Source organism: Triticum urartu, chromosome 6A (genome assembly GCF_056163025.1).
Source record: "Triticum urartu cultivar PI428250 chromosome 6A, HENAU_Tu73, whole genome shotgun sequence".
Classification (NCBI taxonomy): domain Eukaryota; kingdom Viridiplantae; phylum Streptophyta; class Magnoliopsida; order Poales; family Poaceae; genus Triticum; species Triticum urartu.
Window position 1 is genome coordinate 369723633 of NC_141878.1, and position 72089 is coordinate 369795721.

The 72089-nt window shown below is 50.9% G+C and overlaps 1 pseudogene; it reads left to right on the forward strand.

Moving 5' to 3' along the window:
• The first annotated feature begins 28020 nt into the window (after positions 1 to 28020).
• On the forward strand, positions 28021 to 39649 carry LOC147965289 (uncharacterized; annotated as a pseudogene).
• The last annotated feature ends 32440 nt before the right edge of the window (positions 39650 to 72089 follow it).

Below are 72089 nucleotides of genomic sequence, written 5' to 3' on the forward strand. Positions count from 1 at the left end.
GAGAGTCCCATCTGGACACGGGTGAGAGTCTTCGGTATTATATCTTGATAGCCCATCAGTCCGGCCCATGTCCAACAGGCCGGACGCCCGAGGACCCCGTAGTCTAGGAATCCCTCAGTAGCCCCTGAACCAGGCTTCAATGACGAGGTGTCTGGTGCGCAGATTGTCTTTGGCGTTGCAAGGCGGGTTCCTCCTCCAAATACTCCAACACAGTCTTCGAATACAATGAACGTGTCCGGATTTGCAAAACCAGTACCACACACCACCGCAGAGAGTATAATATTTCGAACCGTTTTTCGGCCTGCCGCTCCATATTTCGAGATGCGGTTTTATTGGCACGTCTCGTCAAAGTAGAGATCGTGTCCCCTTATTGCGGGATTCTCATCAATAAGGGTATGGGTAGTCCAACCGTGTCGCCTGCACGGCCCCTGGGGAATAGGCTAGTTCTATGGCGAGTGGGGAGGCGCTTGATATTCACTGCCTTTATAAGGAGATAAGGATTCACCTCTTTCACCCACGCCTTCTCTCTTTCCACCTACCCACTCTCAAGCTCCAGCACCCATGTTCTCATCTTTTCTGCCTCAAGAAAGCACTCCAACCATGTCCGGAGCGCAAGGAAAGTGGATGTCCTCCACCGTCAAGGAGAAGGCCATCACCTAGCTTCGGGAGGCCGAATATTTGGCCAAGGAGGTCACCCATCGGCTTCCGACCGAGGGACAGATCGTCCCTACCCTGAAGCCCCATGAGAGGGTAGTTTTCATCCCCCACTTCATCCGCGGGCTAGGATTTCCACTCCACCCCTTCGTCTATGGGCTCATGTTCTACTATGGGCTAGATTTCCATGATCTAGCCCCAAATTCCTTCCTCGCTATCTCGGCATTCATCGTCGTGTTTGAGGCTTTCCTCCACATCCCACCCCACTTTGGATTGTGGCTGAAGACCTTCAATGTGAAACTGAAGGTGGTGGGCGGCCAACACGCAGAGTGCGGAGGCGCCATGGTGAGCAAAATGTCCAATGTCCCGTGGCCCAAAGGCACCTTCATGGAGACCCTCAAGGGGTGGCATAAGATGTGGTTCTACGTCACAGAGCCCCGCGACACTACCTGGGCCGCGGCTCCCGAATTCAAATCCGGGGCCCCAATGTGGCTTACCTCCTGGCAAGAGAAGGGCCTAGATTGGTCTTTGTCAGACGAGCTGACAGCGCTTCAGACGCGCATCAGGAGCATGATGGACAAGAACGTCAAGCTTGTCGATGTGATTCAGGTAATGCTAGTTTGCTGGATCCTTCCATGCCAGAGTCGGGCTTGCCACCTATGGGGGTTTGATCCGGCCGAGCACAAGACCTTGCAACAGTTCTTCGGAACTACGCACGAAGATATCTGGAAGGTGCACTTCAAGGCCAACGAGATGTGGCCGAAGACGACCGAGGACCGTGGGCACGACCTGCCCATCCCGCCAGTTCGGTAAGTTTTCCGTGTTTCAAGGTATATCCCTTACTTGCTTACTCAAGGAGGATGTTCAAACTTCCCTATTTCTTTCAGGGTTGGACGAAGAAGGCGGAGCAGATTCAGTGTCTGGCTCCACTGCCTGAGGAACGAGCTATCCCGCTTCTGACGAAGATGCTGGTTCTGGCACCCTACAAGGCGCCGGAGAAGAAGGCCAAGGGGACCAGAGGTGGCCTCCGTCCCAAGGTTACTTCGGACATGGTGTCCGAAGATGCCGAAACTCACTCCTCCGCCGCCGAAGATGACGAGGAGGAGGAAGAGGAAGAAGAAAGCAACCCCCCCCTCCACGAGGGGGGAAAGAAGAGGGCGGCCTCCACAAATCTGCAGGCAGAGGCGTCCAAGAAGGGGAAGGTCTCCCTCGCGGATAGCTCCATGTGGGACATCGATAGCAGCCCAGAACGGCGCCCCCGAGATAAGCCCCTGGCCGAATCGTGAGTATCCGAAGACCCTGACGCATTCATATATCATCCTCTTTACTTTGTAATTTTAACATGTTGAATCATGCACTTGCAGTCCGGCTCGTTCCGCCCTCGAGCAATCCTCATCTCCGGGGAACTCGCTGGACTCGAAGATGATGGACAGCGGGTCCCTTCCGGTGGCCTCCTCTCCCAGGGCTATGGATGACACCGAGGTGTTGTCCCGAAGGATCCTAGGCCAGGGAGAGACGCAGGAGGCCGTCAGGACGGCGCTAGAGGGCGGGACCTCGGCCGCTGGACACATGGGGGAGCAGATCCCCATGGAGACTTGCGATGGGGGCCATGTCCAATTCGGCCCCCAGCCGAATACGGTCCTGGAAACCTGTATGGCTTCGGAGTCCGGCAAGCAGCCTCCCTCGTCGAAAGGAGGTGTGCCCATTCCGCCGGTGACCTCTGTCAACCAGAGGCACCGGATACACTACTAGAAGTGTTGCGAAGTGCTTCCATCATTGAGGAACACCATACCCTCATGGGTGCGGTCATTGAGAAGATTCAGTCCGCGAAGAGCGGACTGGCCGAAGCCTGTGCAAGCCTTTTAACAGGCTTTGAGGTAAGAAATGCAATTTGTCAAAATAAAGTCAAAGTATAAACAGTAGCCCCTGAGACTCTGTCCGGTGCTCGGAAAGAAGAGCCAAACAGAGGATCAAATAGTTTTTCGCAGGAGACTAACCAGATATGTCTATGTAAATAAGCAGGCATCGCTGCTGGCCGCGACTTCTCATGCTGCCGAAGTTTCCAGACTGAGGCGGAGTCTGGAGCGGGTCGAGGAAGAGCTCGGCCGAGTGAAGAAGCAGCTGGAGGACAAGCAGGGTATGTAATGACCCATTCAGATATAGCAAGATATGAATTGTTTGTGTTGATCGTATAATAATTTTTAGGAGCAGCGTCCGAGGTGGAAACCCTCAAGGCAGCGCTGGCCGAAGCCCAGAAGTGGGCGGCAGATGAACAGGCCGCCCGGGAAAAGCACGAGGCCAGGGTCGGTGAGGTCCAGTAGGAGCTATAGGACACCATGAAGAAATGTGAGTCCTTGGAGCGCAAGAATGTGGACCAAGAGTCCGAACTTGCCAAGGCATGTCAAAGTGCACAAGAGGCCCGGGTCGAAGCCCAGGGCACCCTCCAGGAAATCCAAGAGGCCAAGAAAATTGCGGCGGGTAAGGCTTTTATTATGCAGAGCAAGTATGTGAAGAAGAGATATCTCTTTCTAACCCGGATTTGGAGTTCTCCAGGGGTGTTTGCGGATCTGCCACATAGTGTATCTGATGCTACGGGATTCTTCTGATCCGAAGAGGGGAGCTCAATAGAGAAGTTGTTCTGGTTGCAATACCTTGCGCCAGAACATCCGGTGCCCTTTAGCAACCAGCTAAAATAGTTAGTCGAGCTGCATAGGTTGGCCGAACTAGCCACGAAGGATTTAATAATCCTGCTATGGCCTGCATAAGCTATACCCAGCAGCTACTTCGGACTCGTGAAGCGGATGGTCAATGCCTGCCCTCGACTTGATGCCATCAAGCGGTCGGTCTACATAGAAGGTGCGCGGATGGCCTTCGCCCGTCTCAAGATACAATGGGCGAATATGGACGCTGTCAAGCTCGTGACCGAAGGACGGCCCGTGGGCAAGGAGCACTGCACACCCGAGCGGTATTTTGAAGGTGTTATGGAGGGATCCTGCATTGGTGGAGCAATGTGCTAAGGACATTATTTTTGAATGAATATATTCGTGTTATCCCGTCCTGTATGATGAAAATAAGGCTAATATGTAATATGATGCTTTGTTGTTTATTATTTAAAATTTTACCTCTTGTGCGGCCGTTTTATCAAGTCTGAGAGTTGGCCAGTCGTTGGCTTCAGCCCCCACGTAGGTAGTACGGGGGAGTTCGGGATGAATCTAAACACTCTTTATCCAAGAATTTGGTCCTTGAAGGAGGTGTTTGGCGCAACGAACCAGGCAATTGGACTATGTGGCTTTATCAACCTCACTTAGCCATAGGAGTTTGACATCAAAAATTTAGGTGCAGCCCCTAGTATCAGGACTAGTGTGCTTTAAACACCTGATCGGATAGGAACCGATTCATCGCATAATGCGGAAAAAATCGCTAAAGATTTGAAAACCTCTGAAGAGCTGGCCGGCTCACGCCGCATCATGACAGTCAGTTTTTGGCTTTCTCTACTGAGGTGCTCATTCGGATGAACCAGGACACAACCAGTTCTCCCTTTACTACACTACCCTAGCACAGGAGCCGGGCAACCCAACTATTGACCAAAGACATGATTCAGAGCCAATGCATATAATGCTAAATTAGGGGTGTCGAACTGTACTATAAAAATTGTTCGAACATTGTTGCCATATTATGGGGCGCAATGAAGCCCCTGGTGGATTAAAGCGTACCAAAGTGTATGGCTGCGATTCGATAAGATTATCAAAAGAGCAAGCTAGTGCCACAGAAGTTGGGCTGTAAACTGTTTCCATTATAGTTTGATTAATATGTCAAAGCGTATTTGTACAAGTAGTGCAATAAGCAACAGGGCTATTTAATATGCCACAACCAAGGGAGAGCTGCGTGCAGGTCCTGAAAACAGATAGAGTGATCGTTAAAGAGACTACCTAGAAATTCCCTTATACATCAGTATCTTGTGTCATCTTGGTGTATCTATCCTTTCGAAAGGACCTGTGATTAGGCCGTCGGGAAAGGGCTGTGGAAAAGAAACCTGAAAAGGAAAAAAACAAAAGAAAAAGTGAAAGTATGTGTGTCCACGGGAGGTCGAGCCGTATTATGGATCACAATCTGGTTATGCCTGCGTCTATGCCCATGGTATTTTGAGTGCGTAGTTATGTACGCGCGGTACGAACACCGCCACTTGGTAGGGACTGGGACAGAGGCCGAATTGCTAGTCGAGCTCTTGACGAGCTGGGCTATCCTGCTGCGAAGTAATCCGGACTCGTTTGACGGTGTTCGGGAGCTCGGCCGCCGAATTGAGGTTCTGCTTGAAGAGGCCACTCTGTACTTCTGCTGCTAAAGCAGCGGTGTGCCCCTCAGTACGGAGCGAGCGTTCCGTGTTTCCATTGACTGTTATGACGCCGCGTGGTCCGAGCATCTTGAGCTTGAGATAAGCATAGTGTGGCACCGTGTTGGATCGAGCAAATGCGGTCCGTCCCAACTGTGCGTGATAGCCACTGCGGAAGGGGATGATATCGAAGATTAACTCTTCGCTTCGGAAGTTGTTCCGGGGATCCGAAGACAACCTCTAGTGTGATTGAGCCCATACAGCGGGCCTCCACACATGGTATGACTTCTTTAAAGGTAGTCTTTGTGGGCTAGATCCTTGAGGGATTAATACCCATTTTGCACACTGTATCCTGATAGAGCAGGTTCAGGCTGTTGCCACTGTCCATGAGGACTCGCGTGAGATGGAATCCATCAATGATTGGGTCAAGGACCAGTGCGGCTGAACCACCATGACGGATACTGGTCGGATGGTCCCTGCGATCGAAAGTGATCGGGCAGGAAGACCATGGGTTGAACTTTGGGGCGACTGGCTCCGTCACGTACACGACCCTGAGCGCGCGTTTGCGCTCCCTCTTGGGGAAATGCGTAGCGTATATCATGTTCACTGTTTTAACTTGGGGGGCTTCTTTTGTCCCTCTGTGTTCGGCGGACAGGACTCCTCGTCATCATCCTTGCTTTGTGATCCCGTCTCTTTGTTCTCGACATTTAATTTGTCGGCTTGTTTAAAGACCCAGAAGTCTCTATTGGTATGATTGGCTGGTTCGTCTAGGGTGCCATGGATCTGGCATGGACGATCGAGTATGCGGTCCAAGCTGGATGGGCCTGGATTGTTTCTTTTATATGGCTTCTTCCGCTGGCCGGACTTGGAGCCATTGGATCCGGCGTTGACCGCCGTGTGTTTGGTATTGTCACCATTGCTTCGATGCTTGTGCATGTTGTGTCGGGGCTTGCCATTGCTGTTTTTGGTCTCAGAGGTGCCAGCCTCGCTTGCAGTGTTTTTGCTATGGGCTAGGCAACTATCCTCGCCAACGCAAAAACGGGTCATCATGTCGTGAGGGCTGCCATGGACTTCTGCTTTTCTTGGCCGAGGTGACGGGCGAGCCATTCGTCGCGGATGCTATGCTTATAGGCCGCTAGGGCTTCGGCATCCGGACAGTCAACGATCTGGTTCTTTTTAGTTAGGAACCTGGTCCAGAATTTCCTGGCTGACTCTCCGGGCTGTTGAACTATGTTACTTAAGTCATCAGCATCTGGAGGTCGTAGTATGTACCTTGGAAGTTGTCGCGGAAGGCGTCTTCCAAGTCCTCCTAGCTGCCAATAGAGTTTTCAGGCAGACTGTTTAACCAGGCCGACCTGGCCCTTTGAGTTTTAGCGGGAGGTATTTGATGGAATGAAGGTCATCACCGCCGGCCATATGAATATGGAGAAGAAAATCTTCAATCCATACAGCGGGGTCTGTTGTTCCATCGTATGATTCGATATTCACAGGTTTAAACCCTCCAGGGAATTCATGCCTCATTACTTCATCAGTGAAGCAAAGAGGAAGTGGGGCACCTCTATATCGGGCCATATCACGACGTAGCTCGAATGGATCCCGTCTGGGCGTTATTTGGCTTGTCACGTCTGAATAGATAGCCATCGTCGCGTGTCGAGGCACGCCCTCGCGATCCATAGATCGATCTAGTGTGTCCTTCTCTACTGTCCAGGTCCTGCCAAAGGTCTTATGTATATGCCTGAGCTGTTTTATCCCTGCCTTTACAGCGAGGTAGTATGGGCTGGTGTTCGGCTTGAGTTGCCGCTTTGTCCTGACCACGTGGTGGTCGGTCAGCCGCATTGTGCGCTAATGGAACGGGCTTCAATGCCTCATCATCGAATTGAGGTAGTAATTTGCGCTTCGGCTAACTTTTGGGTTGTCGCTCAAGGTCGTATTCCTTGGCTGCCAGGACATTAGTCCATCTATCATTGAGCGGATCTTGATCAGCTTGAAGCTGTTGCTGCTTCTTTTTCAGGCTCCTTGCAGTGGCTATTAGCCGGCGCTTAAAGCGCTCCTGCTCGAGAGGTTCCTCAGGCATGATAAAATCCTCGTTGCCGAGGCTCACCTCATCCTCGAAGAGTGGAAGATAATTACCGTCCTCCGAGTCTTCGTGCACGGCCTGTTCATCAGGGCTGACTCGCCCATCTTCCCGTTCGTCCTGTTCGGAAGTTGGCTCAACGTGGTCTTCATTGTCTCCGGCATTGTCTAGAGTATTGTTTTCTCATGTGCCAGTATTGCTATCTTTTTCACGGCGTGACTTAGAGCGGCGCCGCTATCGTTGGCGCTTTGGCTGTATCTCAGGAGGTTTATCTTCCACTGGGTCTTCTTTGTCATCGCCGTTAACTTCTTTGGGTGTGTCCACCATGTATACATCGTAGGAGGAGGTGGCCGTCCAGCGCCCGGTAAATGGCGGGTTTTGGGCCTGCTCCTCTTCGGCATCGTTGTCCATACCATCGATGTCTCCGGAGTCATAGTCGAGCATGTCAGTTAGATCTTCGACAGTGGCTATTAAGTGGGAGGTGGGTGGGAAGCGAAATTCCCCGTCATCAGCCCCCAGTTCAAACCGGATATAATTCGGTTGTGAGTCCCCTGCTAAAGGGAGGGTTTTTAATGAGTTTAGCACATCGCCTAAAGGTGAGTGCCGGAAGATGTCCACGGAACTGAATTCGACGATCGGCGCCTGGTAAGGCTCGGTGGACACGAATGCATGTAGTTCGGAACTAGTGACCAGAGAAGAATCCGTGGTTCCGGTGACGCAGACCCTCCTCAAAGTTGGGTTTGTGTGCGGCTCCAATGCCGATGAGTCCGCGGCTTCCGTGGCGGGTTTAAGCTTCCCGTCTTCGGATGGCACAAGCTGCTCCGGATCTAGGGCCAGAGCGCTTACAGGCGCAATCTTCTGGGTATGGTCCAATGACAGATTTAGGTCAAGTTCATCGCAGTGGCAGGGAGCGGCTGCCATGGGATCAAATCCGTCGAAGATCAAGTCTCCGCGGATATCAACGACGTAGTTCAAGCTTTCAAACCTGACCCGACGGCCAGGGGCGTAGCTGTCGATCTGCTCTAGATGGCCAAGCGAGTTGGCCCGCACTGCGAAGCCGCCGAATACGATGATCTGGCCAGGGAGAAATACATCCCCCCGGGCGGCGTTGTTGTAGATGATGGATGGAGCTATCGAACCTTCTGATAACGACACAACGGAACTCTCAATGAAAGCACCAATGTCAGTGTCAAAACTGGCGGATCTTGGGTAGGGGTCCCGAACTGTGCATCTAGGGTTGATGGTAGCAGGAGACAGGGGACACGATGTTTACCCAGGTTCGGGCCCTCTCTATGGAGGTAATATCCTACTTCCTGCTTGATTGATCTTGATGAATATGAGTATTACAAGACTTGATCTACCTCGAGATCGTAATGGCTAAAACCCTAGAAGTCTAGCCTATGTGATTATGATTGTCTCTGCCTCTACGGACTAAACCCTCCGGTTTATATAGACACCGGAGGGGACTAGGGTTATATAAAGTCGGTTATAGAGAAAGGAATCTTCATATTCGAACGCCAAACTTGCCATCCACGCCAAGGAGAGTCCCATCTGGACACGGGTGAGAGTCTTCGGTCTTGTATCTTCATAGCCCATCAGTCCGGCAAATGTCCAATAGGTTGGACGCCCGAGGACCCCTTAGTCCAGGACTCCCTCAATTACCCTCTCCGATGACTCGGAGTCAGACGCCGAGGCCATCCCGAAGCACCGTCGCCAGACCAAGCCCCGGGTCGACTCGTAAGTAGTCCAGGATTTTTCACATACATCCAATCTCTATGGACCATGATGATAACTCTGTGTTTTATTTTTTAGTCCGGCCCGCAATCTCCCCCAGATGTCCTCATCCTCGAGGGATCTACCGCCGGAGATGATGGAGAGCAAGTCGCCTCCACTAGCTTCCCCGTCGCCTAGGGCGGATGACGCCGAGGTGTCATCCCATAGGCCCTCCACGGGCCTTGAAGAGACGTGGGGGGCGAATTAACGGCGCCGGAGGGCAATACCTCGGCTGCTGAAAGACTGGGGGGTACGGCCCCCTTGGAGACCGGCGATGCGAGCCCCGGTCAATTCGACCCTCAGCCACATACTACTCCAGAGACCCACATGGCTCCGGGGTCGAGTGAGCGACGCCCTACAGGAGAGGGGCGAGCCGCGACCTCTGTTGATCCGGAGGCGCCGAATACCACAGCGAACACACTGCAAAGCGCATCCGTCCTGGATGAGCACCGCATCCTGATGGGTACGGTGGCTAAGAAGATTCAGTCCGCCAAGAGCGGGCTGAACGAAGCCTTCTCCAGCCTGCTAGCAGGCTTCGAGGTATGTAATGTAATATTTTTGATCATTTTTATGAGAAACATGCATGTATATAGATAGTAGCCCCTGAGACTCTGTTCGGGTTTTTTGAAAGAAAAGCGAACAAAGGATCAAATGTCAGTTGTCAGGTGGTAACATGCTATTTTATTTGCATTAAAACATGCCTCCCTGTTAGCAGCAACTGCCTAGTCAGCAGAAATTTCCAAACTTAAACGGAAACTGGAGCGAGCCGATGAGGAACTAGTCCTTGTTAACAGGCGGCTCGACCAGGCGCAAGGTATGAGATACTCTTATTTTATGCCTATTTATGTTCGTGTTCTGTGGAATTTCCAGTCCTGCAATGTGTGTGTTTGTGCAGACAGTGCTGCCGCAGTTGAAACCCTCAGGGGTGAGCTTTCCCAAGCCAAGGAGCAAGCTAGGGTAAGCAAGGCGGCCGCTGATAAAGCAGCTGCGGACTTAATGGCCGAATAGGCCGCTCGGTGCCGTTTTGAGGAACGGGTGACCGAGGTGAAGTAGAATCTCAAGGACACCGCCCGTAAGTGCGAGTCCTTAGAAGAGGAAAATAAGGCGAAGGGGGGCGAACTCGCCAAGGCCCTTCGAGACGGCAAGGAGGCGCGGTACGAATCCCGTGCGGTGCGCGTGGAAATCCGTCAAGCCGGACATATAGCGGCTGATAAGCCCTTTCTGTTACAGGCTAAATTTGGGGATCGGCAGTATGCCTTGCTTAATCGACTATGGAGTTCTCCATACGCATATGGGGATCTGCCGAAGAGTGCTGCGGATGCCGCCCAATTCTTTCGAGCCCAGGAGGGGTACGCAATAGAGAAGCTCTTTTGGTCGCAGTTTGCGGGGCAGGAGCGTCCCGCACTGCTAAATGACTAGACGGCACAATGGGCGGAGCTGCATAAGATGTCCAGCGCGGCCATGAAGGACATCATAGTCTGGTTGTGGCCGACCGAAGCCATTCCGGACAGTTACTTCGGCCTTGTGCGGCGTCTCGTCGATGCGCTGCTTCGAATCGACACCGTCAAGAGGTGGTCCTGCATAGAAGGAGCGTGAATGGCCTTCGCCCATGTCAAGATGCACTGGGCGAAGATGAAGGACGAAAAGATGGCAGTTGAGGGCCCGCTCGAAATCAAGGACCATCGCACACCGGAGCGCTATTTTGAGGACGTACTAAAAGGTGCCCGCCTTGTAGAAGGCCAATGCTCGAAGGATGTAGTGTTCGAGTGAACGAGTCCGAACTATTCGAGAGTTTGTATTATGAACTACGGCTTTTGTAATATATTCATGCCTTTATGAAGGGTTTTATCCTCCTGTGCGGCCGTTTTTATATCTGAGAGTTCCTAGTAGTCGGCTTCAACCCCCATGTAGATACTACTGGGGTGTTCGGAATTGCGCATGACTACACTTAACCCAACGTATTGGTCCATGAAGGAGGTGTCAGCACGGTGAACCAGGCAATCAAACTATGTGGTTTTATTGCTCTCACTTAGCCATAGGAGTTTGACGATGGGTCTACAAAGTAGCCCCTGGAATGTATGCGGCTATCCCAATGCGGATGTGTTGCATATGTGACCGGAAAACAGTCCTTCGTGTAATATGGAAAAAATTGCTAAAGATTTTAGTAAGTCATCGAGTGGCTGACCCGCTCTCGCCGCATCATGACAGTCAGTTTTTGGCTTTCTCTACTAAGGTGCTTAACCGGACGAACCAGAAACACAATCGCAGTAGTTCTCCCTTTACTACCCTAGCCGATCAGACAGAACATAAGTTAGCAAACACAGGAGCCGGGCAACCCAAATATTGACCGAAGACATGATTCAGAGCCGATGCATATAATGGCGAGCTCGAGACGCCGAATTGTGCTATAAAGCTGTTCGGACTTTTTGTTTGGCAACACATGTGTTGCCATATAGAGCCCCTGGCAATTTGTGCCAAGGTGTGTGCGTGAGACAACTAAAGAGACATAATAAAGTCTATAAGTAAAGACGGTATGGAAGAAGAATTTGGTTCACTGGAATCTGGTTGATACGTCAAAACATGATCTTACAAAGGGTACCATAATCACCAAGGTCATTTTACATGCCAGGGGTGTAAGGCTAAGGGAAAAAGCTTTATACAGGTTCTTGAGTGAAGTTGTAGTCTATGAAGTCCTTTGCACCTTCTTGCTGCACGTCTATGCCGCTTTCGCCTGAGTAAGAAAGATTCATTGAGAGGAATGGTTTTCGACTATTTGTACGGAACCGGGCTCGGAGAGAGTCCTTGTGAGTCCGTAGGCTGAGCAGATTCTGATGCACCTGTGATAAAAGATAAAAATAATAATTAAAGAAAAGGGGAAGGCCGTATAGGGTCGAGCCTTACTATAGGCCTGTCTGTATTGCGCCTCCGCTGATGCCCAAGGTACTTTGAGTGCGTAATTATGCACGCGCGGTACGGATTTCACGGATATACATGGCGATCGACGGAGGCAAAACTGCTAATCCAGCTCTGGTATTGCCAAGCTGTTAGCATGTGGAATTGGCCGGCCTTGTGTAATAGAGTCCGGTGGCTTAATAGCTGATGAGGTGTGCGGCTTGACAGGGCCGCTTTGTACTTTGGCCGCGATGGCCGCGGTATGCTCCTTAGTACGGAGGGAGCGTTCCGTGTTTCCGTTGATTGTAATGACGCCACGTGGACCGGGCATTTTATGCTTTAGATAGGCATAGTGCGGGACCGCGTTAAAGCGGGCGAAAGCGGTTCGTCCGAGGAGTGCGTGATAGCCACTGCGGAACGGGACGATATCGAAGGTCAAGTCTTCGCTTCGGATGTTGTCGGGCGAACCAAAGGCGACTTCCAGCGTGATTGAGCCCGTGCATCGGCCTCTACACCAGGTAGTACTCCTTTCAAGGTAGTTTTAGTGGGCTTGATTCTTGACGGATCGATGCCCATTTTACGGACAGTGTTTTGATAAAGTAGATTGACACTGTTGCCGCCCTCCATGAGGACTCGCATGAGATAGAATCCATCAATGATTGGGTCGAGGACCAAAGCTACCGAACTTCCATGACTTATACTGGTTGGGTGGTCCTCTCGATCGAAGGTGATCGGGTAAGCCGACCATGGGTTGAATTTTGGGGCGACCAGCTCTATGGCGTAGACGTCCCGTAATGCGCGCTTGCGCTCCCTCTTAGGGATATGTGTGACATATATCATATTCACTGTTTTTACCCCGGAGGGAAATTGCTTCTTTCCCCCCGTGTTCGTTTGACGAGGCTCTTGGTCATCGTTGTCGCTGGGCGACCCTTTCCCCTTGTGTTCGGCGCTGAGTTTGCCGGAATATTTAAAGACCCAACAATTTATATTGGTGTAATTGGCGAGTTTATCGGGGGTGCCATGAATCTGGCAAGGCTGATCAAGTATTCGGTCTAAACTGGATGGGCCATCTCTATTTGCCTTGAATGGCTTCTTCCTTTGACCGAGGTTGGAGCCAATGAATCCGGCGTTGACCGTCATGTCTTGGGTTCCTTCGTTATTGTTTCAACACTTGTGCTTGTTGCGTCGTGGCTTGCCATTGCCGTCCCTGGGTTTGGAGGTGCCAGGGTCGCTGGTGCTATTGCTTCTACGAGCAAGCCAGCTATCCTCTCCCACACAAAAGCGAGGCATAAGTGCGGTAAGGGCTGCCATGGACTTCGGATTTTCTTGGCCGAGGTGTCGGGCGAGCCACTCATCTCGGACGCTATGTTTGAAGGCTGCGAGAGCTTCGGCGTTTGGACAATCCACAATCTGGTTCTTTTTTATTAAGAACCTGGTCCAGAGCTACCGGGCTGATTCTCCGGGTTGCTGGATTATGTGACTAAAATCATCGGCGTCTGGGGGCTGAACATAGGTACCTTGGAAGTTGTCTCTAAATGCGTCCTCCAAGTCTTCCCAGCTACCAATAGAGTTTTTTGGTAGGCTGTTCAGCCAGTGCCATGCTGGCCCCTTGAATTTTAGGGGGGGTGGGGTACTTGATGGCATGTAGATCGTCACCACGTGCCATGTGAATGTGGAGAAGAAAATCTTCAATCCATACCGTAGGATCTGTTGTGCCATCGTATGATTTGATGTTCACGGGTTTAAACCCTTATGGGAACTGGTGCTCCATTACCTCATCGGTGAAGCATAGGGGGTGTGTGGAACCTCTGTATCGGGCAACGTCACGACGCAGTTTGGATGAAGTCTGTATGCGGTTTTCGGCCCTGGTGGGGTTGTGTTTGTCACGTCAGGCCTGATGGCCGTCTTCTCGCACTTCGGCATGCCCCCTTGATCCGTAGATTGACCTGGTCTGGCTGGCTCTATTGTCTAGGTCCTGACGTAGGTCATAAGTGTATCCCCAAGTTGTTGTTTCTCTACTTTTACAGCGAGGTGGTGCGGGCTGGTGTTTGGCTTGAGTTGCCGTTCTGTCCCAGCCACGTGGTGGCCGGTCAGGTCCGTTGGCCGCGTTAAGCACGGGTGGTATGGGCTCCAGCGCCTCATCATCAAATTGGGGTAGCAGTTTACGCTTCGGGTAACTCTTTGTTGGGCGTTCGAGGCCGTATTCTTTGGCTGCCAGAACATTAGTCCATCTGTCGTTGAGCAGATCTTGGTCAGCTTGAAGCTGCTGCTGCTGCTTTTTCTTTAGGATTCTTGCAGTGGCTATTAGCCGGCGCTTAAAGCACTCTTGTTCCAGGGGTTCCTCTAGCACGATGAAGCCTTCGTCGCCGAGGCTCACGTCGTCCTCGGAGAGTGGTAGATAGTTGCTATCCTCCGAGTCTTCATTCCCTACTTGATCATCAGGGTCAACTTGCCGGTCCTCCCGATCATCCTGTTCGGATGTTGGTTCGATGGAGTCTTCTTGGTCTTCAGCGTTCTCCGGAGTGTCATTGTCTCTGGTGCCAGTATTGCTGTCTTTTTCGCGACGCGATTTAGAGCGGCGCCACTGATGTCGACGCTTTGGTGGTATCTCAGGAGGTTCGTCCTCGACTATATCCTTTTCATCATCGTCGTCGCCCTCTTTAGGTGTGCCCACCATGTCACGTCGTATGAGGAAGTGGCCGTCCAGCGTTCGGTGAACGGCGGGTTTTGGGCCTGCTCCTCTCCGGCATCGTCGTCCATACCGTCGATGTCTTCGGAGGCGTAGTCGAGCATGTCGGTTAGATCGTCGACAGTGGCTATGAAGTGGGTGGTGGGTGGGAAGTAAAATTCCCTATTTTCAGCCCCTAGTCCGGGCTGAGCGTAATTCGGGAGCGGTTCCTCTGTGATGGCGAGGGATCGCATTAAGTCCAAAGCCTCGTTTAAGAGCGAGGTTTGGATGGGGACAGAAGTTCCCAGGCCGAGATCGCATGACGCGGACTTCGAGGGTTCGAAGCCAGTGTCCCAAGAAGAGTCCGGCCTTGAGATGACTGCTGGTGACACTATTCTCTCCGGTTCTCCAGTGTTGAGCTCTATAGCCGTAGAGAGTCCGGTGGGCTCTAGACTCCCATCTTTGGACATGGTGACGCGCTCCGGATCTAAGGCCGGCGCGGTGGTTGGGGCCGTGAACCCTTGGAAGATCAAGTCTCCTCGAATATCAGCAACATAGTTCAGATTTCCAAAATTGATCTGGTGACCAAGGGCGTAGCTGTCGATCTGCTCTAGGTGGCCAACCGAGTTGGCACGCAGTGCGAAGTCACCGAATACAAAGATCTGGCCGGGGAGAAAAATCTCCTTCACAAGAGCATTGTTGTAGATGATCGATGGAGCCATCGAGCCTTTCGACGACGGCACAGTGAAACTCTCAATGAAAGCACCAATGTCGGTGTCAAAACCGGCAGATCTCGGGTAGGGGGTCCCGAACTATGCGTCTAAGGATCGAGGGTAACAGGAGGCGGGGGACACGATGTTTACCCAGGTTCAGGCCCTCTTGATGGAGGTAAAACCCTACGTCCTGCATGATTGATTTTGATGAGTATAGGGGTTACAAGAGTTGATCTACCATGAGATCATAATGGCTAAACCCTAGATGTCTAGCCTGTGTGGTTATGATTGCCCCTATGGACTAACTCCTCCAGTTTATATAGACATCGAAGGGGCCTAGGAATGTAGAAAGTCGGTTTACAGAGAAAGGAATCTTCATATCCGAACGCCAAGCTTGCCATCCACGCAAAGGAGAGTCCCATCCAGACATGGGGGAAACTCTTCTATCTTGTATCTTCGCGGCCCATTAGGTCGGCCATCTTGCATAGCCCGGATGCCCGAGGACCTCCTCATCCAAGACTCCCTCACTTGGTATCATCAGAGTCGACATAGTTGACGAGAGCAGCCATTAGCTCCCCCATGTCATTGCAGTGGCGCTTAAGCCACCCCAGTTTCTGCTTCAAAGGGAGAAAACGACAGTTTTTCTCCAACATCAAGACTGCTGTGCCGGTGTTGATACTGTCCGATGAATGTATAACAGCTGAGATCCATCGTAACCAATGGGTTGTTGACTCACCCTCCCCTTGAACACGGGAGTACAAATCTAAAATCGACAATGGCTTCTTGCACGTGTCTTTAAAATTTTGGATAAAATGAGCCTTCAACTCTGCCCATGATCTGATGGAGTTAGCAGGCGGGCCCTTCAACCAAGTGAGAGTCGTCCCATCCAACATCATGGTGAAATATTTAGCACATGCAGCATCACTAACATCCAACATCTCCATGGCCATCTCATAACTCTCAATCCAAGCCTTAGGAGGCCGATCTGCCGTGTAATTAGGCACCTTGCGAGGACCCTTGAAATCCTTAGGCGAACGCTCGTTACGCAGAGCCGGCACTAGACGTGGCACACCCAAGGTTCTAGAAGTCACGTCTGCCTCCACCGAAGCTGACAGATAAACCAGAGAATGTTGATGAGCCGCTAGCTCGGCCTCCCGACGCGCTCTGCCCTGATCCACCAAAGTTTGAGCATCGGCACCACCATGCGTCGGGTCATGCCCACGAGGCTCGTTACGGCGATGTTCACTGCTTGAAACCGCCGGTGAGTCAATGTGCCTGCTATAACTCCGGCTTGGACGAGGGGTTGAGTGAATCCGCTCGTGGCTATAAGAATAAGCCACCTGCTGAGCCAAAACTGTCTGAAGAAGCTCTCTGGCCCTTCGCATCTCTATCACCGCTGGAGATTCACCTTCAACTGGAAGAGCCGCCAATCGTGACGCCACGGCAATCATATTATCCAACGGATTAGAATAATGACCCGGCGGTGTCGGTACGCGCTGAGGCGGAGTCACATCCAAACGGGGCGGATCCATCGTGTGCGGCTGAACCGGTGCCCTGGTCCCAGGCGCTTCGACCGCCCGGTTCACCACCGACGGGTCACTGGTCCCTGCTCCAGGTGTGTTGAAGAGGTTTCTTGGCTCATAAACCGGAGGTAGATGACTCTAGTGGCTCCTCCTCAGGATCTCGTTTGAAGCTTTCTGATCCAATGTGAGCCGGAACGACTCTGCCTGAATCCGTTGTGCCTGGACGTCCAAAGCAGCCTGCTCCATAGCATCCTAGCGTTCTCAGCCGCCAGCTCTTTCTTGGCTTGAGCAATCTCATCTCGCAGTTTCGCCACATCCACCTTGTGCTGTTCCTGGTTGTCCGGGGTTACCTCCACCCCCATCAGAGTCGCCAAAGCGTGCAATAACTCTATCAAAGCTTGAGCCGGTGGGCGCGCAGTGCCGCTGGCACCAGTTGTCGCCGCAGCAGCCGAGCTAGAGGTCATAGCCGCTGCGGTTGATGAACCGAGCGCCGGCTACGTACCGGCCATGAAGATCGCAACCCTGTTCGGCGGCTCATAGTGGTCCAGAATACTGTCGCCATCGGAAAAACCCCCAAGTCGGTCGTCTTGTAGTTGATACAATGAATTAGTCTCGCCTGTGGATGACTCACCATCAGAGTAGATGGTCGTCTCACCGCCAGACACAGATCCATCCTTAGCTTCCGCTCCATGGATGAAACAAACGAACATGTGCTTCACGGCGGGTTGAACCCGGGCGGGTCATGCACATTGAGGCGTCTCGATGATGCCGGTGCAGGTGTCCAGCTCAGGGCCCGGTTCACCGATCTTGCCGATGAAGACATTGATTCCGCCGAAGGGACCCGGTACCCGTACTCAATTGAGGCGGCCTCGGGGCCCCAGCCTGCATCGTCGATTTAGAGCTTGCCGCGATGACTCATAATCATCCGGCCCACAGCGTATCCCTTGATCCCTTCGAAACTGCCTTTTAGAAACTCGAAACCATCGTGCGTCAGCCCTACGGTGGGCGCCAACTGTCGTGGAATTTTCACGGCAGATGTCCTAGCGGAAGGACTTAATCGTGGAGCCATCGCAACTAGGTTAGTTTAAAGGGGTTAAACGGGACAAAAGACACAGAGAGTTTATACTGGTTCGGCCCCTTGCGGTGAAGTTAGAGGCCTACTCCAGTTTGGGATTGTATTGCTTGGGTTTCGATTACTAGGGAGCGAATACACTTGACCTAGTTCTCGATCTCTTGTTTCTTGACCTAAGCCGCCGCCGGGTCGTCCCTTTATATACACAGGTCGACGCCCCGACGGCTCACGGAGTCCCGGCCGGCTCGTACACAACTTGTCCGGCTCGATGACAATCTACGATTGCTTTACAATACAAGTTATACATACATGGCAGTTCATCCTCGTGGGCCTCAAGTCGCTTTTGGGTCTTGGGCCGTCCACAGGTTTATATGATCCTCCATCTTCATTGATAAGTCGCCAATGGTATAACCCGGCCCCTCCTGGGCGGTTCATACCTAGTAGTTATATCCCCAACACGCTTGGAGGGCCAAACGGCTGGAGATGCTCTGAGCTTGTGTGTTTGCATGCGTGTAGTGGTGGTCTTGGATAGGTCTTGTGACTGCTGCTAACTACTCCTAGCAGGCATCTTCCAATGCATTGGTACTAAGGTTGGTCATAGTGAGAGTGACATAACTAGTAATATAGATGGCACATAAGCAAAAATGATGATGTGTCAAGTAGTTAATGAGGAGAGAGGCAAATAGAGTAACATATTATGTTACCATCACATAGTGGTTTCCAATGCAAAATGAGCCTAGAGAGTAATAAATGAAGACATCTATGTTACCACTCCTATGACACTACCCACTATAAAGGTAGTAACATAGTCTAGTAACATACTCCACTATGACTAGTATAAGTTACTCTCCACTATGACTAGCCTAAGGTAGGGCGCTAAATGCATTAAAAGGCTTAGCCACTATTCTCTTCAATGCATTGGTGCTTAACTTTTGTAGCTAAGCCTTCCTCATTTAATGTTTGAACACCAAAACACCTACGTGCATTGGTTGATAATCATTTTGCCTAAGTCCACGCGTTATTATCATTTTCTCCTGGGTCATCATAATGCTCTCTCTTCTCTTTAATTGCTTTACCACATCATTTTTTTGCCTATGTGACATCCTTAGCACCGGTACACCTTGAAGCAATGGAAAGTGCTGCATGTTCAAGAAAGTGTTGTTATGTGGTTGGAGCACCGCAATTCGCATTCGGTGGTAGTAGTAAGAAGAGATTAGGAGGAGCCACTTGGATGGATGGTTTGTTTTCAAAACCAAAAGGAAGGGTGTGGGCCAGGGCCTGCCGGGCGGCCTCCCTTTTGGGCGGCACGGACGACGACGCCCAAACTACTAGCGCCAAGTGGGAGCACACCTCTTTGGCATGGGATCAGACGGCCGAATCTACTAGCGCCAAGACGGCCAATCCATGGATAGTGCCGAATCTACTAGCGCCAAGTCACAGATTTAAACGGTGACGCCCAAACTACTAGCGCCAAGTGGGAGCACACCTCTTTGGCGACGCCCGAATGATTTGATGGCAACTTGTTGTACGCAGACTTTGAGTTGAGCATGATGCAAGGCTTGACACTTCCAACGAGTCGCATGTGCACCCTACTCTCCCCGTGGACTCATCCGCCACTTGGCTGCCGTGCGCCGGCGTTTCCTATGCTGCCTGCCTCACATTATTAGGGCATCTCCAGCCGCGCCCCAGGAAGGCCTCCCCAGGCGTTTTTTACGCCGGCGCCGAAAAAACGGCCCAGTCGCGCCCCCAGGAGCCCGATTTTCGCCGGTCTGGGCCGAAAACAGCGCCGGCGGACCCAGGCCGAACCCCGCGCGCTGGGGAGCGCCCGGGGCGCCGGGGCGAACTGTTTTGGCGCGAAAATGCCGCGGGCCAGCCGCGTCAGGGACACGGCGGCTCATCTTCCCCCCAACTGCCTCGGTTCCCGCGGGGAATCAATGGCAAGGCTGCCGCCGGTCAGCCTTGCCATTGATTCCTCACGGGCAACGCATCTCGGGACGGCGCGCCGACGCCTCCCCTCCCTCGCGCGCGTACACACGGCGCGGAGCGGCTATAAAAGCCGGCGGTTCTCGCCGGTGCCCACACCAGACTCGCCCCTCGCCGCCGCCCAGCCCCTCTCTCTCCGTCTCCGTCTTCCTCTCTCGAGCGCCACCGGCAGCCCCTCTCTCTCCCTCTCTACCACCGCCGAGCCTGTCGCCATGGCAGAGCCCTTCCCCGGAGACGAGGCGGCGGCGAACGGCTTCGGCCGGCGTTCGCGAACAGGAGTCCTGGCTCCTGTTCCAGGCGAACATCCCGGCGCCGCCGGACATGCGCGCCGGGCCGACGGGGTGGCGTCTCAGCGACGGGGGAGTGCCCGTTCCCCCGTTACCCGACGCCGTGGCGAAGCCCGCGTACTTCGCCGAGGAGGTCGAGGCCGCGCGTGCCTCCCTGACCGACGACGAGCGCTCCCTCCCCCAGTACGCCGCCGGCAATCACGCGGCTTGGGCGGCGTACTTCCAGCGCCGCCAGCAGCAGCGCCTGGCCTCCACCAACGACGCGCCGGTGGTCGGCGGCGTGAAGAACGGCGTGGGGCGCCACCTGTGGTGGGGCTTCTCGGGCCGCACGCTGGAGGGCGTGCTGACGCACCTCGACGGCGGCAACAACCCGCCGTTGACCTATCCTGCGACGGGGCCGCCCCGTCGCAACACCGACGCGCATGGGCACCAAGGAGGTTCGCCTCCTCCTCGTCTTCCTCCTCTCGCTCATCTTCCCACTCCTCTGGTTCTCCGGCACTTCTCGGCGTCATGGCCGAGCCCGCGGCGGAGACGCCAATCGGTCGGCGCACTCGCAGCGTCGGCATCGTCATCAACGAGGGCGGCCGGCGCGCCCCCTCCTCGTCGGCTCCTCCGCGCTTCGTCAAGCCGAAGATGGAGCCGGGGCTGGCGCCGGTGAAGACAGAGCCGGGGCTGGCGCCGGTGGAGGCGGAGTTCGACGACGACGACGCGGCCGTAGAATGGGCGCGCCAGGACTCCATTGTGATGGAGAAGGTGCGCCGGGAGAAGGAGAAGGAGCGCCAGCGCGCCGCCCTGCGCCGCTTCGAGGAGCGCCGACACGGCCGCGTTGAAGACGGGGTCGTCGTCTTATGCGACAGCGACGACGACGACGACGCGCCGCCGCCAGTCCGCCATGGTGACGCCGGGCAGGGGTCCAGCAGGGGCGCCCGCGTCAAGGAGGAGAAGGCCGACGACGACGATGGCGGCGACGGCGGCGACGACTTCAGCCCTTTTCTTTTTTAGATTAGGTTAATGTAATGAAAATGCGCGAATTTCATCGAAATTTGCCATGTTTGACCGAAATTTAACTAGTTTTTATCATAACTTCGTCGAACGGTTATTTTTTTTAATACGCGCCTGAGGGCGGCCCTGAGGGCCGACGGCTGGGGACCGACTTGCCCCAGGGCCATTTTTTGCGCCGTCTCACCCCCAGACGGTGCTTTTAGACGCCCCCTGAGGGGTCAACGGCTGGAGATGCCCTTATTCTCTGTATGCATTATGGAGTTGCTAGTGATCAGCGGATTCCTTTTCCTGGTAGTGGTAGATGGATCAAAAGTAGTACGTACAAAAGTTACTCCACTAACAGCTCACATCGGCGAGTATGGTCAGCAGGCCTAGCCTAGCGCCGCGCACCATGTAATCCGGATGCGTATCAACTTTGGTGGAACACACACCTGACACGATCACAATGATGGCATTGTATATTAGCCATCCAACCGGTACGATGATCTCCCTGCCGAGGAAAGCGCGGGCAAGGCGGCAGGGACGAAAGCCGCAACGTGCCACGCCCCTTATGTAATGTCGACACCATTTGCGTCCCAACAAATCCTTCTCGTATATATACAGATCTCGGAGTATTATGGAGAATATTTGCCAAAATGATACTACGTGCACGCAGATCATTGACAACAGTTTGGATTGATTGTCCCTTCGAGAGAGCTGTCATGCCGCAACAACTTGCAAAAGTTTTCTTCATTCAGAATCATGGCAGGACTCGTTTGGATACGTTCCTTGTTTGTTTAGTGCCGAATCATTCGGGTTATAGATAGATTCAGATCGTTTAGGATCTCTCCTGGTTGCATCTATAAAGTATTCCCCGACCTGGCTTCAGCAGGCGTCTTTGCACATGTTGTTTTCCCGGCACCTTGCGGGTTGGGACAAACATTTTCCAGAGCTCTCAACGTCCTTTTCATTTTAAACTAGAGTTTCCAAGGTCACCTGAGTCTCTAAATTACTAGGTAATTATTACTCCCTCCGCTCCATTTTACTTGTCGTTGATTTATATACTAAATCTGTGACAACTAATATGGAACGAAGGGTTACTAGTTGGTGGAGTGCGCAAATTGTTGTAGATGGTTCAGGAAGCGTTTGACCTACGTAGAGTCCTTAATGATTACTTCCTTCGTTTCTAAATATATGTATTTTTAGAGATCTCAATAAGTGACTACATACAGAGCAAAATAAGTGAATCTATATTCTAAAATATGTCTATATACGTTCGTATGTGACAGTTCATTTGAAATCTCTAAAAAGACAAATATTTAAAAACGGAGAGAGTAGAAGGCAATATCTAGCCACAATTTGCACGTCTAGTCATTTGGCCTTGTATGGGATCCTTACAACATTCTCTACTTTGTAAATCTCAAGATGATATGTCGACTCAGTCTCTCGAAGATGCTCATAGGGATAGGATGTGCGTGTGTGTGTTCATAGGGGTGAGTGTATACAAGTATGTATGAATGCTTGCGTATGTACTATGTTAAAAAAAATGTTTAGTTATAATTTAGAACTCGTCTCTACAGGGTTACAATCGTGTCCAGTGGCGGAGCATGACAATGAACCAAGGAGGGGCCAAGAGAAAGAAAACTATACAAATAGTTTTTTGACAATTAGACTGACGGATTTTTTTTTTCTACAAGGAGACCATCGTAGGATTATTATTATTATTTTGACCAGGACCAATGTAGATTTGACGAATGGGGGAAGCAAAGAAAAAGTTCAAGCACAACAAACCGGTCCATATGCATCAGTTTTTTTTCTTTTGAGAAACATCCATAACTTTTTCATGCTCATAACAATTACAGGTATGCATCAGTTGAGTGAGATTGCGGGTGTGCAGATCACACCCACTCAAAGCCCCAAGCATGTCATGGCCCACATTTGAAAGAAGTTCATTTTTCACGCTCAAATGTGACCCGAGGGACAAATACCTATCTGAACTCAAATTTGGTACAATTTCAACCCTCAAATCCTTAATACCGGGTAAATCTTCTCCTTAAGTGGTTTTGCTTTGATTTTAGACGGTTTTGAGCCAAGATCGTGTGCATGGCATGGATTTGGGTGCGCATACAGTGTAAAGCTCGCCTGTTCCTGATGCACGCCGTCTGCTGCCCGTAGCGCCTCCTCCTGTACGTGAGGCCGTTCCTACAGTTCCTCTCGCTCTACGCACTCCTCGAGGGCGCCGGCGACTACGGCGCGTCCTTCCTGGCCTGCGACCTGATCGCCGCACGGTGGGACGGGCTGCCGACGCCGACGATGCCGTCGCCGCCCTCGGCGCTCCGCCACTCGTAGCTCCTCTCCCGCTGACTGCCGCTCCAGTCTGTGGCCGCGGCGGGGCGGCTCGTCCTCGCGACAGGCGCGGCGCACAACCATGTGTGCGTCGCGGCCTGTGTGGGCGCTCGCTACGAGCTTGGAAGCGCGCGCTCCGGGGCGATAGTGGACCCTGTCACAGGTCGTCGATGCGGGACGGGCGGTTCAACTGGGACGTCGTGGAGGTCCTCTGCTTATGCGGGAAGGTCTGCCTGGTGCCCTGGTCAAGCTATGCGATAGCAGGAGGGTGCCGTGTTTGACCTCATGGCCAGCCAGCGGGAGGACATGCTGCTCGGCATGCTCGTTGGCTGGAAGGGCCCTGTCGCGGCATCCCCAGACAGTGGAGACACGTTTTTTGCCGTGGATGAGGAGTGAGGTGCACTCAGCACTTACGACCGGGGATTTGGAGGAAGAGGCAAACCATGAACGAGGAAGAAAGCTAACGTTGAGGATTTGGATGGCAGCAACCTCTATGGCGGCGCCCTCGCCACCATCGTCTAGATAGACATCAATTGCAAATTGAAGAAAAAAGAATGGAGCGAGGATGAACAAGAAAACTAGTTCGCTGCCACATCAAAAGAGTCAAAACCGCCTAAAATCTGATAAGTCATCAGCAAAACCATTTAAGGGGAAGATTTACCCGGTATTAAGGATTTGAGAGTTGAAATTGTACCAAATTTGAGTTCAGGGGGGTATTTGTCCCTCATGTCACATTTGAGGGTGAAAAATGAACTTCTTTCCCCACATTTTAGCACGCAGCCAGCCACCCGAACTGGGCCAGACCAAATAGCTAGTTGATTTTATCTTATATGGGCTGTATATACCCTGTTCTTAATCTTTTGCAATTTTGGGAGACCGGCCCAATGCCATGTATGGTCCCCAAGTTGCTCTGCCCATAGTTGCAGAGCGATGCTGCAACTATATTGGAAGTTCTTCTTTGGTAATTGATGAAGTGAGCGATGCTGCAACTATGGAAGCAAATTGCATGCCGTGAGGCACTCTTCTTAGCAGATGACTTGATGATACAAAGCTTAGTGGTAGCTTGGGACTCGAAGCAGATTGTGAGCGAGATATAGAGTGGCTCTAATGGTGTATGTGGGGCCATCATCTCAGAGATAAATAATAGGGCTCTTTTGTTTAGTTGCAAGTTTATTTTTGATGGCTGAGCGGTTAATCGCGACGCCGATAGGTTAGCCAAGTTTTTCAATTCTCTAGATCACGGGAGACATATTTGGTTAATGCAACCCCATTATTCGATTGTAATGTCACTCCATGTGGAATTTGAGTAATAAAGCTTGGTGATACCCCTAAAAAAATGACCAAAATAAATGGTGTTATACCGAAATCCAATTTGGCTCCTGGGAGCAGGTACTCCTTCGCGCAAAAAATGACTTTTGAAATATGAGAAAATCACAACAAAATTTTTAAGTATTCATAGTCATATCCAAATGCTACCTGCAAAGTTTTAGGCAAAAAAGGTTAAACATGGCCTGTGCAAAACAAAAACAAAAACAAATTGAACACCAAATGTTATCCCAAAACGTCACCTCAAATTTGTTTTTTCACCAACGAAACACTAATGCTCCGTTTCACAAGAAAATTGTCAAGCATGCTTGCGACACTACCATGAACATCCACACAAAAATCAGAATTTTTTGAAAATGTTTTACCACTTTTTTTATTTATTGTTCATTCAGAAGCAAATGCTCCCAGGAGCCAAAACGCCTCCCCTGGTGTTACATGACACATCCTTATAAACTATAGTAGTGAGGTCATAAAAAAATAAGTTATGCAGATTATTTTTCAATGGGATTTTTCAATAAAAGAATACATGTTGAGAATCAACACACACTTATGGTCTAATACTGCAACGAAAACAAAGTAATTTTAGCTTCACTTCATGCACTAATTCAAGGATCGCTGCTCAACACGAAAGGAAACATATGTGGCAACTTATTTGGAGGAAATATGTTTCACAACACCCCTTACACTCCTCAAACGATGTCCGGGTTAGGAGATACTCTCTAAATAGCAGCAGAACATCAAAACAAAGACGTCGGATTTTTTATGTGAAAAACACTCAAGTTGGGGTGAAAAACATGGGCTGAAACCACCAGAATCTTCTTCCACTATTATCAAATGTGGGAGACACAAGATTTTCTATAGGTGGCGCTAAATGATCTCCGATCGACTTGCCCCCACACAAGTTGAGGCATCATTGTTTTGGCTATGTAAAGAGGATGGGCGAGGCGAATGTGGGGGCGACGGCAGGGGCGACAGCCGCCCAGGCACATGGCCCGTCCCCATGCCACGGTGTTAGGCGGCGAGTCGGAGGCCACTTCTGGGCGCTCGCCGATGAAGATGCAGACGATGCGGATGGGGAGGCGGGTGCAGACTCGCCGGAGTCGTCACCATTGCCGATGCCTTCCGATCTGATTTGCGAGTTCTTTCATTCGGGTTACGACGAGGATGTGGTGGCAACGACTTTAGACAAAGTGCTTCCCTAGATGATCCGGCAATGGTAGGACTACACGCGGGGGAGAAGAAGGAGATGATCCGGCGAGTCGTTCATCGGAGGACGACGGCGACGGCGACCAGGCCATGGAAGGGCCCCTCCCCAAGGTATGTCTACCAAATCTTACTCTTTTCAATTTGATCCGTCAGGAGTCTTGGACTGTGGTGGTGAGGAAAAAGAAAGGCCATCAGGCGGTGGCTGGGCCGGCGCCGGCGGCGACCACGGCGTCTGCGCTGGAAATCACAGCGTTCGGGATCAGTATCGCTCGGTCGCGTCGTTTGAACGAGATACTGGGCCGGGACAGGCTGGTGTTGTGTGACAACATATTGGGCCTGGCTAGGACTGCGTATGAGGCCCAGGTTATCAGCCAGGAGACCGACCGGCCCGTCAACGCAGCCCTCGACATGCATGCAATCGAGTCGACTAGTCCTGCTGTCTCGCGGCTGCTATGTACATCAGAGGCGGCTAGGGCTTGGCGGGTCGCCGTGCCGGGGTTCCCAAGGGTCGGACTCGGGAGGGCTGCGAGGGTTCGTCCTTCTGTGGCCATGGCCGGTCGGGGCGCTGGCCCTCCTCCCAAGCCTGCGCCGCCCAAGCCTAAGGACGCGCCACCGATGCCCGGCGTGGCTCCGCGGCATGCGCCACTGCCCCATCACGTTGCGCCTCCGCCGCAGAGCAGGGCGGGGCCTATGCAGCAAGCACCCACCCCGCCGTCACCTAATAAGAACCAGCCTCCTGGGCTCGGGCCGCGCCGCCGGCTCAACAGGGAGGTGGCACCTCGTGACTGCAACGCTACCTGGCGTACCAAGCCAGGGAGGCCACATACGGCGGCCGTGCCCCCCCCCCCCCGTGGCCAATGGGGTGACGACGGCTATGACGCGTATGGCGAAGGTCATCACCGCAGTTCGTCGGCGGCGGCGGCGGACGCGGATATGAGTGGCAGAGTGACGAGTCGACGGACCGCCCGTTCTATGGACCTCCAGGAGGCTTCGTTGAGGGGGCTTCTGGTCCGGACTATAGGCAAAGAGGTGGCTTCCGTGCTCCTTGTGGTGGCCGCGGAGGCAGAAACCGTCATCGTCAGCCTCCGCCGCCTACCGCTGTAGTGACCGATGTTGCGGAACCGGCGAGTTCCGCGAACGTGGTAGCGACTATGCAGACGCCAGCATTGTCAGACCAGGCCATGGCTGCGGTGACGGCACTCGCTACGACAACGATACCTGAGGTGGTGCCCAGTGCGACGGGTACTGTCAGCGGGCCCGAGAAATCAAACAGTGAGCGAGCTTCCAAGTGGGATCGAAAGAGGAAGAAGATGTTGTGTTATCGATGTGGTGAGCAAGGGCACTTTATTGTAGAGTGCGTGTTTGAGCTCTGTGACACTTGCCTCAAGCCGGTGCATGAAACCGGGGAATGTCCGGTATTGCGTGAACCGATGCCGAGTGTTACTATATATGGAGTGTGATGCGCTGAGTTAATGTTCTTTGGGTCCCCTAGTGCGAGGGAGATCCCTGAGGCACCACAGAGCATGACCACGGGGGTGGTCAAAGTGACAAAAGGTGTCATGTCTGACGCGCAGATCATGCAGAGGCTGCATGAGCTGGCACCAGGTAACTTTCAGTGGGAGCTAATTATACTCGAGGCCAATATGTACAAGGTTGAGTTTCCAACAACTAAGGATCTGCAGAGACTTATGAGTTTTGGGCTATGTAGAGTCCCTGGCACCAAGTGTATCCTTGAGTTTCATGAGTGGAAGAAGGTCGAGCCGAAGGGCAAGCCTCTTACTGAGGTTTGGTCATAGTTCTCGGGGGCACCATCCAAGCATCTGAATGATGTTCGGGTAGCAGCCAGCTTGGGGAATCTTGTTGGGAAGACCGAGCGGGTGGACATGGCCTTTACCCGAGCTAATGGGGTGGCGAGGTTGCTAGTTAGTGTTCTGGACATTGATTTTGTACTGGATGTGGTTAAGTGGACGCATGCCGGCATGATCTTTAACCTCGAGATTGAGTTTGAGGACACTGATTTATTCACTGAGGCTTTGACTGGAAATGACGTTGATATGCTTGATAAGGATGACTGATCTGGCAACAAGGAGTTGAGCGAGGATGATCGTGGATGAGATATGTCCACTAACCCAGGTTCTAACCTAGCTTCAGCGGCCCCTGGAAAGGGGACCCCCACACATACTTAGGCGCCTATGAACGCGCTACGATTTGGCTTGTTTGAACCCGCCTCGGCACCTCCTAGACTGTGGAGTGAGCGGGTGGAGTGTGAGGATGAACAGTCACTTCCTCCGCTGGATTTTGAGGCTCTTGATAATTCTGTTGATGGATGTTCCGATGGTTCAGGTGCAGTGGTGTCCTATGCGGCAGGTGTTTCTCTCTCTCTCTCTCTATGGCTCCTGAGACGGTGCTCGAGCATGGCGAGGGAGGAGAGGCTGTTGGGCAAGTGGCCCCTGGCTCTCCCGCCACTCGCCTTCGGTATGATGCTTCACCGGAGCCGCAGGGCTTGGTGCTGTCCTGTGCGGCGGAGGACATGCCGGCTGGTGCGGCTGAGGCCGGGCTGTGCGTCGGGGTTGGTGTCGGATCGGGAGGGAGGCGTGGGCAGGTGGCCTCTGCCCCTACCTCCCCATTGGCGCCCCTGGAGGGGGGTGGATCCTAGTACGCCATCGGGATCTGGGTCGGCTGGCCGGGGCCTGCAGGATCCCCGGAAGGTGGCGGATGGATGATATACGACGTCGGCATGGGGAAACACCCCGATTGTTTCTACTCTGTCTAGCCCTATTGGGGGTACAACAGGTGGCCTTATCCCGAATGGTGCCTCGTGGGATGATATCATCGCTTTTGGAGGGATACCGGATCCTGTGTCCACCGGTCGACGGATGAGATGTCGCCTCTAGGATCAGTCGGATGTTGATGACATGCAGCTGCGGTGCGCCATGTGGGCGGCCAAGCTTTGTGATATTGAGGTCACTACGGGTATGTCAGTCAACACCTCCAATTCTATTCTTCATTTTTCTAGCGATGATATTATTCATAATGCAACTCAGTTGGGTGTTTCACTAGGTAGTAATGATAGTGAAATTTCTAAATCCGTTAATGATATCCTGGATCTTGAAGCAAACCGTGCCCTAGAAATGATTCGGAACTTAGCGGCTGTCAAACCCATGAATGATTCGGAGATAGATACGTTGGGAGTTCGGGTCCTTGATAGCTTTTGTGCGGATCTTGCACCCTCTCTTCCTGACACCGAGGAAGATGATTGTTCTGTCTCACCGAGGGATTCCATTATTACTGATTCTCAGGTGGCTAGATCCACTGAGCTTAGTTATGAGGTCCGAGTTGAGGATCAAACCAAACCTAAACGCAAATGGAAACGAAAGATTTACCCAGCCTCGGCTGTGCGTATAAGTGCTAGGATCTGGACCACTAAAAATTTCATGATGAATTATGAAAGGAATTTTTTGGAATAATAGAGGTCTTAAGGACTTGGCTAAGAGAAGGTTTCTAGCTGATGCTTCGATAGAACACAAGTTCGATTTTATCGCCCTTCCTGAGACTCGTAGGGACAACTTTACTCCCCGGTTTCTTAGCACTCTGTTGGGAGGTGTTGACTTTGATTGGCATTGTCTGCCTCCAAGAGGGAGGTTCGGTGGGATTTTACTTGGGGTTAAGTGCGATTCATTGGAAGTCTGGAATGCGGTTATGGGTGATTTTGCAGTTAAGTTTAGGGTTAGATCAAAGGCCGATGGGTTTAATTGGGCTTTGGTGGCGGTATATGGTGCCGCACAGCCTAAACTCAAACTGGATTTTTTGGCGGATTTAGTCCATATTTGTGGTAGCGAGCAGCTCCCAATTCTGTAGGGGGTGATTTCAATATTATCCGTAGACGGGATGAAAAAAACAATGATAACTTTGACGGCAGATGGTCGTTTATGTTTAATACTATCATCGAAAGCTTGGATCTTAGAGAGATAGAGCTGTCCGGTAGAAAATTCACTTGGGCCAATTCATTACCAACCCCGATGTTTGAGAAGCTGGATCGTGTCCTCGCTAGCGTCGAATGGGAACAGAAATTCCCCCTGGTAACGGTCCATGCACTATCCCGTCCAATTTCCGACCATACACCATTGCTTGTTGACTCTGGAGAGGCAACACATCTAGGAAACAAGAACACTTTTTCTTTCGAATTAGCGTGGTTTGAAAGAGATGGGTTCCTGGATTTGATAGCCAGAGAATGGGCTAGGATTCGGGTGGGAGGTCGAATGTTGAGAGATGGCAAAACAAGATAAGGCACCTAACGAAGTTCTTACGTGGATGGGCCTAACATTTAAGTGAGTTTTATAAGGTTGAAAAGGATAGACTCCTTGTACTTATTCAATCATAGACTTGAAGGCCGAGTCCTCCATTCTAGATACCAGGGAGTTGGAAACTAAAATGGAGGCAGACATGCGACTGAAAGAGCTTCTTCGAGAGGAGGAATTGAAGTGGGCATTGCGTGCGGAAGTCTGCAAAATCGTCAAAGGGGATGATAACACCCAATTTTTTCACATGATTGCGAATGGCAAACATCGAAAGAAGAGAATTTTTCAGCTCGAACAAGATGAGGGGACGATTTTAGGGAAGGAAAACTTAAAACTATATATCACGAACTACTATCACTACTGGAATCTAGAATTTTGCCGTCGGCCACCTCTTTGCCATCTGCCAGCTGACGGCAAAGAGGCTCTTTTCTGACCGCTTCCATGAAGTGGACAACAAAGAAAGTGCGGATGGCAAAAAGGCTATTTGCCGTCAGCTGCTTCTTTATCGTCAGCCATCTGGCGGCAAAGAGCCAGGTGGGCCCCACAGGGCACAGCATGGCTAGGTCAGATTCTTTGACGTCTGCTAGCGGACGGCAAATAGGTGACTACTTTGTCGTCCGCTAGCAGACGGCAATGTTACTCCTTTGCCTCCCACTTGCAGACGGCAAAGAGGAGGCCCCTAACGGTCGCCCTCTTTGTCGTCTGCTAGCAGATGGCAAAGAAGGCCCACTTAATGGGCCGAGCCGTCTCCCCTCTCTCACTTTCTCTCTCTCCCTCCCGCGCGCCCGCCTCTCTCCTCCATCGCTGCTGTCGCCGCCAGCAGCCAGCCCCGCCCCCCAGACCTAGCCCCCACCGCCGTCCAGCCCTCCCCCTCCCGTCCCGCTGCCGTCCTCCTTCCCGCGGCCCCTGCGTCACCCCGCCATGCCCTGTCGCCGGAGAGGCCTGCGCCGGGCCGCGCCGCTATGCCGGACCCCTCCCCGAGGCCCCTGCACCGCCCCGCCCCGCTTTCGTCCTCCTCCCCGCGGCCCCTGCGCCGCCCCGTCGCCGGAGAGGCTTGCGCCGAACCCCTCCCCGAGGCCTCTGCACCGCCCCGCACCACTGCCGTCCTCCTCCCCGTGGCCCCTGCGCCGCCCCGCCCCACTGGCCGACCTCGCCGGAGCAAGAGGTAATTTTTTCTGTTTTTTTCCTGTTTTTTGTTCTCTATTTTCCTCTTTTGTTTTAGGTTAGTGCTAGGTTTAATTAGGTGTACTTTTGAGTTTTTATGTTTAGGTTAGTGCTAGGTTCAGGTGTAGTTTTGAGTTTTTAGGATTGCGTTAGTGCTAGGTTTAGGTGTAGTTTTTTCCTATTTTGTTTTAGGTTAGTGCTAGGTTTAAGAAGAGGAAAAAGGAGAAGAAGAAGAAGAGGAGGAGGAGGAGGAGGAGGAGGAGAAGAAAGAAGAAGGAGAAGAAGAAGAAGAAGAAGAAGAAGAAGAAGAAGAAAGGGAAAAAGAGAAAGAAGAAGAAGAAGAAAAAGACACCCCGACCCCCGACACCCTGACACCACACCCCGACCCACACCCCGACCCCGACACCCCGACCCCGACACGACACCCCGACACCCTGACACCACACCCCGACCCCGACCATCGACACCCCGACACCTGACATCCCGACACCCGACCACCGACACCCCGACCCCGACCACTGACACCCCGGCCCCGACCCCGACCCCCCCCGACCCCCGACACCGTGACACCACACCCCGACACCCTGACAGCACACCCCGACCCCGACCCCGACACCCTGACACCCCAATCGACCCCGGACATGATGATGATACAAAAACATCATATATATTTGTGTTGATCGGGTGTATTTTTATTATGTTCATGATGATGATACACTTAAATTTTATTATGTTCATGTCAGGTATCCAATTTTTTATGTTGTACTAATTTCGTTTACTTTTTGTCATTGCAGGTGCTGACAAGATGGTGGGCAAGGGTCCAGAGCGCCCCGAGCCTCCTACGAGCGCTACTGGGAGGGGTGGTTCCATTATTCCAGCCCAGCCCCTCCGGAGAGCGCTGCTAGAGAGTATGCAGACAACTGTGGTGGCCGCTTCTTCTTCGGCTGGGAAAGGTCGGGGGAGGACAAAGAAGGCTGGTAGAGGTGGACGTGGCAGCGGGAGAGGTAGGAAGGCTGCTACGCCTTCCTCGCCGCCACCCTGAGCTGATTCACCCGACCACGGGACTGCTCCGTCTGAGGTGGACCCATCTCGGACTCCGGTCCATGAGCCTCCGGTCGCTGATCCTTCGCCCCATGTGAGTCCGGTCCCAGAGTCTTCGTCCCAGAAGACTCCGGTCACGGGGTCTCCCTCCCAGAAGACTCTGATCCCGCAGTCTTCTTCCCACGAGACTTCAGAGGCTAGTGGCCCGGAGGATGGTAGCGAGGACATCTTTTCAGATGATAGCTACAGCGACGACGAGCTGGTTCAGAAGGGCAAGAAGGTCTACAAGCGTGGCTGTACAAAGCTCCCGCCCGTGCCGACGACCCCCGGCCAGAGGTGGTTGATTGCGCCTAAAGGGTTGAAGTAAGTGCATTTACTATTTTTTTAACATTTTGCCTTCATGTTCCTTCAAATTAATATCTAATGTGTTGGCCTTGTCATACTGCAGGGGCTGGGTACACCCCCGTGGTGTCCGCAGGCCCAACCAGGTCCTTGGTGTGCTTTGTCGGCAGCACTTCCCTGGATGGGTCACATTGCCTGGTGAGGGTCAGGTTGCATAGCTAGCACTGACCTGGGAGCTATACTCGGTTGCCCCGGCCCCATCGGAGGAGAGGGTCGTCGGTGTCTTATGCAAGACGGTGGCCGACATTGTGTTCCGTCGGTTTTGGGTAATTTATCCTTTACAGAACTAAAAATCAACACTACCTAGTGATTGTACTAATTAGTGTTGTCTTGTTTGATTGCAGACCTTCTACAGGGTTTCAGAGGGAGAGCAGGAGGTCGCGTGTATGGTTGTCGAAACTGAGTGCAAGCGCCTACTTCAGAACATACGACACGAGGCTCGGGTGCAGGCCGTTCGAGACTACTACGCCTCGAAGGGTATTAGGAGGGGCAAGAAGAAGTGTCGCGCCAAGTTTCTGAGTAAGGAGAAGTACATGCAGGTAATTACCTATTCTTAAGGCCTTGAACTTAGTTTTCTTGATTTGATTCGTAGGCGTAGCGCTGAAATTTCTCTTAACTCACTTAGGTGCCCCCGAGATGGTGTGTGGATAAGATGGACTGTTGGGAGGCGTTGGTGGATGCGTGGTGCTCTCCCCAATGACTAGTCGAACACCAAAGGGCCAAGGATAAGCGCGACCAAATGAAAGGTGTGCCACACCATCAAGGGAGCTCCAACCTGTTTGAGTACGGGGATAACTGGGTATGTGGTTTGCTACATGATTCATGCAATTTCATTCTTCATGGTAGCATTTATCCCTTCCAAAATGACTTAATATGCTTAGTTAGTTAAAAAAAGGCATAACTATCTTGGATAGTTCATTTATGACATATTTAGCCCTAAAATGACATAATAACCTTTAGATAGCTCTATAAAATGGCTTAATATGCTTTAGTTAGTTAAAAAGTGGCATAACTACCTTCAATAGCTCAATAACGACCTAAACTAATCTTAGCTAGTTCATTCATGACATAATTAGCTCTAAAATGACATAATAACCTTAGATAGCTCTATTTTATTCCTAAATATGTTATAGTTAGCTAAAAATGGCATAACTACCTTGGATAGCTCAATAATGACATAATCAGCATACTTTGGTCAAAATGGCATACTAATCTTGGTCACCTCGAAAATGACCTAACCTTAGCTTATTTTCCTCAAAAATGACATAATAACCTTTCTTAGCTCCAAAATGACATATTTACATAGCAATATCGTTCTTCATGCTAGCTTGACCCTTAACTAATATTTTGTTCCTGTCTCTCAGGCGCACCACCACAAGAAGCATGTGCCAAGTCTGTCGACCTCTATGGCATGGCCCATATGGCCCCGTACAAGAAGGCCAAGCCATTCACGGATTCTAACCTAGATCATCCAGAGAGCTTCACCAACATATCCTCCCACCACAAGCTTGTGAAGTACAAATACAAGGGGAAGGCGAGGAAAGGGGGGACTTTAACCCGAGCTAGGATCCTTTTGATACAGAGATGGTGATGATATCTGGTGGCGGGAGGTCCCATGGCTCTCAAGACATTGGTGATGGACTGATACATTGTCCTAAGACTCTCCCGCAGATCAAGAAGCACCTGAGTAGCTCTGATCCTGAGATAACGCCTCGTGCACGGCCCGCGGAGCTCGCCATGGCGGTTAGTTATACGGACTCTCTCACCTTTCCTCCATTACATTGTGTGTGCGTCCGTCGATGATTACAATGCTAACGAGGAGTGTTGTGTTGCAGGCATTGGTTGAGAAAGAGAGATTAAAGACCCAGGCGCTTTTGGAGGAGGCAAAAAGGGAGGCGGCGGAGAGGGAGAGGGAGATGGAGGAGAGGACGGCTAAGCTGTTGGAGGAGGAGAGGAACCGAAATGAGGCGTCTAACCGGGCCCTATACGATCTCATCGTGGTACGTTTCTCGTGCATATTAGCCCAATCATGCACGTAATGTTCGCATTACTAACTAATAGGACTGACTCGTGAGAACCAAATGTACAGACCATGTGCGAGAAAAACGGTCAAGCCCCTCCGCCGATGCCCTAGATTGCTCTGGCGACCACGGTGAGTTTGATTTGAATGGTCCTTAATTACTACTATTCACATTTCAGTTTGCATCATGCTAACGAGACATTATTGGAAATGATCTTTGGTACAACATGGCTCCCGACAAGCATCGACCAATCCTTCCGCGTCTGCCAATGCCGGAACCCCGACCGGTCCTTCACCTCCGTCTGCCACTGGCACAGCCCCAACCATTCCTACACCTCCGTGATAACGGTATTTTTCTTCTTATTTAGCCTGTTTAGTCCATTTTGACATAATTTAGCCTATTTAGTCCACAAATGACATAATAAGATGAAGAAAATCAAGGAAGAGGAAGGAAAGAAGGAACAGAAGAAAAGAAGAAGAACAAGAAGAAGAAGAAGAAGAAGAAGAAAGAAGAAAAGAAGAAGAAGAAGAAGAAGAAGAAGAAGAAAAGAAGAAGAACTTCTTCTTCTTTTCCTCCTCTTGTTTTTATTCGTAAATGGCATCATAACCTTGCTAACCTCATAAATGTCATATACTTAGCTTGTTGTCCTCTAAAATGAAACAATAAGCTTAGTTAGGTCAAAAATGGCATAATTTGCTACGTTAGCTCAAAAATGGCATTTTTCTTCTTATTTAGCCTATTTAGTCCATTTATGACATAATTTAGCCTATTTAGTCCACAAATGACATAATAAGATGAAGAAAATCAAGGAAGAGGAAGAAAAGAAGGAATAGGAAGAAAATAAGAAGAAGAAGAAGAAGAAGAAGAAGAAGAAGATGATGAAGAAGAAGAAAACTAGAAGAAGAAGAAGTAGAAGTTCTTCTTCTTCTAGTCTTCTTCTTCTTTTCCTCCTCTAACTTTTTTTTATTCATAAATGGCATCATAACCTTGCTAACCTCATAAATGTCATATACTTAGCTTGTTGTCCTCTAAAATGACACAATAAGCTTAGTTAGGTCAAAAATGGCATAATTTGCTACGTTAGCTCAAAAATGGCATTTTTCTTCTTATTTAGTCCATTTATGACATAATTTAGCCTATTTAGTCCACAAATGACATAATAAGATGAAGAAAATCAAGGAAGAGGCAGAAAAGAAGGAATAGGAAGAAAAGAAGAAGAAGAAGAAGAAGAAGAAGAACTCTCTTCTTCTTCTTCTAGTCTTCTTCTTCTAGTCTTCTTCTTCTTATTCTAACTTTCTTGTTTCCCATTTTGCAGATTTAATTCACTATATGGAAGCTTGCATGGATGGAGTGCTTGTTTCCCTGTTCTTCTTTTCGTTTGTATCGAAGAATAATGTGGAACTTGTTATATGGATGCATGGAACAATGTGTTGGATGAACATTGTGATATTAGTGTAAGATGTATGGATGAAACTGTGTTTCTTATGTATGTACGTTGTCATGGATGGAGCTATGTGTTGGATACATCATATGTTTGTTGTGCCTATGAAAAAACATATATATGTATATCTGTGTGTGAATTCCAGTGAAATTAAATGGATATAAATAAAAACAGGGGATATACAACCTCTTTGTCGTCTGCTAGCAGACGGCAAAGAGGACAGGTGGCAGCTACATGTAGAAACTGGGAACACTGGATGCTTATTCGGTCAGTTTGTCGTCTGCTGGCGAACGGCAAAGACCTTTGAATCTTTGTTGTCTGCTGGCAGACGGCATAGCTGGCCACGTGGGAGCTTCCTAGTGCTGGCCTAACTGAGCTCTTTGTCATCTGTCAGCGGATGGCAAAGAGCTTTGACTTTGTGCCGTCCGCTGGCGGATGGCAAAGAGCGTCGTTACCCCGTAATGGCTCTGACCCCACCCCACTGTCGTCTATTGTCTTTGCGGTCTGCTGGCCTTAGATGGCGGATGACACAATCCTTTCCCGTCCGTTTCTATGAAGCGGACGGCAAAGAAGGCCTTTTCTAGTACTTGTTCAGACGGACAGTTTGTCGTCCGCTGGTAGACTGCAAAGAAGTTTGCCGTCCGGGATCTATGTCTTTGTCGTCTGCCATGGCGGACGGCAAAGAAGCTGATTCCAGTAGTGTATAAGCAGCTGTTTGGGCCTCCAGAGGATAATTTCGTATCCTTGGATGAGTCAAGGATAGAGGATGTGCCTCAGCTTGCTGCGGATGAGAACTAGATTTTGACCGCCCCGTTTTCGGAGAAAGAGGTGTTTGAGGCTATATCACAAATGAAGAATAATAAAGCTCCAGGCCCGGATGGTTTTCCGGCGGAGTTTTATAAGAAGTGCCAGCACATTATTAAGGGGGACTTGATCCCAATGTTCCATGTTTTATTCTGTGGGCAGTTACAGTTGTCTCACTTAAATTATGGAACAATTACTTTGCTTCCTAAGAAAACAGAGGCCATGCGGATTGAGCAGTTTAGGCCAATCTGTCTTCTTAATATCAGCTTTAAAATTTTCACTAAGGTGGGGACTAACAGGCTTACGCAGATTGTGCATTATGTGGCACAGCCTTTCCAAACTGCTTTCATGCTGGACAGAAACATCCTAGAAGGGGTTGTACTTCTGCATGAAACGCTCCATTAGATCCACACGAAAAAACTAGATGGAGTGGTTTTCAAAGTGGATTTTGAAAAAGCGTACGATAAAGTCAAATGGCCATTCCTTCAGCAGGCTTTGCGCATGAAAGGATTTGATTAGGTCTCGAGAAACCAGGTTAATTCTTTCACGCAAAAAGGGAGTGTTGGAATCAAAGTGAATGACGACATAGGTCATTACTTCCAGACACACAAAGGCCTGAGGCAAGGTGACACGATGTCACCGATTCTTTTCAACATAGTGGTCGACATGTTGACAATCCTAATAGGAAAGGTTAAGGAGGACAACCAAGTAGGTGGCCTAGTTCCGCATTTAGTGGATGGCGGAGTGTCCATCCTTCATCATGATGATGATACTATCATCTTCATGGAGCATAATTTGGCAAAAGCAGGAAACATGAAGCTTGTGTTATGCCTGTTCGAACAATTATCGGGGTTAAAGATTAACTTCCATAAAAGTGAATTGTTCTGCTTTTGAAGAGCTAAAGATGTCAGAGTAATGGGCCACGGGTAGCCTAACCCGGGTCCTTGAGCATTTCAAGAAATTGGGGCCGGTGTGCCCCACAAGCGTCAAGGATAAAGCGCCGCCTTCTGGCGGCCGGCTGTCTCAAGCAGCCGGCTGTCAGAGGACGGCAAAGCGCCGGAAGACGGCTCCAAGATGGGCTGACTCCCAGTAGGCGGCCTCCAGAGAGGCCGGCTCCTGGCAGGCGACCCACGGAGCCCTCAAAGTCTGCGCCCCCATAAAGAAGACAAGACATTATGTGGCTACAGTATAGCCCATCACCCCCGCATCCAGGGCGGGGCGCGGCCACAGTGTCCCGTACCGGCCGAGATCTCCGGACGGCGCGGCACTGTTGCCATCTCACCCTTGACGTCACCCCTGTCAGGTGGACCCCTGTTACCACGACGGCCTTTCGGTACGGCCTGCAAGCGGCGGGCCCTACCAGGCAGCGAGAACCCAGAGAGCGGCAGCACCTGACCAGTCGGACCCGAGGGAGGCCGACCTCCAGCAGGCGGCCCACTTTTCCCTCGGAGTCCATGCGCCATCAACCAGAGGAGACACGGTGTGGCTACAGTGATCTCCCACCAGACGGCGGGACTATAGCCACGCCCCCCGACCAAGCATGCGTTATTAGAATTACGGCTACAGTAACAAGCAACCAGCCAGACCCGCAAGCGGCGGAGGCGGCCTGTCGGCTCCATACCAGACCACCTGGCAGGGCCCACCAGGCAGCGGGCCCCAGCGGCCGACGGAGGAGCCGGCGACAGAAGACACTGACAGCCGGGTCCTACACCCGGTAAGATTACCATTGTACCCCTGGGGGTAGGCCTATATAAACCCCCCAGGGCGCCCATGCAAAGGGTTCTCAACCTGTTAGACCTAGACACCCATAGAGGGAGAGGAGAGCCAACCCTGCTTTCTTCTACCTCTAGCACACAGCTCGAGGAGCACCATTGTACTTGCTCGCGCCTTAGTGATCATGCGGAGACCCCGCAGAGCAGGACTAGGGGTGTTATCTCCTAGGAGAGCCCCGAACCTGAGTAAGATTCGCTGGCGTGCATGTCTTCGCCTCATCCCGTTTCCTGGCACCAGCGACGTCCTACTAGCCCCCATCATGATTAGCCATCCTTTGGCATATGTCGCACCAAACCCCCGACATTTGGCGCCCACCATGGGGCTAGGTGCACCGTCATCCGGAGATCTGTTCTGGACGGGAACCCTCTTCCTCCTTGCTGAGCGCAGCCAGCCAGGCACGCCGGATGGCGTTTGCACCGACGTGTTGCATGGCGCGGAGGTCGCCTGCGCGGCGAGCTTCCTCACCGACCTTGTTGGCGAGATCCGCCTCTCCGACGATCCTGCATCCGACACGGGCAACGACGGCCCCGAGAGCCGCCTCGCCAGCTTCCTCGACCAGCTCCACGTCACTGACGAGCCGGCCGTTGACTTGGAGTCAGCCGGCTCCACCGACCCGATGCTCGTCGACTCCGACACGGCGTCGCTCGACGCGTTCCCTACCAACATGGTGATCGTTGATGATCCCCTCCCCCGCGCCGACAGCGGCGACAGCACCGTCACAAAGGTGCTCGTGATCAGCCACAATGGAGTTTCCGGTGACGGTGCCCGGGACCTGCTCAAGGCTACGCTGCAAGACCTGTCTGCACCCATCACAGAAGACGCCGACGCTCGAAGCCCGCTGCGTCCAACTTGTCGAGAGCGCCAAGAAGCTAGCTAGCATGAGACGCCTTTCGGAGGCTTATCGGCGTGAGATGGACCGCGCCGTTGGCGGCATGCCGGCTCCTGGCGGGCCCAGCCGCATCGGTACGGTCCGGCAGCGCGGTGCGGAGCGACCATTGCCAGCATGTTCGGGGCCGATATCGCCCCATCTACGCCACGCCTATGGAGAATATACGACCTGCCCTAGAGGCAGCGGATGAGCTGGACAACCTTGAGGGCGACGAGCGTCGCCACATGATGGAGCACGTCCAGCGACTCATCGATGCGGCTGCCGCGTCGGAGACCTCAACCAGCAAAACGACGACCCGCCTCCCCGCCAGGAGCATGGTGTGACGTCCCGGACGCCGACTGATGGCAACCACGGGCGACGAGACAAGGAGCTGGCTGCCAGCCACAGCCGGACGCACATCACCATCGAGCGCGACCAAGACGGCCGCCCTCATGCGGTGGAACGACTAGGCGGCTAGCAGCCTCCCCAACACAGAGAAAAGCGCGTGTCTCTACCGCCTGTCGATCATCCGAGTCTTGGAGGCCGGCTTGGCCCCCGAGAAGCAATCGGAGAGAATGATGCCCGCCACCGGACCGATCGTCTCAACCGATCCCTGGCGCTAGAAGAAGAAGACGTGCAGGGCCCACCTTGCTTCGGCCCCCGCATCAGAGATGAGTCCTTTCCCAGAGGGTTCACGCTCCCAAGAGATACGCCCAAGTATACCGGATCCGTGAAGCCGGAGGACTGGCTGGTCGACTACTCCATAGCCGTCAGCATTGCAAACGTCAACAAGCGTGTTGCCGTGAAGTACGTTCCACTCATACTCCAGGGCACCGCCCGGACATGGCTGAACAGTCTGAAGCCCCGCAGCATCAACAGCTGGGTAGATTTCACTAAGGCCTTCGTCCGCAACTTCACCGGCACGTACAAGTGGCCGCCCAAGCCTCGCCAGCTCTCCTTGTGCGTCCAAGGCCCCAACGAATCGACTCGCGACTACCTCACGCGTTGGACTGAGCTGTGCAACTCTTGCGAGGGTGTGCATGAGGTGCAGGCCATCGAGTACTTCACGGTCGGGTGCAGAGAAGGCACTTTGCTCAAACACCGGCTCCTCTGCAACGAGCTGACGACCCTCGACGAGCTGCTAATCATAGCGGACAAGTATGCCATGGCCGATTCCTCCATGAAGACGGAGATTCAGTTTGATGCATCTGGCAAGGTGGCTCCTCAGGCTCCTCGGACCCCGGCTGGCGATACCAGTCAGCGCCAGCAGCAAAGCGACAACAAGCGAAAAGCCCCAATGCCGGCTTCCACCAGCCGGCGGATGGCTGCAGTCGAAGACCGGCAGCCGGAAGGGAAGCCACTTCCCAAGCGCCAGAAGGGCGGCAAGCCCAACTGGTTACCTGCCTTATCCTATGAGCAGACTCTTGATGCTCCCTGCAAGTTCCACGCGGCGCAAAACGGTCCAACCACACCACCCGGAAGTGTCATTGGCTCACATGAATCTCCAAGGGCGAAGGGCTGCAACCACCGCCGCCTGCTGGCCAGCCGCCTCCGCCTCCTTAGCAGTCGGCGGCCCATCCAGGAGTCAACGCCGTTCAAGATCAATTCCCTGAAGAACATGGAGCATATGTTGTTTTCACCAGTGTGGCCGATGACAGGCGCAGCCGGCGCCGACAGTCTCGTGAGGTGAATGTCGTGGCCATTGAAGCTCCAGAGTTCACACATTGGTCAGAGAGGCCAATCAATTGGAGCCGGGCTGATCACCCGGAAGTAATGCCCTCTCCGAGCTCTTACGCTTTGGTGTTGGAGGCCACCTTTTCCACGGAAAGGCGAGCTGCTCGTTTCTCCCGAATCTTGATAGATGCAGCCAGCAGCATCAACATCCTATACCGTGATACCATCGAGAAGTTGAAGATCAAACCCAAGCATCTCCTGCCCAGTCGGACTGTCTTCCACGGCATAGTTCCTGGCCTTTCTCACTCACCAATCAGAAAGATCCAGATAGATGTCCTCTTTGGGGATAAAGACCATTTCCGCCGAGAGACCATCTGGTTTGAGGTGGTCGACCTGGAAAGCCCGTACCACGCACTGCTTGGCCGACCTGCTTTAGCCAAGTTCATGGCGGTGCCACATTATGCCTACCTCAAGATGAAGATGTCGAGTGCCAAGGGAGTCATTACCATCTCTGGAGATTATCAGAAGTCGTCTGATTATACAGCCGCCAGCAGCCGGCTGGCCGAGTCCCTTGTGATCGCTGCCGAGAAGCGGCTCCTTGACCGGGTTGTGGCCATGGCCGGCAAGCGGCCGGACATGTCTCATGATCCCAAGGAGGCGGAAGCTGAAGGATCCTTAAAGCCGGCCAAGGATAAAAAGAAGATACCATTGGACCCAGAGCACCCGGAGAGGTACGCTGTCATAGGCGCAAACCTTGAAAGCAAATAGGAAAGCGAGCTCGTCGATTTCCTCCGTGATAATCGGGACATCTTCACATGGTCTTCCAAAGACATGCCGGGTGTTCCGACGGATTTCGCCGAGCACAAGGTACACGTCAGAGAAGATGCCAAGCCAGTCAAGCAACCCCTCCGCCGGTTGTCGGAGGAAAAGAGAAGAATCGTTGGGGAAGAGATCGCCCGTCTGTTGGCAGCCGGCTTCATCATGGAAGTTTTCTTCCCAGAATGGCTTGCCAACCCAGTCCTTGTACTGAAGAAGAATAACAAATGGCGCATGTGCATTGACTACACCAGCCTCAACAAAGCCTGCCCAAAGGATCCGTTTGCTCTGCCACGGATAGACCAAGTGATAGACTCCATAGCCGGATGCAAGTTGTTGAGTTTTTTGGATGCCTACTCAGGATATCACCAGATCAAGTTGAACCTGGCAGACCGTCTGAAGACCGCAATCATCACACCATTTGGAGCTTTCTGCTACCTGACTATGACATTCGGCCTAAGAAATGCCGGTGCTGCTTTTCAGCGTTGCATGCAGAACTGCCTCCTCAAGCAACTCGGCAGAAATGCCCACGTCTACGTAGACGATATCGTGGTGAAGACGAAGAAGTGCAACACACTCCTCGAAGATCTCAAGGAAGCCTTTGAAAAACTATGTCGATTTCAAATCATGCTCAACCCGGAAAAGTGCGTGTTCGGAGTACCAGCCGGCCAGCTCCTTGGCTTCCTGGTCTCAGAACGCGGCATTGAGTGCAACCTTGTGAAGATCAAAGCCATCGAGAGGATGGAGAAGCCCACCCGACTGCGGGACGTCCAGAAATTCACCGGCTGCTTGGCGTCCATCAGCCGGTTCATGAGTTGGCTGGGCGAGAAGGCTCTTCCCCTATACCAGCTCATGAAGAAGACCACTCATTTCGAGTGGAACGACCAGGCTTTTCTCCAGCTGAAGAAGATGTTGACCACGCCACCTATCCTGGCGGCCTCGACTGCTAAAGAGCCCATGTACCATTACATCGCCGCCACCAGCCGGGTGGTCAGCACAGTCATAGTTGTGGAGCGCAAGGAAGACGGCAAGGCATTACCAGTCCAGAGGCCAGTGTATTACCTAAGCGAAGTGTTGTCCGCCTCCAAGCAGAACTACCCCCACTATCAGAAGATGTGCTACGGCGTGCATTTCACCGCCAAGAAGCTGAAGCCATACTTTCAGGAGCACCCAGTCACTGTTGTCTTCACCGCCCCACTCGCTGAGATCATTGGAAACAGAGATGCTTCTGGCCGAGTGGCCAAATGGGCCATCGATTTGGCCCCCTACACCATCTACTATCAGCCTCGCACCGCCATCAAGTCCCAAGCACTGGCCGATTTCCTTGTCGACCGGGCCGAGACCCAGTACCTGCCGCCAGCGCCGGACTCCACCCATCGGCGAATGCATTTTAATGGTTCAAAGATGCGCACTGGTTTGGGAGCCAGCATCATCCTCACCTCTCCCAAATGCGACAAGCTGAAGTACACGTTGCAAATCCATTTTGCCGCCTCCAACAATGTGGCCGAGTATGAAGCACTAATACACGGCCTCCGGTTGGCCAAGGAAATCGGGATCCGTCGAATCCTATGCTACGGCGACTCCGACTTGGTGGTCTAGCAGTCTTCTGGTGACCGGGATGCCAAGGATGCAAATATGGCAAGCTACCATTTTTTCGTCCAGCAACTCAGTGGATACTTCGAGGGGTGCGAGTTCCTTCATGTGCCAAGAGCCGACAATGAGCAAGAAGATGCCTTGGCACAAATCGGCTCCACCCGACAAGCTATACCAGCTGGTGTCTCCCTTCAGCGCCTCCTCAAGCCGTCGATCAAGCCCTCTCCGGAGTCAGAGTCCATCTTTGTGCCAGCTCTTCCCGAGGCTGACGAATCTGACTCTAGGACTGCGGCAGCCGGCTCGCGGACCTCGGCAGTTGGCACGGGTACTGTGACAGTCGCACCCGGCCCGGAAACTTCACAACCCAGCCCGGGGACTGCAACAGTCGGCCCAGCGACCTCACCAAGCGGCTCGGGGACTGCAGTGGTCGCACCCGGCCCGGGGACTTCAGGACCCGGCTGTCGGCGTTCTGGGAACGGGGGTCCCCAGACTTGCCTGCCTGTGGCCTGCGACGTGGCTCAAAGGGGGCCCGGCATGGCCCATCTTCATCAACACAGACCCAAGACCCTCGCGAGGGGCCAAGCCTCGCGGGGCGGACGACACGGAGCTTCCCCAGGCACGGCCTCATCAGGCTGGCTCGCGAGGAGGCAGAGAGATCAAGGCGGGGTACCTCACGAGGTGCCCGTGACGCAAGCCATGACGACCAAGGGTGCCAGGCGGGCGCCAGCCCGCCCAGTGTCCTCCTTTCCTCTTTGGTGCAAAGGGAGCAAGCGCAGGCGAGAGCATCAAGCAAAGGCACCCGTTTCAGTGCAACGAGACCAAGACCAGTCCAACGGCAGGGAGGAAGTCATTGTGGAGCCCAAGCCAGCGTCACCACCAAAGCCTTTGGCAGGCGAGGACCAACTTTAGTCAGGATAAGTGTACCAGATGTTCCCCTTCAAAATGGCCAATTGTTGGCGCCCTTCCCGCTCAATATTTTGGAAGAGGCCCAGGGCCTCTGCCTATAAATAGGACTAGCCACCCACAGGGTAGGGGGAGATAGGATCGAAATCAGATCGAGTAGCATCACACAGAGAGAGAATAGAAGAGAGAGAGAGAAGGGTGACTGAACTCCTCCTAGCAGTTCATCCCCTTAGCCAAGACAGACCCTCGCGAAGCTGTTCTTCCTTGTATTGCTCATCATCATCAGCCCAAGAGGCAATCTACCACACCACACACTGGAGTAGGGTATTACACCACAACGGTGGCCCGAACCAGTATAAACCCTGTGTCTCTTGTGATGTTCTTTCCATAGCTTAGATCTTAGCGAGGCGGAGGGGTGCAGGTAGGTAGAAGGCGTAATCTCCGCGCGCACCCCAGTGTTCGAACCTTAAGGGTCTGCCGGAACCCGAAATCCGACATTTGGCGCGCCAAGTAGGGGTGCGCCGGAATTCGTCTTCCACCACCCCGTTCTCCTCCGACCATCGCGTCCATGTCTGACGCTCGTTGGGCCCGCGCCGAGCGCCGGGCCGCTCTCGCTTCCCGCGTCGCCCAGACGGCTCCTGTCGGCGGGCGTCCTCGCCGTTCCCCGTCACCTGCCGTCAACGCCGCCACCGGCCCGACGGGGGACGAGCAGCAAGCGTCATCTCAGCATCCGTCCATGCGGCAAGACGGCCGCACCGCTACTCCCTCGCTCACCCCAGCTGGTTCTTCGTCCCGCGCGCTCCGCGCACCCATGGAGGCTCGAGCTGCGCTCATCGCGGCAAACGAGCTCTTGCGCTACCGCCCCATCGACGATGTCTATGAAGAATGGCTCGACCGCATCGCCGAGCTCGTCCGCGCCGCAGGGGGCTCTCCTGCGCCGTCCGTTCCGCTGCACCGCACCCCGCCCCGCGTGGGCGACGAAGCTCCGGGGGCGCCCTAGACGCCTCCTCCTCAAGAAGGTGCCGTGGCTCCAAGGCGCGTGGCCCCTGGGCGGAACCCGCTCCGTTAGGTGCCAGTGCGGCAAGAGCAGAGCTGCCAAGAAGTCCCTCGCCCGCAAGAAGCTGACCGGGCGCTCCCTGCTCTAGCACGTCGCGACCATGCTCCTGCTCCCGCACGTCAAGACCCCGTGCTGCTCCCAGCTGCAGCACGTGGGGACATGCAAGACCAAGCTCTCCGCCACCCAAGGCCTCCCGTGGCCACAGCAGGCTGCCGTGCCTTCACCATCGAGCTACGCAGCGTCGCGTGGCCCGGCAAGTTCAAGCCAGACCTGCCTCCTCGTTACGACGGCACTGCCGACCCTGCGGAGTTCCTCCAGCTCTATGAGCTAGGCATCGAAGCTGCCAATGGAGACGAGAAGGTCATGGCGAACTGGTTTCCCATGGCGCTCAAGGATGGGGCCCGCACCTGACTCCTGAACCTGGCTCCAGGCATGATCTCCTCCTGGGACGAGATGCGCACCCGCTTCATCGCCAACTTCCAAGGTACTCGCGACCGGCCACCCGCCGTGAGCGACATGCGCCGCATCAAGCAACAACCCGGAAAGACCTTGCAGAAGTACATCCAGCGCTTCAACAACGCATGCCTCAAGATTCCCAAGGTGACGGAGGAGGCCATCATCTCAGCCTTCTCCGACGGCGTGCGCGATGTCAAGATGAAGGAGGAGCTGACGATGCATGAAGACCTGTGCACTTCCTTGGAGTTGTTCAACTTGGCAACCAAGTGCGCCAGGGCTGAGGAAGGGCGTCTCTCCCTCCTCGAGCTGCCTGCCGCAGACCCAGAAGAGAAGAAGACCAAGGCCAAGGATGTGAAGCGCAAGGGGGCTGCCGTACTCGCGGCAGAACCAGACACCAAGCGGGGCAGAGATCAGCCCGAATCTTCCAAGGACACTCGGTACTGTGTGTACCACGACCTCCGCACCCACAACACCAACGAATGTCAAGAGCTCCGAGCCGTGCGAGAAGGAAGGATCGGCCGTTGTCCCGACCGCGGTGACCGGGGCTACGGTCGAGGAGGAGGAAGGAACGCAGGACACTGGGAAGACCGCAGCCCGCGCCAAGGGTGGCGCGATCAACCTCGCGAGGATCGCTGGCAAGACCCGCCTCGCGAGGGAGACTGGAGGGATGAGCCTCGCGAGGATCGCCTGCAAGGCAACGCAGGCCTCCCTCCGCTGCCGCCGCTGCCAAGGAGAAACGAGGACCGCCATCAGGACGAGGGGGCTGGGGGCTTCCATTAGCCGCGCGCGATCGCCTGCATCCTGGGCGGGGCTCAAGCCCCAGCCTCTCAACGCGTCTTCAAGCAGTTTGCCCGCGAAGTGAATGCATTCCTCCCCAAGCTCGAGGCCACGCGCCCTCTCAGGTGGTCGGCGTGCGCCATCACGTTCAACTCAGCAGATCAGCTCAAGTGTGCGGCTACAGCCGGAGTCCTCAGGATGCTTTGTTCCCCAATCATCAGCAATGTGGTGGTCACCAGGACCCTCATCGATGGCGGGGCAGGGCTCAACGTCCTATCCGTGGAAACATTCAACAATCTCCAAGTGCCCTACAACCAGCTTCAGCCAACCAAGCCTTTCTCCGGAGTCACCGACGGCTCCACGGTCCCGATTGGGCGGGTCCGCCTCCCTGTCACCTTTGGGGCACGCGACAACTACTGCACCGAGATCATCGACTTCGACGTCGCTCACATTCGCCTGTCGTACAACGCCATCCTTGGGTACCCAGCACTGGCCAAGTTCATGGTCATAACTCACCATGGCTACAACGTCCTCAAGATACCAGGAAGTGGCGGAGTCATCACGGTGCCCTGTGAAGAGAAGGACGCGGTGTGTTCCCTAGAACGAGCCTTTCAGGCCGCATCACTGGAAGACCCGGATCGCGGAAGCAGGAGGCTTCCCGAGACCACCCCCAAGAAGAAGAAGACATCGTTCGGCCCAGCCCCTCAGGAGGCAGGCCCCTCAGGGCCCGCGCCTGCCCAGGGGGAACCTCCTTCCATTGCATACGAAAGCGCGCCCGGCGCCCTCCTCAGGCAGGGCTCGGGGGCTCTCCCCTGGAGGGCCACCGACCTGGCTAAGGTCACGAGGGAGGCACTTGGGCACCACATGGAGGCATGCTTCGAAGCACGTTTCCCTCAAGAAGGAGTAAGGCAAGGAGGGCCAGACCCTCAGGAGTTCGTCAGCAAGGCCATTCAGGAGCTACAGGAGTCCAGAGTCATGAAAGGCGGCCGCCGCCTACCAGCTGTGGCTCCCCATCCAGGCGAGGATGGTGGGCTGCGCGTCTGCATCGACATACCAGGGCTCAATCGAGTCGCCTCTCTAGAGCGCCTCTGGCCCTCGCGAGTGGGGCGCTGCGAAGGTCCACCCCATAGCTACGTTCGCATGCCTTACGGCTTGCCGAACGTGGCTGCCACGTACCAGCGCCTCATGAGGGGTATCATGGAGGCTCAAGATGCCAGGCGTTCCGCAGCCCTGGCGGAGCTGGAGATGGTCCGCGAGGAGCCACCAGCGCCTCCGGAGCCTCCCGAGGCCCCTGGGCCTGGGGGCTCCTGAGGATCGGCTTCCGTAGCCCACCGAGTCTGCTACACCAACACTCCTTCGTCCTCAACATCATCAGGTGGCATCTTTCAAGTTTCCTTTCCAGCTGGGAGTGCCCCCCAGGGCTGCATTATTCCCAGGCCGCGTGGGATCGTCCCTGCGGCATGTATCCCTTTCGTTTCATGTTGTTAGCTTGCTTTATTGGGGGCGCCCCACGGGCTGCATCATCCCCAAGTCGCTCGGGCCTGACCCAGTGATGTCCGCCTTCCCAGCATCTATTTGAATGAATCCACTCCTTCGCGGCTAATGTGTTTGACCTAGTTGCCCGCTCAACTGACGCCAACTGACGGAGCTGCTCCCAAACGGCACGACACTTGCGCATGGGTCCGTCCCTGCAACGCCGACAAACCTGAATGGCTGAGCTCTGGCTGCGGCAGCCCCGCGTGGCGCCACCTCGTCAAGCCTTCAGTGCCTCATCGCCCCTCGGAAGCAACCAACGGCTGACTGTCAATTGTCATGGCAACCCCTCATTCTTTCTATGATGGGTCTACAGGATCTCCTAAAGGAGCTGCGTCAGGCGAGGCCCTTGCGGTGTCTCCTTCACTCTCACCCGCACGAACCGCTTGCACGTTAAAGGGGGGGTGCCTGAGCATCACGACTCAGGGCTCCTACTGGCTCTCCAACCCTCACCCTCTGGCCTTGTCCATGGCATCACGACCTGGCATACCAGCGACGGCTGAGACTCGCTCAAGGGCCGGGACCCGAGGACGTAGAGCAGAAAGGGGAGCAAAGGCGAGAGGGGAGGGACACGCGAGGACCTCGCCGAGCAACCTCACGCCTGCCGATGCACGGACCCGGCGACACACCAGAGAGCGGTCCTTGATTCTCGAGATAAGTCACCACCCGGAAGCACCAGCTACCATGGCACCATCCCCGCACCTAATGCAATCCCGTGTTAGCGACGCCGCTCTCCTTTCTCACCGAACGACGGCTGCTTGAGCGCCAAAGGGGACCTCCTCAGCATCGTGACTCAGGGGCTCTTACCGGACCCCGGGTCGCTCACCTCCTGGCCTTGACCATGGCATCACGACCTGGCATACCAGCGACGGCTGAAGCCGCCTTGGGACTGGGACCTGTCGGCGCAGAGCACCAAGCCCTCTTGAGGTTCGAAAGGGAGAACTGAGCTAAGACGGAATGAGCAACTCGCGCAATTCTACGACAAGGGTTATATTAACAAACAGGATCACAGGCACCTTACGAGCCCCCACGGGACGCGTCTTTGATTCCTCGCAGGGAACAGATCCTAAAAGGACGCTAACTACACGCGCCCCTGCAAAAGACGCCATCATCAACAGTGGGCCGTCAAGCACCAGCGCCAACCCCATCCAGATCAGAGTCGGCGACGGCTTGACGAGCCCGCCCTGCTCCAGGAGCGGCGCTGGCTCGGGGGCTCGTAGCTGTCGTCGCTCGTCTCCGGAGTCGCGAAGAGCTCGCCGGAGTCGCTGGAACCTCCGACGCCTCCGCCGCCTAAGGAGCCGCCAAGGGAGCGGTCGGCGGGCCCAGTCCTCGCCGTAGCAGGGTCCCGACCACCTCTCCCGGGGCAGCACTCCAGCCGGCGCCCGTTCGCATCGAAGACCTTGAAGAACATCACCGAAGCACCGTTGTACTCCAAGTGGATCACGAAGGCGCCTCTTGTCCTGCAAACCCGGGCGATTTTGCTCCAGCCTCGAGTCATGAAGACCTCGCCCGGGGCAACGACCGCGACCTCTGCCTCGGTCACGAGGGTGCTGCAGCCGGCGTGCTGCAGCCAAAGCTCCAGGAGTCCTCCCTGCGGGATGATGGAGGCGAAGAAGGGAGGAAGGTGAATCCAAGACTGAGGAGGCATGGCAGCGTGGAGCACGAACTCTCGGGAGGAGCCCTCGGTGTGGACCCCAGGGGGGACGACCCACACCTTCGTGACCTGTCGGCGCCGATGCCGGCGCCGCCCGTGGCGATCGGCATCAACTCCTTCAGAGCCCTCGATGTGGGCGTACAAGGGAAGCGGGAACCGCGGCGGTGGCTGCTCGCACCAGGGCCTCGACACCACCTGATGGGCCCCCTCGTCCCGGCCGCGGAGGGCGAGCCGTTTCTTCGGCGGGAGCGGATCTGGTTCCTCTCGGGGAGCCTTTCCCTTCTCTGCCGTCGAGAACCGGCGGATCGGAGCCATCGCAGCAAGACGGAGCAAGGACCAGGAAGAAGGAGAAGCAAGAAGCAAGAAGGGATGGACTGGAAGGACGCGCGCCATTCCGTACTTATGGCCGGCGAAGGCCAACCGCCGACCTCCACGAACGCAGGTAATCATGAACTTCTTTGCATGCAGGGACTTGTCCAATCCGTGCAGTTGCCAAGGCGCTGTGGGGAAGTGGAGACGCCCACGTCCAATCAACCGCCACGCGGCACCCAAGGTCACAGGCTGTTAGGGCCCGCGGCGCTTCGCCCTTGCCCTTTCGCCTCCCTGCACGGCCAAGTCCGGGCGCGCCTTGGGCCCGGGGGCTACTGTCGGCACTCTGGAAACAGGGGTCCCCAGACTTGCCTGCCTGTGGCCTGCGGCGTGGCTCAAAGGGGGGCCCGGCACAGCCTATCTTCATCAACACAGACCCAAGACCCTCGCGAGGGGCCAAGCCTCGCGGGGTGGACGACACGGAGCTTCCCCGGACACGGCCTCATCAGGCTGGCTCGCGGGGAGGCGGAGTGATCAAGGCGGGGTACCTCACGTGGTGCCCGTGACGCAAGCCATGACGACCAAGGGTGCCAGGCGGGCGCCAGCCCGCGCAGTGTCCTCCTTTCCTCTTTGGTGCAAAGGGAGCAAGCGCAGGCGAGAGCATCAAGCAAAGGCACCCGTTTCGGTGCAACGAGACCAAGACCAGTCCAACGGCAGGCATGAAGTCATTGTGGAGCCCAAGCTAGCGTCACCACCAGAGCCTTTGGCAGGCGAGGACCAACTTTAGTCAGGATAAGTGTACCTGATGTTCCCCTTCAAAATGGCCAATTGTTGGTGCCCTTCCGGCTCGATATTTGGGAAGAGGCCCAGGGCCTCTGCCTATAAATAGGACTAGCCACCCACAAGGTAGGGGGAGATAGGATCGAAATCAGATCGAGTAGCATCACACAGAGAGAGAATAGAAGAGAGAGAAAGAGAGAGAAGGGTGACTGAACTCCTCCTAGCAGTTCATCCCCTCAGCCAAGAACAGACCCTCGCGAGGCTGTTCTTCCTTGTATTGCTCATCATCATCAGCCCAAGAGGCAATCCACCACACCACACACTGGAGTAGGGTATTACACCACAACGGTGGCCCGAACCAGTATAAACCCTGTGTCTCTTGTGTTGTTCTTTCCATAACTTAGATCTTAGCGAGGCGGAGGGGTGCAGGTAGGTAGAAGGCGTAATCTCCACGCGCACCCCAGTGTTCAAACCTTAAGGGTCTGCCGGAACCCGAAATCCGACACCGGCCCGGGGGCTGCGGCAGTCGGCCCGGGGACTTCATCGACACAGCAGGCGGCAGCTGACTCCAACCCGCCGCCTCCCATCCCAACCGCCCTCGTGCATGTTGTAGTTCTGGCAGTCGAAGAAATAGCAGCACCTTCATGGGCGCAACCCATCCTCAACTTCCGGATAAACAAAGAGCTGCCGACTGATGACATCTCAGCCCGACAAGTGCAACGTCGGGCAGCAGCATACACCATTGTCAACAAAGAACTTGTGAGGCGCAGTGTCACTGGTGTGTACCAGCGCTGCGTGGAATCGGTGAAAGGCCAAGCAATCCTCAAAGACATCCACCAAGGCAAGTGCGGCCACCACGCGGCTTCCAGATCACTCGTGGACAAAGCTTTCTGCAACGGTTTCTTCTGGCCGACTGCCTAGGAGGATGCCAAGGATCTAGTCAAGCATTGCAAGTCAGAAGTTCAGCTCGTAGCAACATCTGCCGGCTTCTGCACTCAAGACCATTCCCTTGGCATGGCCTTTTGCCGTTTGGGGCTTAGATATGGTGGGACCATTCAATACAGCACGCGGTGGCATGACCCGTCTGCTTGTCGCCGTGGACAAATTCACCAAGTGGATAGAAGCAAAGCCAATCAAGAAGTTGAATGGTCCGACTGCCGTGACTTTCATTGCAGATATCACCACTCGGTACGGAGTACCACACAACATCATCACGGATAATGGCACAAATTTTGCCAAAGGAGCCTTGGCCCATTTCTGTGCGACGCATGGGCATCTGACTGGACCTAGCGTCTGTTGCCCGTCCGCAGTCAAACGACCAAGTTGAGCGAGCAAATAGCCTCATCCTTTCTGGCGTTAAGCCCCGACTGGTCGAGCCCCTGGAGCGGTCGGCCGGCTGCTGGATTGATGAGCTGTCGGCCGTCCTCTAGAGCCTGCGCACAACTCCAAACAAGTCAACCGGCTTCATGCCTTTCTTCCTCGTCTACGGTGCCGAAGCCGTCATCCCGACGGACATTGAGTTCGACTCACCTCGCGTCACCATGTACAGCGAGGCGGAAGAAAAAGAAGCGCGAGAAGATGGCATCGATCTATTGGAGGAGGGCCGGCTGTTAGCACATAGCCGGTCTGCCATCTACCAGCAGAGTCTACGCTGCTAATACAACCGTAAGGTCGAGCCAAGATCTTTCCAGGAGGGAGACCTTGTGCTCCGACTGATCCAGCGAATAGCCAGCCAGCACAAGCTCTCGGCACCTTGGGAAGGCCCATTCACCGTTAGCAAAGTTTGGGGCAACGACTCCTACTACCTGATCGATGCTCAAAAGCCCAGAGCATGCAAGAGAGATGACTCCGGCAAAGAGACAGAGCAGCCGTGGAATGCAAACCTCCCTCGAAGATTTTATAGTTGATGCAGTATGTACCATGCTATCTTTTGTATTAAGTACGAAGACTCCGGGTCTCGCGAGAAGAGCTCGGGGACTACCCTCTTTTCTATATATGATAATGTTGGGGAACGTTGTAATTTCAAAAAAAATCCTACGCACACACAGGATCATGGTGATGCATAGCAACGAGAGGGAGAGTGTTGTCCACGTACCCTCGTAGACCGAAAGCGGAAGCGTTTGCACAACGCGGTTGATGTAGTCGGACATCTTCACGATCCGACCGATCAAGTACCGAACGTACGGCACCTCCGAGTTCAGCACACGTCCAGCTCGATGACGTCCCTCAAATTCCAATCCAGCCGAGCTTTGAGGGAGAGTTCCATCAGCACGACACCGTGGTGACGATGATGATGTTCTACCAACACAGGGCTTCGCCTAAGCACCGCTACGATATTATCGAGGTGGACTATGGTGGAGGGGGGCACCGCACATGGCTAAGAGTTCCAAGAGATCAATTGTTTTGTCTAGAGGTGCCCCCTGCCCTCGTATATAAAGGAGCAAGGGGGAGAGGCGGCCAGCCAGGAGGAGGCGCACCAGGGAGGAGTCCTACTCCCACCGGGAGTAGGACTCCCTCCTTTCCTAGTTGGAGTAGGAGGAGGGAGAGAGGAAGAAAAGCGGGGCGCCCACCCCCCCTCCTCCTTGTCCAATTCGGACTAGAGGGAGAGGGGGCGCGCGGCCTGCCCTTGCCGCCCCTCCTCTTCTCCACTAAGGCCCATCTTGGCCCATTAAACCCATGGGGGGGGGGGGTCGGTAACCCCCGGTACTCCGGTAAAATCCCAATTTCACCCGAAACACTTCCGATATCCAAATATAGGCTTCCAATATATCAATCTTTATGTCTCGACCATTTCAAGACTCCTCGTCATTTCCGTGATCACATCCGGGACTCTGAACTTCCTTCGGTGCATCAAAACACATAAACTCATAATATAACCGTCATCGAACTTTAAGCGTGCGGACCCTACGGGTTCGAGAACTATGTAGACATGACCGAGACATGTCTCCGGTCAATAACCAATAGCGGAACCTAGATGCTCATATTGGCTCCTACATATTCTACGAAGATCTTTATCGGTCAAACTGCATAACAACATACGTTGTTCCCTTTGTCATCGATATGTTACTTGCCCGAGATTCGATCGTCGGTATCTTAATACCTAGTTCATTCTCGTTACCGGCAAGTCTCTTTACTCGTTCTGTAATACATCATCCCGCAACTAACTCATTAGTTGCAATGCTTACAAGGCTTATAGTGATGTGTATTACCGAGTGGGCCCAGAGATACCTCTCCGACAATCAAAGTGACAAATCCTAATCTCGAAATACGCCAACCCAAAAAGTACCTTTCGAGACACCTGTAGAGCACCTTCATAATCACCCAGTTACGTTGTGACGTTTGGTAGCACACAAAGTGTTCCTCCGGTAAACGGGAGTTGCATAATCTCATAGTCATAGGAACATGTATAAGTCATGAAGAAAGCAATAGAAGAATACTAAACGATCATGTGCTAAGCTAACGGAATGGGTGAAGTCAATCACATCATTCTCCTAATGATGTGATCCCGTTAATCAAATGAAAACTCATGTCAATGGCTAGGAAACATAACCATCTTTGATCAACAAGCTAGTCAAGTAGAGGCATACTAGTGACACTCTGTTTGTTTATGTATTCACACAAGTATTATGTTTCCGGTTAATACAATTCTAGCATGAATAATAAACATTTATCATGATATAAGGAAATAAATAATAACTTTATTATTGCCTCTAGGGCATATTTCCTTCAGTCTCCCACTTGCACTAGAGACAATAATCTAGATTACACAGTAATGATTCTAACACCCATGGAGTCTTGGTGCTGATCATGTTTTGCTCGTGGAAGAGGCTTAGTCAACGGTCTGCAACATTCAGATCCATATGTATCTTGCAAATTTCTATGTCTCCCACCTAGACTTGATCCCGGATGGAGTTGAAGCGTCTCTTGATGTGCTTGGTTCTCTTGTGAAATCTGGATTCCTTTGCCAAGGCAATTGCACCAGTATTGTCACAAAAGATTTTCATTGGACCCGATGCACTAGGTATGACACCTAGATCGGATATGAACTCCTTCATCCAGACTCCTTCATTTCCTGCTTCTGAAGCAGCTATGTACTCTGTTTCACATGTAGATCCCGCCATAATGCTTTGTTTAGAACTGCACCAACTGATAGCTCCACCGTTCAATGTAAACACGTATCCGGTTTGCGATATAGAATCGTCCGGATCAGTGTCAAAGCTTGCATCGACGTAACCATTTACGACTAGCTCTTTGTCACCTCCACAAACGAGAAACATATCCTTGGTCCTTTTCAGGTATTTCAGGATGTTCTTGACCGATGTCCAGTGATCCACTCCTGGATTACTTTGGTACCTCTCTGCTAAACTTATAGCAAGGCACACATCAGGTTTGGTACACAGCATTGCATACATGATAGAGCCTATGGCTGAAGCATAGGGAACATCTTTCATCTTCTCTCTATCTTCTGAAGTGGTCGGGCATTGAGTCTTACTCAACTTCAGACCTTGTAACACAGGCAAGAACCCTTTCTTTGCTTGATCCATTTTGAACTTCTTCAGAACTTTGTCAAGGTATGTGCTTTGTGAAAGTCCAATTAAGCGTCTTGATCTATCTCTATAGATCTTGATGCCCAATATATAAGCAGCTTCACCAAGGCCCTTCATTGAAAAACTCTGATTCAAGTATCCCTTTATGCTATCCAGAAATTCTACATCATTTCCAATCAGCAATATGTCATACACATATAATATGAGAAATGCTATAGAGCTCCCACTCACTTTCTTGTAAATACAGGCTTCTCCAAAAGTCTGTATAAAACCATATGCTTTGATCACACTATCAAAATGTTTATTCCAACTCCGAGAGGCTTGCACCAGTCCATAAATGGATCGCTGGAGCTTGCACACTTTGTTAGCTCCCTTTGGATGGATAAAACCTTCCGGTTGCATCATATACAACTCTTCTTCCAGAAATCCATTCAGGAATGCGGTTTTGACATCCATTTGCCAAATTTCATAATCATAAAATGCAGCAATTGCTAACATGATTCGGACAGACTTAAGAATCGCTACGGGTGAGAAAGTCTCATAGTAGTCAATCCCATGAACTTGTCGAAAACCTTTTGCAACAAGTCGAGCTTTATAGACAGTAACATTACCGTCAGCGTCAGTCTTCTTCTTGAAGATCCATTTATTTTCAATGGCTTGCCGATCATCGGGCAAGTCAACCAAAGTCCACACTTTGTTCTCATACATGGATCCCATCTCAGATTTCATGGCCTCAAGCCATTTTGTGGAATCTGGGCTCACCATCGCTTCTTCATAGTTCGTAGGTTCGTCATGGTCTAGCAACATAACCTCCAGAATAGGATTACCGTACCACTCTGGTGCGGATCTCACTCTGGTTGATCTAGGAGGTTTAGTAACAACTTGATCTGAAGTTCCATGATCATCATCATTAACTTCCTCACTAATTGGTGTAGGTGTCACAGGAACCGGTTTCTGTGATGAATTACTTTCCAATAAGGGAGCAGGTATAGTTACCTCATCAAGTTATACTTTCCTCCCACTCACTTCTTTCGAGAGAAACTCCTTCTCTAGAAAGGATCCAAATTTAGCAACAAAAGTTTTGCCTTCAGATCTGTGATAGAAGGTGTACCCAACAGTTTCCTTTGGGTATTCTATGAAGACACATTTCTCCGATTTGGGTTCGAGCTTATCAGGTTGAAGCTTTTTCACATAAGCATCACAGCCCCAAACTTTAAGAAACTACAACTTTGGTTTCTTGCCAAACCACAGTTCATAAGGCGTCATCTCAACGGATTTTGATGGTGCCCTATTTAACGTGAATGCAGTCGTCTCTAAAGCATAACCCCAAAGTGATAGCGGTGAATCAGTAAGAGACAACATAGATCGCACCATATCTAGTAAAGTAGGATTACGACGTTCGGACACACCATTACGCTGTGGTGTTCCGGGTGGTGTGAGTTGCGAAACTATTCCGCATTGTTTCAAATGAAAACCAAACTCGTAACTCAAATATTCTCCTCCACGATTAGATCGTAGAAACTTTATTTTCTTGTTACGATGATTTTCAACTTCACTCTAAAATTCTTTGAACTTCTCAAATGTTTCAGACTTATGTTACATTAAGTAGATATACCCATATCTGCTTAAATCATCTGTGAAGGTGAGAAAATAACGATACCCGCCGCGAGCCTCAACATTCATCGGACCACATACATCTGTATGTATGATTTCCAACAAATCTGTTGCTCGCTCCATAGTTTCGGAGAACGGCGCTTTAGTCATCTTGCCCATGAGGCACGGTTCGCAAGTACCAAGTGATTCATAATCAAGTGGTTCCAAAAGTCCATCAGTATGGAGTTTCTTCACGCGCTTTACACCAATATGACCTAAATGGCAGTGCCACAAATAAGTTGCACTATCATTATCAACTTTGCATCTTTTGGCTTCAATATTATGAATATGTGTATCACTACTATCGAGATTCAATAAGAATAGACCACTCTTCAAGGGTGCATCACCATAAAAGATATTACTCATATAAATAGAACAACCATTATTCTCTTATTTAAATGAATAACCATCTCGCATCAAACAAGATCCAGATATAATGTTCATGCTCAACGCTGGCACCAAATAACAATTATTCAGGTCTAAAACTAATCCCGAAGGTAGAGTAGAGGTAGTGTGCCGACCGCGATCACATCGACTTTTGAACCATTTCCCATGCGCATCGTCACCTCGTCCTTAGCCAATCTTCGCTTAATCCGTAGTCCCTGTTTCGAGTTGCAAATATTAGCAACAGAACCAGTATCAAATACCCAGGTGCTACTGCGAGCATTAGTAATGTACACATCAATAACATGTATATCACATATACCTTTGTTCACCTTGCCATCCTTCTTTTCCGCCAAATACTTGGGGCAGTTCCGCTTCCAGTGACCAGTCTGTTTGCAGTAGAAGCACTCAGTTTCAGGCTTAGGTCTAGACTTGGTTTCTTCTCTTGAGCAGCAACTTGTTTGCCGTTCTTCTTGAAGTTCCCCTTCTTCTTCCCTTTACCCTTTTTCTTGAAACTACTGGTCTTGTTGACCATCAACACTTGATGCTCCTTTTTGATTTCTACCTCCGCAGCCTTTAGCATCGCGAAGAGCTTAGGAATTGTCTTATTCATCCCTTGCATATTATAGTTCATCATGAAGCTTTTGTAGCTTGGTGGCAGTGATTGAAGAACTCTGTCAATGACACTATCAACAGGAAGATTAACTCCCAGTTGAGTCAAGTGATTATGATACCCAGACATTTTGAGTATATGTTCACTAACATAACTATTCTCCTCCATCTTGCAGCTATAGAACTTATTGGAGACTTCATATCTCTCAATCCGGGCATTTGCTTGAAATATTAACTTCAACTCCTGGAACATCTCATATGCTCCATGACGTTCAAAACATCGTTGATGTCCCGGTTCTAAGTCGTAAAGCATCGCACACTGAACTATCGAGTAGTCATCAGCTTTACTTTGCCAGACGTTCTTAACGTCATCAGCAGCATCTGCAGCAGGCCTGGCACCCAGCGGTGCTTCTAGGACGTAATTCTTTTGTGCAACAATGAGGATAATCCTCAAGTTACGGGCCTAGTCCGTGTAATTGCTACCATCATCTTTCAACTTTGCTTTCTCAAGGAACGCATTAAAATTTAATGGAACAACAGCACGTGCCATCCATCTACAATCAACATAGACAAGCAAAATACTATCAGGTACTAAGTTCATGATAAATTTAAGTTCAATTAATCATATTACTTAAGAACTCCCACTTAGATAGACATCTCTCTAATCCTCTAAGTGATCACGCGATCCAAATCAACCAAACCATGTCCGATCATCACGTGAGATGGAGTAGTTTCAATGGTGAACATCACTATGTTGATCATATCTACTATATGATTCACGCTCGACCTTTCGGTCTCAGTGTTCCGAGGCCATATCTGCATATGCTAGGCTCGTCAAGTTTAACCTGAGTATTCCGTGTGTGCAACTGTTTTGCACCCGTTGTATTTGGATGTAGAGCCTATCACACCCTATCATCACGTGGTGTCTCAGCACGAAGAACTTTTGCAACGGTGCATACTCAGGGAGAACACTTATACCTTGATAATTTAGTGAGAGATTTTCTTATAATGCTACCGTCAATCAAAGCAAGATAAGATGCATAAAAGATAAACATCACATGCAATCAATATAAGTGATATGATATGGCCATCATCATCTTGTGCTTGTGATCTTCATCTCTGAAGCACCTTCATGATCACCATTGTCACCGGCGTGACACTTGGATCTCCATCGTAGCATCGTTGTCGTCTCGCCAACTTATGCTTCTATGACTATCGCTACCGCTTAGTGATAAAGTAAAGCATTACAGGGCGATTGCATTGCATACAATAAAGCGACAACCACATGGCTCCTGCCAGTTGCCGATACCTCGGTTACAAAACATGATCATCTCATACAATAAAATATAGTATCATGCCTTGACCATATCGCATGAGAACATGCCCTACAAAAACAAGTTAGACGTCCTCTACTTTGTTGTTGCAAGTTTTACGTGGCTGCTATGGGCTGAGCAAGAACCGTTCTTACCTACGCATCAAAACCACAACGGTAGTTTGTCAAGTTAGTGTTGTTTTAACCTTCTCAAGGACCAGGCGGAGCCACACTTGGTTCAACTAAAGTTGGATAAACTAACACCCGCCAGCCACCTATGTGCAACGCATGTCGGTAGAACCAGTCTCGCGTAAGCGTACGCGTAATGTCGATCCGGGCCGATTCATCCAACAATATCACTGAACCAAAGTATGACATGATGGTAAGCAGTATGACTAATATCTCCAACAACTCACTTGTGTTCTACTCATGCATATAATATCTACGCATAAAACCAGGCTCGTATGCCACTGTTGGGGAATGTAGTAATTTCAAAAAAAAATCCTACGCACACACAGGATCATGGTGATGCATAGCAACGAGAGGGGAGAGTGTTGTCCATGTACCCTCGTAGACCGAAAGCGGAAGCGTTTGCACAACGCGGTTGATGTAGTCGTATGTCTTCACGATACGACCGATCAAGTACCGAACGTACGACACCTCCGAGTTCAGCCCATGTTCAGCTCGATGACTTCCCTCAAATTCCGATCCAGCCGAGCTTTGAGGGAGAGTTTCATCAGCATGACGGCGTGGTGACGATGATGATGTTCTACCGACGCAGGGCTTCGCCTAAGCACCACTATGACATTATCGAGGTGGACTATGGTGGAGGGGGGCACCGCACACGGCTAAGAGATCCAAGAGATCAATTGTTGTGTCTAGAGGTGCCCCCTGCCCCCGTATATAAAGGAGCAAGGGGGAAGAGGCGGCCCGCCAAGAGGAGGCGCGCCAGGGAGGAGTCCTACTCCCGCCTCCTTTCCTAGTTGGAGTAGGAGAAGGGGGAAGGAGGAGGGAGAGAGGAAGGAAAGGGGGGCGCCCACCCCCCCTCCTCCTTGTCCAATTCAGACTAGAGGGAGAGGGGGCGCGCGGCCTGCCCTTGCCGCCCCTCCTCTTCTCCACTAAGGCCCATCTTGGCCCATTAAACCCACGGGGGGGTTCGGTAACCCCCGGTACTCCGGTAAAATCCCAATTTCACCCGAAACACTTCCGATATCCAAATATAGGCTTCCAATATATCAATCTTTATGTCTCGACCATTTCAAGACTCCTCGTCATTTCCGTGATCACATCCGGGACTCTGAACTTCCTTCGGTGCATCAAAACACATAAACTCATAATATAACCGTCATCGAACTTTAAGCGTGCGGACCCTACGGGTTCGAGAACTATGTAGACATGACCGAGACATGTCTCCGGTCAATAACCAATAGCGGAACCTAGATGCTCATATTGGCTCCTACATATTCTACGAAGATCTTTATCGGTCAAACTGCATAACAACATACGTTGTTCCCTTTGTCATCGATATGTTACTTGCCCGAGATTCGATCGTCGGTATCTTAATACCTAGTTCATTCTCGTTACCGGCAAGTCTCTTTACTCATTCTGTAATACATCATCCCACAACTAACTCATTAGTTGCAATGCTTACAAGGCTTATAGTGATGTGTATTACCAAGTGGGCCCAGAGATACCTCTCCGACAATCAAAGTGACAAATCCTAATCTCGAAATACGCCAACCCAACAAGTACCATTCGAGACACCTGTAGAGCACCTTCATAGTCACCCAGTTACATTGTGACGTTTGGTAGCACACAAAGTGTTCCTCCGGTAAACGGGAGTTGCATAATCTCATAGTCATAGGAACATGTATAAGTCATGAAGAAAGCAATAGAAGAATACTAAATGATCATGTGCTAAGCTAACGGAATGGGTGAAGTCAATTACATCATTCTCCTAATGATGTGATCCCGTTAATCAAATGACAACTCATGTCAATGGCTAGGAAACATAACCATCTTTGATCAACTAGCTAGTCAAGTAGAGGCATACTAGTGACACTCTGTTTGTTTATGTATTCACACAAGTATTATGTTTCCGGTTAATACAATTCTAGCATGAATAATAAACATTTATCATGATATAAGGAAATAAATAATAACTTTATTATTGCCTCTAGGGCATATTTCCTTTAGATAAGTACCATGCCTATGAATGTGTTATTTCATTATTACGCCTGGCACCGGGTTCGACCAGTCGGCCCGGGGGCTTGCCGCCTTGTACTATGTGGAGCTTCCTGCAGTCGGACAAGTAGTGTGTTGGCACCTAAGCCTTCTCTTGCTAGAAGCCACAGCTCACAGAGCGACTGTCCGGTGGGCAGGAGTTACGGGCAGGAAAGGGTGTCCACGTGAAAAATGGCTAAGGACCCCTAGCATACACATAGTTCAGGCCGGCTCCCCACCTCATCGACCGGCTGCTGAAGCAGCCGGCCGGCTGGCCTCTACTTAACTTGCTAATGCTCTAGTCGGCCAAGTACTTGCCCTCCCAAAAGCGGCTAAGTACTTGACCAAGCCAGATTCCGCAGAGTGACTGTTTGGCTGGCAAGATGGCAACCAAGGGAGGGCGGCAAAGGAAAAAGGCCAACAAGCAGAAAGCAAGAAAATTCAGAACTCGGCAAAAGCACAACTTTTGTGAAAGCATATTTACATGTCAAAAGGCCCTTGGCCAGCATTCAACAGAGTTTGAAATACACCCCGCGGGTGGAACTGTGCAAATTTAACAAAGTTTGTCGAGACTGATAAAACAGGGAAAATAAAGATAAGTTGGCAGCCTAGGGAGCTGCAGAGGGGTCCGGCTGGCTGGCGGAGTCGGTGGTGCCGGTTGGTGGAGTGGACGGCTGGTCAGTCTCCGCTTGGTCGCCTCCAGCCGCAGTCGGCACGCTCGAGTGTGGCTCATTGTTCGAGGCACGATCAAGTTGTGGCTGGCCGTTGATAACCCACAAGTATAGGGGATCGCAACAGTTTGCGAGGGTAGAGTATTCAACCCAAATTTATTGATTCGACACAAGGGGAGCCAAAGAATATTCTCAAGTATTAGCAGCTGAGTTGTCAATTCAACCACACCTGGATAACTTAATATCTGCAGCAAAGTGTTTAGTAGCAAAGTAATATGATAGTAGTGGTAACGGTACCAAAGTAATATTTTTGGGTTTTGTAGTGATTGTAACAGTAGCAACGGAAAAGTAAATAAGCGAAGAACAATATATGAAAAGCCCGTACGCATTGGATCGGTGATGGAGAATTATGCCGGATGCGATCGATCATGTAACAGTCATAACCTAGGGTGACACAGAACTAGCTCCAGTTCATCAATGTAATGTAGGCATGTATTCCGAATATAGTCATACGTGCTTATGGAAAAGAACTTGCATGACATCAATTGTCCTACCCTCCCGTGGCAGCGGGGTCCTATTGGAAACTAAGGGATATTAAGGCCTCCTTTTAATAGAGTACCGGACCAAAGCATTAACACATAGTGAATACATGAACTCCTCAAACTATGGTCATCACCAGGAGTGGTCCCGATTATTGTCACTTTGGGGTTGCCGGATCATAACACATAGTAGGTGACTATAGACTTGCAAGTTTGGATCAAGAACTCTCATATATTGATGAAAACATAATAGGTTCAGATCTTAAATCATGGCACTCGGGCCCTAGTGACAAGCATTAAGCATAGCAAAGTCATAGCAACATCAATCTCAGAACATAGTGGATACTAGGGATCAAACCCTAACAAAACTAACTCGATTACATGATAAATCTCATCCAACCCATCACCGTCCAACAAGCCTACGACGGAGTTACTCACGCACGGTGGTGAGCATCATGAAATTGGTGATGGAGGAAGGTTGATGATGACGATGGCGATAGATTCCCCTCTTCGGAGCCCCGAACGGACTCCAGATCAGCCCTCCTGAGAGAGTTTAGGGCTTGGCGGCGGCTCCGTCTCGTAAAACGTGATGAATCATTCTCTCTGATTTTTTTTCTCCCCGAAAGTGAATATATGGAGTCAGGGTTGAGGTCGGTGGATCATCAGGGGGCCCACGAGGCAGGGGGCGCGCCCAGGGGGTAGGGCGCACCCCCTACCCTCGTGGGCAAGGTGTGGGCCCCTGACGTGGATCTTTCTTCCAGTATTTTTTTTATATATTCCAAAATAATTCTCCGTTGATTTTCAGGTCATTCCGAGAACCTTTATTTCTACACAAAAATAACACCATGGCAATTCTGCGGAAAACAGCGTCAGTCCGGGATAGTTCCATTCAAATCATGCAAGTTAGAGTCCAAAACAAGGGCAAAAGTGTTTGGAAAAGTAGATACGACGGAGACGTATCAACTCCCCCAAGCTTAAACCTTTGCTTGTCCTCAAGCAATTCAGTTGATAAACTGAAAGTGATAAAGAAGAACTTTTACAAACTATGTTTGCTCTTGTTGTTGTAAATATGTAAAGCCAGCATTCAGGTTTTCAGCAAAGATTATGAACTAACCATATTCACAATAACACTTAGGTCTCATGTTTACTCATATCGATGACATAATCAACTAGCAAGCAATAATAATAAATCTCGGATGACAACACTTTCTCAAAACAATCATAATATGATATGACAAGATGGTATCTCGCTAGCCCTTTCTGAGACCGCAAAACATAAATGCAGAGCACCTTTAAAGATTAAGGACTGACTAGACATTGTAATTCATGGTAAAAGAGATCCAGTCAAGTCATACTCAATGTAAACTAAAGTAATGGATGCAAATGACAGCAGTGCTCTCCAACTGGTGCTTTTTAATAAGAGGATGATGACTCAACATAAAATTAAATAGATAGGCCCTTCGCATAGGGAAGCAAGGATTTGTAGAGGTGCCAGAGCTCGATTTCGAAGTAGATATGAATAATATTTTGAGCAGTATACTTTCATTGCCAACATAACAACCGAGAGATCTCGATATCTTCCATGCTACACACATTATAGGCGGTTCCCAAACAGAATGGTAAAGTTTATACTCCCCCTCCACCAACAAGCATCAATCCATGGCTTGCTCAAAACAACGAGTGCCTCCAACTAACAAGAGTCCCGGGGGAGTTTTGTTTGCAGTTATTTTGATTTGATTTGCATAAAGCATGGGACTGGGCATCCTGGTGACCAGCCATTTTCTCGTGAGTGAGGAGCGGAGTCCACTCCTCCTGAGAATAACCTGCCTAGCATGGAAGATACAGACAGCCCTAGTTGATACATGATCTATTCGAGCATACAAAACAGAATGTTTATTTGAAGGCTTAGATTTTGGCACATACAAATTTACTTGGAACGGCAGGTAGATATCGTATATAGGTAGGTATGGTGGACTCATATGGAATAACTTTGGGGTTTATGGAATTGGATGCACAAGCAGTATTCCCGCTTAGTACAAGTGAAGGCTAGAAGAAGACTCGGAAGCGACCAGCTTGAGAGCGACAACAGTCATGAACATGCATTAAAATTAATCAACACCGAATGCAAGCATGAGTAGGATATAGTGCACCATGAACATAAATATCGTAGAGGCTATGTTGATTTTGTTTCAACTACATGCTTGAACATGTGCCAAGTCAAGCCACTCGAATCGTTCAAAAGCGGATACCACCCTATCATACCACATCACAACCATTTTAATAGCATGTTGGCACGCAAGGTAAACCATTATAAGCTCCTAGCTAATTAAGCATGGCATAAGCAACTACAATCTCAAATTTTCAATGCAAACATGTTTATTCATAATGGGCTGAATCAGGAACGATGAACTAATCATATTTACAAAAACAAGAGAGGTCGAGTTCATATCAGCTTTTCTCATCTCAATAAGTTCATCATATAATCATCATTATTTCCTTTCACTTGTACAACTGAATAGTGTGGATAATAATAATAGTGCACGTGCATTGGACTAAGCTGGAATCTGCAAGCATTCAATTCAAGAGAGAAGACAAGGTAATATGGGCTCTTTGTTAGATCAACAATAATGCATATAAGAGCCACTCAACATTTTCATTATGGTCTTCTCCTCTCGACCCCCAAAGGAAAGAAAAGAAACAAAACTATTTACACGGGAAAGCTCCCAACAAGCAAAAGAAGAACAAGAAATAATTTTGGGTTTTCTTTTTGATTACTACTACAAGCAAGAAAGTAAATTAGCTAAAAGCTACAACTATTTTTTTGGTTTTTCTTAAGGTTTATCAAACACACAAGAAGAAAGCATAAAAAGGGAAAATAAACTAGCACGAATGATACAGTGAAAAAGTATGAGCACCGACAACTTGCATGAGTGTGTGAACAGGAATGTAATGTCGGTGAGAAATACGTACTCCCCCAAGCTTAGGATTTTGGCCTAAGTTGGTCTATGCCCATGGATGGACTGGTGGGTATCCAAAGTTGTAGCTGAGGTCGTACTGAGATGCAGCGGCAATTGCCTGATGAGCTGCAGCTTGGAGGCGAGCTGTCTAGTTTTTTTTGGAGGTAGAAGGAGTGTGTGGTAGCTAGAATAAGTCGAAGGGAGCCACCATGGGCCAACGAGGCAGGGGGCGCACCCTGGACCCTCGTGGCGAGGTGCTTGCTCCCGCTGTTGTGTTCTTAGTGCTAGATATTCTCAAATATTCTAGAAAAAATCATATTTAAATTTCAGGGCGTTTGGAGAACTTTTATTTTCGTGGTATTTTTTATTGCATTGATAATTCAGAAAACAGACAAAAAAAATACTATTTTTGCTTTATTTAATATAAATAACAGAAAGTAAAAAGAGGGTACAGAGAGTTGTGTTTTCTAAATTCATCCATCTCATGCTCATCAAAAGGAATCCACTAACAAGGTTTATCAAGTCTTGTTAACAAACTCATTCCGAATTGCATGAAACTGGAGAATTTTCGAATAACACTAGGTTACCTCAACGGGGATATGCATGTCCCCAACAATAATAATATCATATTTCTTCTTAACAGTAGGAAGAGGAAATTCAAAACCTTCAATAGTAATAGTTGAAATTTTCCAATAGAGTTGATACTGTGGACTTGAGGTTGTTTCCTCAGAAAGCGTACTGTATGCTCATTACCATTAACATGAAAAGTGACATTACCTTTGGTGCAATCAATAACAGCCCCTGCAGTATTCAAAAAGGGTCTTCCAAGAATAATAGACATACTATCGTCCTCGGGAATATCAAGAATAACGAAGTCCATTAAAATAGTAATGTTTGCAACCACAACAGGCACATCCTCACAAATACCGATAGGTATAGCAGTTGATTTATCAGCCATTTGCCAAGATATTTCAGTAGGTGTCAACTCATTCAAATCAAGTCTACAATATAAAGAGAGAGGCATAACACTAACACCGACTCCAAGATCACATAAGGCAGTTTTGACATAGTTTCTTTTAATGGAGCATAGTATAGTTGGTACTCGTGGATCTCCAAGTTTCTTTGGTATTCCACCCTTAAAAGTATAATTAGAAAGCATGGTGGAAATTTCAGCTTCCGATATCTTTCTCTTATTTGTAACAATATCCTTCATGTATTTAGCATAAGGATTCATTTTAAGCATATCAGTCAAACGCATACGCAAAAAGATAGGTCTAATCATTTCAGAAAAGCGCTCAAAATCCTCATCATCCTTTTTCTTGGATGGTTTAGGAGGAAAAGGTGTGGGTTTATGAACCCATGGTTCTATTTCTTTACCGTGCTTCCTAGCAACAAAGTCTCTCTTATCATAACGTTGATTCTTTGATTGTGGGTTATCAAGATCAATAGCAGGTTCAATCTCTACATCATTATTATTGCTAGGTTGAGCATCAACATGAACATCATCATTGACATTATCACTAGGTTCATGTTCATTACCAGATTGTGTTTCAGCATCAGAAATAGAAATGTCATTGGGATTCTCAGGTGTGTCAACAGCATGTTCACTATAAGCCTTCAAAGTCCTATCATTTTTCTTTCTCTTCCTTTTAGAAGGACTAGGTGCATCAACGTTATTTCTCTGAGAATCCTGCTCAATTCTCTTAGGGTGGCCCACAGGATACAAAGGTTCCTGAGTCACTTTACCTCTTCTAGTTGCAACTCTAACAGCAAAGTCATTATTCTTACTATTCAATTCATTGAGCAAATCATTCTGAGCTTTCAGTACTTGTTCTACTTGAGTGGTAACCATAGAAGCATGTTTACTAATAAGTTTAAGTTCACCTTTAACACTAGCCATATAATCACTCAAGTGTTCAATCATATAAGCATTGTGTTTCAGTTGTCTACCAAAATAAGCATTAAAATCTTCTTGCTTAACCATAAAGTTATAAAATTCATCCAAACAATGGCTAGCAAACTTAGCAAGAGGGATTTCAACTTTATCATATCTATAGAGAGAATTTACCTTTACTACCTGTGTCAGATTATCAAGACCGTGTGTTTGTTCAATAGGCAGCAAATTAAGACCATGTATTTCTTCAATAGGTGGTAAATTCTTAACATCTTCAGCTTTAATACCTTTTTCTTTCATTGATTTCTTTGCCTCTTGCATATCTTCAGGACTGAGAAATAGAATACCCCTTTTCTTCGGAGTTGGCTTACGATTTGGTTCAGGAAGTGTCCAATTATTTTCATTAGTCAAATTGTTATTCAATAGCAATTCAGCTTGATCAACAGTTCTTTCCCTAAAAACACAACCAGCACAACTATCCAGGTAATTCTGGAAGCATCGGTTAGTCCATTATAAAACATATCAAGTATTTCATTTTTCTTGAGAGGATGATCAGGCAAAGCATTAAGTAATTGGAGAAGCCTCCCCCAAGCTTGTGGGAGACTCTCTTCTTCAATTTGCACAAAATTATATTTTCCCTTAAAGCAGCTTGTTTCTTATGAGCGGGGAAATATTTAGTAGATAAGTAGTAAATCATATCCTGGGGACTACGCACACAACCAGGATCAAGAGAATTAAACCATATCTTAACATCACCCTTTAATGAGAACGAAAATAATTTAAGGATATAATAGTAGTGAGTTTTCTCATCATTAGTAAACAGGGTAGCTATATCATTTAATTTAGTAAGATGTGCAACAACAGTTTCAGATTCATAGCCATAGAAAGGATCAGATTCAACCAAAGTAATTAACTCAGGATCGACAAAGAATATCCTTATTAGTAATAAAGATAGGTGAAGTAGCATAAGCAGGATCATATTTCATTCTAGCATTCAAAGACTTTTCTTTCAGCTTAGCTAATAGTTTCTTAAGATCACTTCTATCATTGCAGGAAAGAAAGTCTCTAGCAGTTTCTTCATCCATAACATAACCCTCAGGAACAACAGGCAATTCATATCTAGGGGGAGAATCTTCATCATCACTTTCATCAATATTATCGGTTTCAATAATTTCATTCTCTCTAGCCCTAGCAAGTTGTTCATCAAGAAATTCACCAAGTGGCACAATGGTATCAAGCATAGAATTAGTTTCATCATAAGTATCATGCATAGCAGAAGTGGCATCATCAATAACATGTGACATATCAGAATTAATAGCAGAAGGGGGTTTAGGTGTCGCAAGCTTACTCAAAACAGAAGGTGAATCAAGTGCAGAGCTAGATGGCAGTTCCTTACCTCCCCTCGTAGTTAAGGGAAAATCTTGGTTCTTTGATCTTTCACGTTCTTCATAATGATAAGCAGATATAAATCCCAAGTGACTCAAAGAATAGAGCTATGCTCCCTGGCAACTGCGCCAGAAAATAGTCTCGATAACCCACAAGTATAGGGGATCGCAACAGCTTTCGAGGGTATAGTATTCAACCCAAATTTATTGATTCGACACAAGGGGAGCCAAAGAATATTCTCAAGTATTAGCAGCTGAGTTGTCAATTCAACCACACCTGGATAACTTAATATCTGCAGCAAAGTGTTTAGTAGCAAAGTAATATGATAGTAGTGGTAACGGTAGCAAAGTAATATTTTTGGGTTTTGTAGTGATTGTAACAGTAGCAACGGAAAAGTAAATAAGCGAAGAACAATATATGAAAAGCTCGTAGGCATTGGATCAGTGATGGAGAATTATGCCGGATGCGATCGATCATGTAACAGTCATAACCTAGGGTGACACAGAACTAGCTCCAGTTCATCAATGTAATGTAGGCATGTATTCCGAATATAGTCATACGTGCTTATGGAAAAGAACTTGCATGACATCTTTTGTCCTACCCTCCCGTGGCAGCGGGGTCCTATTGGAAACTAAGGGATATTAAGGCCTCCTTTTAATAGAGTACCGGACCAAAGCATTAACACATAGTGAATACATGAACTCCTCAAACTACGGTCATCACCGGGAGTGGTCCCAATTATTGTCACTTTGGGGTTGCCGGATCATAACACATAGTAGATGACTATAGACTTGCAAGTTTGGATCGAGAACTCTCATATATTGATGAAAACATAATAGGTTCAGATCTGAAATCATGGCACTCGGGCCCTAGTGACAAGCATTAAGCATAGCAAAGTCATAGCAACATCAATCTCAGAACATAGTGGACACTAGGGATCAAACCCTAACAAAACTAACTCGATTACATGATAAATCTCATCCAACCCATCACCGTCCAACAAGCCTACGACGGAGTTACTCACGCACGGTGGTGAGCATCATGAAATTGGTGATGGAAGAAGGTTGATGATGACGATGGCGATAGATTCCCCTCTTCGGAGCCCCGAACGGACTCCAGATCAGCCCTCCTGAGAGAGTTTAGGGCTTGGCGGCGGCTCCGTATCGTAAAACGTGATGAATCCTTCTCTCTGATTTTTTTTCCTCCCCGAAAGTGAATATATGGAGTCAGGGTTGAGGTCGGTGGATCATCAGGGGGCCCACGAGGCAGGGGGCGCGCCCAGGGGGTAGGGCGCACCCCCACCCTCGTGGGCAGGGTGTGGGCCCCTGACGTGGATCTTTCTTCTAGTATTTTTTTATATATTCCAAAATAATTCTCCGTTGATTTTTAGGTCATTCCGAGAACCTTTATTTCTGCACAAAAATTACACCATGGCAATTCTGCTAAAAACAGCGTCAGTCCGGGTTAGTTCCATTCAAATCATGCAAGTTAGAGTCCAAAACAAGGGCAAAAGTGTTTGGAAAAGTAGATACGACGGAGATGTATCAGCCGTCCGCTCCGACCTCTGGCGCATCTTCTTCACCTTCCTCATCCTCCTCGTCTTCTCCCTCGTCGCTGGAGTCGATCATCTCGGCCGAGTCCTCATCATCCTCCGGGTTCAGCCCAAACCACTCCGGTGGCGCCTCGGCACCATTCTCAGCCAGGTCAGGAACGAAGAGCCTGGTGTTGGTGTATTTGGCGATCGTCGCTGCCCGTCTAACAATGTCGCGCTCCACCGCGACCAGCTCCTCTCGGGCCTTCTGCCGAAACATGGTCAATTGGGCTAGATTTAGCCAAGGATACCATGCCTTGACAAACTCCAAGGCCCAGCGCGCTCCAGCCCGGGCCGAGGAACCCATCCAAGCCTCAAGACGGCCGGCCGCCACCTCCAGCCAGTCGGCAGTCCGACTGGGAGTACGCGGAGCCGGCATGTCTGGCCAAAGGGCGGAGATCGCCTGGGCCCCGACACGCCGAAGACGGCGGAGCATCCGACGAGCCGGCTGGAGGCGGGCTTGGATGCTGAGAAGTTGTTCGCTAAGAGTCCGGGGGGCGTCGGCAACAATCTGCACGCCTTCCACCATCCGTTCCTCGTGATAAGCCTCGATAGCCTCGTTGGCGGCGTCAGAATGGCCAGGAAAGAAGTATGCTCAAGCAGAAAGCAGAAGATCAGAAGTCAGAAGCCAAAGGCTGGAAGCCGGCTCGATCGGCAGCCGGCTACCCAAAGAAAGAAAAAGTAGAAAGCTTACCATCAACCATGTCTTCAATCCTACCAAAGCTGGACTTCAGCAGCGCCCCCTTATTGGTCCAGGTGGAGCGTTTGGTCTCAAACTCGGCGAGAAGATTGGACTCCTTCACCTCTGCCTCCTTCCGGGTCGTCTGGAGAAGCTCCACCTGCTTCGCCAGTTGCATGGCCACTCGGTCGCGCTCCTGGTCCAGCTCGTTGCACTCTGCCTCCTTGGCACGCAACTCGGTGTTGGCTTCACCCAGCTGCCGCTGCAAGGCGGCATTGGCCTCTGCAAGAGCGGAGAAAGAAAAAAAAGATGTCAATAACCAACAAAGAAGAAGTATATTTGCCGGGGAGATCCGGCCCGACTGCACAGCAGTCGGTCCAAATCTCGGGGACTACAGCCCGCGGGTGCACTATCGCACCCCTGCAGAGAAAGAAAACAGTGACTTACTC